At 44.9% G+C, this 71622-nt stretch overlaps 3 protein-coding genes across 3 annotated transcripts; 2 read left to right on the top strand and 1 right to left on the bottom strand.

Moving 5' to 3' along the window:
- Positions 1 to 28172: 28172 nt before the first annotated feature.
- On the top strand, positions 28173 to 29069 carry CCDC166 (coiled-coil domain containing 166; the record flags this gene model as incomplete). Its single annotated transcript, XM_082015051.1, has 1 exon — positions 28173 to 29069. One exon carries the CDS (start codon positions 28173 to 28175, stop codon positions 29067 to 29069), a length of 897 nt encoding a protein of 298 aa, XP_081871177.1.
- Positions 29070 to 31642: 2573 nt separating this feature from the next.
- On the top strand, positions 31643 to 51682 carry MAPK15 (mitogen-activated protein kinase 15; the record flags this gene model as incomplete). The annotated part of the gene is made up of 13 exons (XM_082014742.1): positions 31643 to 31711; positions 34548 to 34646; positions 35103 to 35132; positions 37768 to 37858; positions 38392 to 38522; positions 38683 to 38846; positions 39779 to 39918; positions 41297 to 41354; positions 42251 to 42388; positions 42640 to 42745; positions 46249 to 46549; positions 48110 to 48264; positions 51311 to 51682. The coding sequence occupies 13 exons, from the start codon at positions 31643 to 31645 to the stop codon at positions 51515 to 51517; spliced, it is 1689 nt and encodes a 562-aa protein (XP_081870868.1). The 3' UTR covers positions 51518 to 51682.
- Positions 51683 to 55458: 3776 nt separating this feature from the next.
- On the bottom strand, positions 55459 to 65666 carry FAM83H (family with sequence similarity 83 member H). The gene is made up of 4 exons (XM_081996741.1): positions 65211 to 65666; positions 64011 to 64175; positions 63533 to 63657; positions 55459 to 58604 (listed from the first exon to the last, which is right to left on the bottom strand). Exons 1-4 carry the CDS (start codon positions 65655 to 65657, stop codon positions 55958 to 55960), a joined length of 3384 nt encoding a protein of 1127 aa, XP_081852867.1. The 5' UTR covers positions 65658 to 65666; the 3' UTR covers positions 55459 to 55957.
- Between the last annotated feature and the right edge of the window lie 5956 nt (positions 65667 to 71622).

Here is a 71622-nt window from a genome sequence, read left to right as displayed (position 1 = left end):
GGAGCTGTGATAAACAACGAAGAAGAAGCGAGGAAAACAGGAACACCTGCAAGCAGCAATCCTGACTGTGTGAGGGGCGCGTGGACAGCGCGTGATATTTTGTATATAGCCAATTGCAATAGTGTGTGTAACAAGTTGTAACCAATCATGAGAGTGTGCACAGTGACTAAGCAAAAATTATGATATATATTGGAGTCAGACAACACAATAAATGGCTTCAGAATATAACTCTCATAGAGTTGTGAAGTCCATCCTTCTCCTGCATAGTGCCAGAAAGCTACATCTCCCCACATGCTGCACTGACCATGAAAAAAAGCCAACCAGAAGCCCAGTGCCAGAATCATAGAATCTTTGGGTTGGACGGGACTTTTAAACATCCTCTAGTGCAACCCCCTGCCATGAGCAGGGACATCTTCAACATGATCAGGTTGCTCAGAGTCCTGTCCAACCTGACCTGGAATGTTTCCAGGAATGGGGCATCTGCCACCTCTCTGGGCAACCTGGGCCAGGGTTTCACCACCCTCATTGTTTCACCTCCCCTCTTTACCACCCTCAGTGTGAAAAATTTCTTCCTTAGATCTAGTCGAAATCTCCCCTCTTAGTTTAAAACTGTTACCCCTTGTCCTGTCACTAGAGGCCCTGCTAAAAACTGTACCCATCTTTCTTATAGGCTGTCCTTAAGTTCTGGGAGGCTGCAATAAGGTCTCCTTGGAGCCTTCTCTTCTTCAGGCTGAACAACCCCAACTCTCTTAGCCTGTCCTCATAGGCTCGTATCTGATTATTTTGGTGGCCCTCCTCTGGACCCACTCCAACAGATCCATGTCTTTCCTGTGCTGAGGGCTCCAGAGTTGAATGCAGCACTGCAAGTGGGGTCTCACCAGAGCAGAGCAGAGGGGCAGAATCCCCTCCCTTGCCCTGCTGGCCACACTGCTTTGGATGCAGCCCAGGATAGGGTTGGCTTTCTGGGCTGTGAGTGCACATTGCTGGCTCATGTCCAGTTTTTCATCCCCTGGTACCCCCAAGTCCTTCTCGGCAGGTCTGCTCTTGATCCCTTCATCCCCCAGCCTGTATTAATACTGGGGGTTGCCTTGTTGAATCAACTTGGCCTTGTTGAACAAGTCTTATGAGGAGCAGCTGAGGGAACTGGGGTTGGTTGGCCTGGAGAAAAGGCGGTTCAGGGGAGACCTTCTCACTCTCCACAACACCCGAAGGGAGGTTGTAGCAAGGTGGGTGTCAGTCTCTTTTCCTCAAGTAGCAAGTGACAGGATGAGAGGACACAACCTCAAGTTGCACCAAGGGAGGTTTAGATTGGATATTAGGAAAAATTGCTTCACCGATAGGGTTGTCAAGCCCTGGAACAGGCTGCCCAGGGAACTGGTTGAGTCACCATCCCAGGAGGTATTTAACAGATATGTACATGTGGTGCTTAGGGACATGGTTTAATGGTAGACTTGGCAGTGCTAGGTTAATGGTTGAACTCTATGCTCTTAAGGGTCTTTTCCAACCTAAATGATTCTATTATCTCCCAGCATGTGGGAGTGCATACTGCTTTGTGAGTTGTAACTCTAGAAGAACTTGTTTCTCCCACCCAGACCCAGAAGCCACTTTGGAGTGCAGAATGCCAGTCTGTGATCACAGAATCACAGAATCACTAGGTTGGAAAGGCCCTTTAAGATCATCAAGTCCAACCATTAATCCAGCACCACCATGTCCCCTAAACCATGTCCTGAAGTGCCACATCCACACGTTTTTTGAACACTTCCAGAGATGGCGACTCCACCACCTCCCCGGGCGGCCTATGCCAATGCCTGACCACCCTCTCAGTGAAGAAATTTTTCCTAACATCCAATCTAAACCTCCCCTGGCGCAACTTGAGGCCATTTCCTCTTGTCCTATCACTAGTTACTTGGGAGAAGAGACCAACACCCTCGTCGCCACAACCCCCTTTCAGGTAGTTGTAGAGAGCGATAAGGTCTCCTCTCAGCCTCCTCTTCTCCAGACTAAACAACCCCAGTTCCCTCAGCCGCTCACCAGCTCCGTTGCCCTTCTCTGGACACGCTCCAGCACCTCAACATCCTTCTTGTAGTGAGGGGCCCAAAACTGAACACAGGATTCAAGGTGTGGCCTCACCAGTGCCAAGTACAGGGGCACAATCACTTCCCTACTCCTGCTGGCCACACTATTCCTGATACAGGCCAGGACGCTGTTGGCCTTCTTGGCCACCTGGGCACACTGCCTGCTCATGTTCAGCCGGCTGTCAACCAGCACCCCCAGGTCCCTTTCTGCCGGGCTGCTCTCCAGCCACTCCTCCCCAAGCCTGTAGCATTGCATGGGGTTGTTGTGGCCAAAGTGCAGGACCCTGCACTTGGCCTTATTAAACCTCATACAGTTGACCTCTGCCCATCGATCCAGCCTGTCCAGATCCCTCTGCAGACCCCTCCTACCCTCCAGCAGATCAACACTCCCACCCAACTTGGTGTCATCTGCAAACTTACTGAGGGAGCACTCGATTCCCTCATCCAGATCATCTATAAAGATATTGAACAAGACCGGCCCCAGAACCGAGCCCTGGGGAACACCGCTTGTGACCGGCCACCAGCCGGATTTAACGCCGTTCACCACAACTCTCTGGGCTCGGCCATCCAGCCAGTTCCTCACCCAGCAAAGAGTAAACCCGTCTAAGCCACGAGCCGCCAGTTTCTCCAGGAGAATGCTGTGGGAGACGCTGTCAAAGGCTTTACTAAAGTCCAGGTAGACAACGTCCACAGCCTTTCCCTCATCCACTAGGCGGGTCACCTGGTCATAGAAGGAGATCGGGTTGGTCAAGCAGGACCTGCCTTTCATGAACCCATGCTGGCTGGGCCTGATCGCTTGGTTGTCCTGCAGATGCCCTGTGAGCACTCTCAAGATCAACCGCTCCATAATCTTCCCTGGTACAGAGGTCAGGCTGACAGGCCTGTAGTTCCCAGGATACCCAATACCAGCCTGGGGCTCCTCAGCAATGCTGTTACTGGTCTGTGGTTCAGCTCTAGCAGTGCCAGAGCCTCCCAACAGTCACACACATACCCACTGCTCTCCATCACTGTGCCATGCTTCCAGAATCACACCAATCCCTCCACGTCCAATTACAGTCCTCTGCTTTGACACAGCCCTGACCTGGTGCCAAGTCCATGTATAGCTCACCCATGACTGGTCTTGACTCCTCAGTAAGCTTCCTTTGTCAGCCTCCTCTGGCACAGCCCCAGCACTCTGGCAGCTTCACACCATGGGCCCACCCCAACTCTGGCCTCTCACCACTGTGGTGGCCCACTCTGCTGGCCATGGTACTACCATGGCCCCAGGCCCGTTCTCTCTTGGCCCTTAAGTGATGGGCCCACAGAAGTAGAGGGACCCATAGAGGGCTATAGAATGAGGGAGGGCTGTCAGTCACAAGGACAGCTTCAGCAGGGGTCCTGATGAGGCTGTAATGGCCCTAGTTGGGTGAATGAGGCAACATGCACAATGAGGGCCTCAGGAGAAGTCCTGAGGGGCACAAGAGGAGTCCTAAGGTCCAGCAGTGCTCTGGGGCACAATTAAGGCCTTGTGAGTGACTTTGAGAAGGCTTGAAGGGTCTTGAGGTAACTAGAGGGGGAAAAAAGGTTACTCTGGAGCACAATGAAAGCCTCAGGAGAGGTCCTGAGGAGACCAGATGGGTCCAAAGATGGCTAGAGGGCCAACAGAGTGCTGTGGCAGTGCAATGAAGGCCAACAGAGGGATCTTGAGTGGACTAGAGCAATCCTAAGAGGGCTACAGGGCCAACAGAGGGGTTCTGCTTTTGGCTAGAAGGCCAGTGGAGGGCTCTGGAGTACAGTGAAGATTTTGAGGGACTTTGGAGTACAGTGAAAGCCAATGGGGTTGTTCTGAGGCTCAAATAGAGGGGCTCTAATGATACAAGGGAGCTAGCAGAGGGTTTCCAAGGGGTTGAGGGCACAAAGAGGAGCACACCAAAAGGCCTGTTGAGGTGCTGAGAGGTTCCAAGGAACAACTGGGCCAACTGGGTAGGTGCTTAGGGTACTGATGTGGGAAATTGAGGGCTCTTGGACACATGAAATCTGAGGCAACCACAGGACTATACAGGAGTCCACAGGAGACTAGTGACTATGAGGGCTCTGGACCTGAGGAGATCAGAAGGCAAAAAGAAAGCACTGGGGTGCAGTGAAACCAAAAGGGATGTTCTAGGGCACTGAAAAAGGCAAACAGGGGGTATTGTAGGGTCTAGAGAACAAATGGAAGGCTCTGAGGCATGCCAAAAGACAAACAGAGTGGTCTTCAGGGGACCAGTAGCCAAATGGAGAATTTGCTGCTATGCAGTAACAGTGAATGCATGCATTTTAAGGAAACTACATGTCAGTTGGAAGGGTGCTGAGGGAACTAGAGGGCAGGCTGAGGGGTCCTGTCACACAAAGAAGGGCTCTAAGTACAACAAAGGCAAATGGAAGGGTTCCCAGGGAACCAAAGGAGAGCTCTGGGTGCAACAAAGGAACACAGAGGGTTCTGGAATGCACTAAAGCACAAAGAACACTGATAGGAGTGGGTGGAAATTGAAGGAGTCCTGAGAATATTGGAAGGCTCTGGGGTGCACTGAAGGGAACCAGGAGAAGACAGAGGAATCTGAGGTGCAAAGGCAAACAGAGGGATTACTGAGAAGACTGGAGGGAAGACAGAAGAGTCCCGAGAGGATCAGAGGGTACACTTTGGGCTCTGGGGTACAATGAAGCCAAAAGGAGGTTTCTGCACCAAAAGGCGAATGGGGGGGTCCTTAGGATCCTGAGGGCCAAGGCAGAGGGTTCTGAGGGGATTAGAGGGCAAATGGGGTGGGTCCTGAGGGGAACAGATACCTCAGGGCTTTGAGAAACACCAAAACATGAAAGGAGGGGTCTTTATAAGACCAGGCAGTGAACAGGGCTCCAGGGCACAACCAAAAAAGCTGAGGTTCTGTATTTGTACCTGGGGGTGCAACAAAAGGCAAAGAAGTATAAGGGAACTTGAGGGACACTCAACTGGACTAGAGGGCAACTGTGGGGTACTGAAGCAAAGTGGCCAGCAGTTTGAGTAGATTCTATGAAGCATGGGTTGGTTCTGAATGGACCAGAGGACATACAGAGGGTTTTGAGGTACAACAAAGGATAACAGAGAGGTCCTGAGGGGTCTGTAAGGAAGATGGAGGGGAACCGTAGGGATGGTGGGCACGCAAAGGGTTCTGGAGGAAATTGGAGGGCAACTAATGGTTCTGCAGGGCGATGAAGACAAAAGGAGTGTTCCAGAGCACATCAGAAGGCAGAGAGGTCCTACAGAGACTAGATGACCCATAAAGGGCTCCAGACCACAGCAAAGGCAAACAGGTCTCTGGTGTGCAAGAAAGGCAAGTTGTGGGAACCCCAGGGGATGTGAATGCACACAGGGCTTTAGGGTGCAATGAAGGTAAACATAGGAGTCTAGGGTGCTCCAAAAGACAGAGGTGTCCTGAAGGAACTAACGGGCAATCAGAGGGCCCCTAAGGGGGTCACAGAGCATAAAGAGGTCATGAGAGGGCCAGAGGAACAATGAGGACTCTGGGATGCACGAAAGCCAAACAGATGGGGGTTGAGTGGACCACAGGGAAGAGGGGATTTAATGGGACAAGAGAACAAACACAAGAGTCTCATTGCTACCCAAGGGCCCACAGAGATCAAAAGGCAAGCAGAGCAACATTGCAGGAATGAGAGTGAAACAGGCAGTTCTGTGGGAAAAAGAGGGCAAGTAAAAAGGTTGAGAATTGCTTAAAGAGCAAATGGAATGCCCCAGGGCACACCCAATGGCAAATGGATGGGTCCTGAGGGGATGTAGGGGCAAACTGAAGGCTTCTTACTTCCAAGAAGTCATTTTTCACTTTCCTTCCACAGACAGCTGTAATGTAGGCTTGGCACACAACTTAAGGATCCCTACCGAGGTAGTCGTGACCTACAACTTCACATGCATAAAGCAGTTCTCAGAAGTCATGCAGACTCGCAACATGAATGTTGTCACCTGGGAACAACCACATCTAGTTCCACCAGAGATGCAAAACATCCCTATCGCAAACTGGGAAAAACTGTGGAAATCCCTATGTCCTTCTAAATTAGTGGACTCTCCTGGAAGTGACACATGTCCAGTAACAAATGGACAGGCCAAGCCCCTGCCATGGGGCAGAGGGGGTGTGGGCACCCAGAACTACAGCTCCCGATGTGCCACTGAATGCAACATTGCTGGTCTAAATCCCACAAGCAGAAAACTACACCTCCTGGCATGCCTTGCAGGTAACATGGCCAGCCAGAAGTCCATTGCCCAAAGGCTACACCACTTAGCAAATCCTGTAAACAACATGCCCATCCAAAAGCACAGTGTCAAGAGATGACATCTGCCATCGTGTGAACCAGGATGGCTGCCTGGAAGTTCAGTGCTGGAAGACTACACCTCCCAGAATGCTACAAGGTACAGTGTTCTGAGAGCATTAAGACTGTGGGAAGCCAACCTTGCCACTTCCCAGAAGCCTCACAGAGGTCAGAACACTGCCCCAGTGCTGCCCCATGACTGCCTTGGTTGGGGTCCAACACTGTCCCAGCTGACACAATCACCACCTGCGTGCCCAACACTGCCCACTCCTCTGGCACAGTCCTGACCTGCCCCAGCCCCTCTGCATACACTTTGGGACCCTCATTAGTGCCTCCTTTCCCTAGGGCTCTCCCAGCCCCACAACACATCCCCTGCCTGACCCAGGCTGCACTGCTACAGCTCCTCAGCATACTGCATCCTAACCATGACTGACTCTGCGCAGTCCCAGCCACACAGACACCCCTGCACACCTAGGTGCAGCCACCACACTGCCCTGATGTGCTACCTTCCCCCACCACAGCCCCAAGCCACCCACCACCCCTGTCCTCTGGCCCTAGTGTGGTTCTCCTCAGCCACCATCCTGCTGTACCCTCAACATCCCCCACTATGTGTCACCTTGCCTGGGATGCACTTGCACACATGGGATGTTGCAGCCCCACGCATGGATCCCCATCCCTGCTTATACTTGCCTTCTTGGTGGTTCCAGCCATAGTCTCAATCCCAGCTGTGGTGCTTGGCAGGGGCTCCGTTGTCCTAACCTGGCCACTCTGGGGCCATGCTGGAGCAGCACAGACCCTCTAATACGGGTGCAGTGAGCAGCACAGCTTTCCTCCCACCCACTCTGGGCGGCAATCTGTACCACCTGCCCCATGGCCCACAGCTGTAGCCCATGGGTAACACAGGGCCAGTGCAATCAGCCCCATCAGACACAGCTGGGGCTGCCAGGGTAGCAGAGGTGTGCCTCAGTTCCTGTCAGCAGCTTGCTGAAGGCTAATGAGAAAGCCCTAGGAGTGCACGAAAAGGGGAGAGATGTAGTGTTAAAGGTGACAAGAGAACAAAAGGCAACAAAGACGTCTGCTGTTTAACGAAGAGAAAGACAAAACCTCACACCAGGAAATGACAGGGAAATGGATGACTCTGAGGGCACAGAAGAGGGGATGGGTATGGAAAAATAACATGACCCTGGAGCACATCAAAACCTCCTGGGCCAGGGGAGAAAGCTAAACAGAAAACTTTGTGTCACACTGCAAGACAGACAGGCCCTAGCAGTATGCAGAAAGGCAGATGGAAGCCTCAGGGGGCAACCCAAAGTGAACTGAAGTGTCAGAAAGCAAATGGAGGACTCAGTGGCACAACAAAATAGAAATGACGGGTCTTGGTGCACACCAAACAGCCATAAGACATGCTGTGGCGATCAATGTGACTGATAGGAAGTTGCCTGCAGGTACCCCCTGTACCTATGAAAAATCCATCTCCCAGCCTCACCCAACATAGGCGTCAGCCCCAGACACACTGGGGATATCTCAGGTTGGTGCAGGCAAACTCAGGAGCAGCCTAGGAACCTCACAAAGCTGTGGAGGGGCCCTGACTGGCCCCAGGGTGACAGGAAGTCCTACCAACAGCCCCAAGCATTCATGGCAATGCAAAGGACATCCCCCACAACTCTGTGAACAGCACTGGAGTTCTCTGGGACTCCCCTAGGGATTTCAAAGGGGTCCAAGAGATGTTGGGACCAGCCCTCAGACCCAATAGATAACCTCCTTCTCTTGGGCACTGCCTGGTGGCACTTTCTATTAAATGTAAAGGGACTGCAGGAACCATAGCAAAGAATAAAGCAAGTAGTCATTATTTAATGCACATAAACAACACCTGGGAGCAAGTCTGCCAGTGAGCTTAGTGCCAGTACATGTCCCCTTTTCCTGCAACACCTCATCAGTCTGGTGGGGAAGGGTCAACTTCTCCAGCTGCCCTTTATATATCAAGTCACTGAGCCTTCCCCCACTTTTTCCTTCAGGAATAGGATTCAGATCTTAAGTTTTTCTTGTGGTACTGCAACTTGGTCAGCCAGCACTTGTCAGTGGAGTCATAGTGAAATCCTTCGGCCTAAAAAAATGTGAAGCAAAGCATCCCGAGTTGTACAAGCAGATGTAAAACATACTTGGTCCAAATCACACATACCCAGCAACTGACAGCTCTCCGTTTGCACTGAAGAAGTTACCTGTTCATGTGTTTGGCTAGCAGATTCCATTAGGAGGAAAATGGTACATTAACCCACCTTTCAGTGTAGCTTAATGCACCTAAATTATAGAATCATAGAATTTTTGGTTGGAAGGGACCCTTTAAGGTCATCTAGTCCAACCCCCTTGCAATGAGTAAGGACATCTTCAACTAGAGCAGGTTGCTCAGAGCCCCTGTCCAACCTGACCTGGAGTGTTTCCAGGGATGGGGCATCTGCCACCTCTCTGGGCAACCTGGGCCAGGGTTTCACCACCCTCATTGTTTCACCTCCCCTCTTTTAGTTTAAAACCATTACCCCTTGTCCTATCGCAATAGGCCTTGATAAAAACTCTGTCTGCATCTTTCTTACAAGCCCCCTTAAGTACTGGAAGGCTGCAATAAGGTCTCCCCAGAGCCGCCTTTTCTCCAGGCTGAACAACCCCAACTCTCTCAATCTTTCTTCATAGGAGAATTGTTCCAGCTCTCTGATCATTTTGGTGGCCCTCCTCTGGCCCCACTCCAACAGGTCCATGTCTCTCCTGTGCCGAGGGCTCCAGAGCTGGATGCAGCACTGTGGGGGGGTTCTCGCCAGAGCAGAGCAGAGGGGCAGAATCCCCTCCCTCGCCCTGCTGGCCACGCTGCTTTGGATGCAGTCCAGCACATGGTTGGCTGCCTGGGCTGCGAGTGCACATTGCCAGCTCATGTCCAGCTTTTCATCCACCAGGACCCCCGAGTTCTATATACAGAACAAATTAGATGATTGGCTGCAAATCTACAACCTAACAAGTGTCTTTCTGCATTTCTCATGTCTTTATGTTTAACTACATGCAGACTAGAATGAAAACATTTAAAAGAACATTGACAGACTGAGGTGGCATGTAAGAGATAAAATTATTCATGAGCTGGAGAAAATGCTTTAAAATGAGGAACAAGCAACTCAATCTTCTTTCAGAAAAAGACTAGGATATACAAACATAAAAATCTTCTGTATTAGGTTTGTGTGACAAAGTTTTGGTAGCTGGGGGGCTGCAGGGGTAGCTTCTGTGAGAAGCTGCTAGAAGCTCCCCCTATGTCCTATAGAGCCAATGCCAGCTGGCTCCAAGATGAACCTGCCGCTGGCCAAGGCTGAGCCAATCAGTGATGGTGGTAGCACCTCTCATAACATATTTAAGAAGAGGAAAAAAAAACAGCAACAGCAATTGCAGCTGGAGAGAGGAGTGAGAATATGTGAGAGAAACAACTCTGCAGACACCAAGGTCAATGAAGAAGGAGGGACAGGAGGGGCTCCAGGCATCGGAGCAGAGATTCTCCTGCAGCCCATGGTGAAGACCATGGTGAGGCAGGCTGTGCCCCTACACCCCATGGAGCTCCACGGGGGAGCAGATCTCCACCTGCACCCAGGGAGGGCCCCACGCCAGAGCAGGGGGATGCCCAAAGGAGGCCGTGACCCCGTGGGAGGCCTGCACTGGAGCAGGCTCCTAGCAGGACCTGTGGCCCCATGGAGAGAGGAGCCCAGGCTGGAGCAGGTTTGCTGGCAGGACTTGTGACCCCATGGGGAACCCACGCTGGAGCAGTCTGTTCCTGAAGGACTGCACCCTGTGGCAGGGACCCAGGTTGGAGCAGTCTGTAAAGAACTGCAGCCGTGGGAAGGAGTCACATCGGAGAAGTTCGTGGAGGACTGTCTCCTGTGGGAGGGACCCCACCATGCTGGGGCAGGGGAATAGTCTGAGGAGGAAGGAATGGCAGAGACAAAGCGTTACGAACTGACCACAACCCCCTTCCCTGTCACTCTATCACTTGTGATTAGGGAGTGAAAGTGAGGGAGAACCTCCTGAGTCACAAGGTTCAGAGTGGACCAAAATCCACCCCTAGTCCCAGACTTGGTCAACGGTTTATGACTAAGGTTAGGTATAGGGAAAGGTAAGGGATGCTCTCCCATGGAGTCATGAGGTTCAGAGTAGACCCCCTTGCTTTCTAAACTCCTTCTCAGAGAGAGGTCTAGGTGCAGCTGAATCCACTCCTAGTGCCAGACTTGGTCAGCAGTTTATGACTAAAGGAATCAAGTGTCAGTGATTCTGGTGTGGTGGTGTAGTCTATGATTTTGTGCTTTGTGTAACTTCAGGATGGCAACAATCTAATACAAAATAGCAGCAATTAAAATTAACACTATTATGGTAAAGCACGTATTAAATCACATAATTTCCTAATAAAGTTTAGCAATATAATAACTTAAAACTTGCTAAAAACCTCTAATTACACATACACACACAGAGACAATATAGAGACATATCAAGAGATAAAAAGGAGAGAGAGAGAGAGATATACAAAGGTACCTGTTAAAAATTCCCCTTGAGTCCAGCGAAATACATCAAATGCTTTTGCATTTCCCAACGGGTGAGGGTTGAGCCTCAAGGAGTAGGGGTTTCAGACCAGGTCCCATGCCAGTCGTCGGCCACAATCCTTGGAACTTATCACAAATTTAAGAGTTCACAAGCTCTGAGAGGTGTCCCACTCAGAGGGAGATGCTGGTTGCAGACCACTGTGGTCCAGGAGAGCTCAAAGGGCCTCACTTGGGACCACTATTTATAGGGTCAGGAGATTATTGACTTTAGACATCAGTGAATTTCCATCCTGGCCACAACCCAGACAGGTAATTTCTCAAGTCTTTGGTAGCATTGGCACCAGTCATTCCAGGGTTGTCTGAAGATAATTAGTTAGTCCTGTTCTCGTTCCTCACCCTGGTCAGACAACCACGTTCCTCTTACAATCAGTGCCATTCTCTACCTCAGCTACGCAAGAATGATTGGTACAGTCGAAGGGCTCTCAACTGCCAAATTCTTTGTTCAAAGGCCAATTTCTCAGGTTGTAGAGCGGCCCAGGCGCAAGGCGAGGTGGGGGGGAATGCACCACCACACACTTCCGCCATTGCTGATTGGCTCAGCTTTGGCCAGCAGCGGGTCCTTGGAGCTGTCTGGAACTGCCTCCATTCGACATGGGGCCAGCATCTGGTGTCTTCCCGCAGAAGCCAACCCTGCAGCTCCCCCACTACAAAAACCTTGCCATGTAAATCCAATACAAGGGTGCTCTAATTTGTCAGGAAACCACCTACAAATCTGTAAAATCTGAAGCTGTAAAATTGAAATGAGAAAAGAAAAATTTCACTTTCACACATTTTTATGTGAAACGATCAACCACTGCAAAAAACAACCAAAGGAAATAGTGTATTCTCCATTATTATTGTATTCAAGTTTAGATGCCTTTCTAGAAAATTGTACTTTAGTCACAAATGGCTAGGTTAGATGAAAAATAAACCAGTGAAATTCCATGCCCTATGCCACAGAGATGCCAAGTTTATACTTTTATACACCTAGAGAAAAAAAATTTCTCACGTACGAGGATCAGCTCATTTTCTGTACAAAATGCAGTGCCTCCTGAACTATTCATTTCCTTTCTAAAACAAGAAACCCCCTCCATAAATAAGGACTGCATTTGCAAAAATCCTTTCTAGCACCTGCTTTTCAAATGACACAAATATTCCCATATACACACACCCCTTCCTAACTTTGTGGGACCTGGGACTGCTTGCCAACCCGCTGGAAAGAAAACCCAACTATATATGGACCAGAAATGCTTGAGTGGATACTGGCACCTAATTCCCAAGGAGGACCATGTCTTAAGTCATACCTTTTCCTTCAGCACATCCTAATAGCTAGTGGAGGCTGTTTCCATATTAATATAGCGGCCACTATAAATCATATTCTTATAAGCCAAATCTGCTTAACTGGCACCAATAGGTAACAAAGCATGTCACAGTCAGGCCTCACAACCAAGCTGGGAACTGCAATGTCTCTGAGAATCTCGCTGCAGAGCTTCTCTTGTGACTTCACATGTTTCATCACCATGGACACGCACAGCTTAGAAACACCACCATTCTTCAGAGATCACAGCTTGGCTACCAGCAAATGCTGTCCAGTAAACGAGGAACAGCAAGCCAGAAGCAGCTATCTGGAAAATCTGCGAAGACCACAGGAGCAGGAAAGGTCAGTGTTTTTAAAAAAACCCACATTTTGTATAATACCAACTTTAGCAAGGCCTGTTTTTTCCATGCAGATTTAGTAATTTCTCTAACATTCATACAGCTCTACAGTTGCCTTCCCCCCAAAACTACACTATTAGTATTAACTCAGTTCTATTACTTGTCCGTTTTGACACCCTTCTAGCTGTTCAAGTCTGTTTCCCAAAACATAACTGCACTGATTTCTATACAGATTCTTTTGTCTCCCTATACCCACTCTACTTCTGATGCAACTGCCACATTACCAGTGTGGTACCTGTTCTTCTATTACTACGACAGGCAATTTTAGTATATTTATTCTATTTTGTTCACCTTTCTACTTGAATTTTATTTATTTTCTTTAAAAGGGCCACCAGTTGTATTAGGATACAGTAACTTTTGGTTACAAATGTTCATTAAAACCATTAGACTTATCAGATTTCTCTGCAGTTCTAAATCCTTGATTGCGCTGTTCCTCTCTTGAATAAGTAGTTTAGAAATTCAGCACACAAAGTACTGTTCACTCCTTTATTCTCCAATTATGTCTGCAAGAATCATTAATACTGATGCATTTTCCTTCCTTTAGTGTCTGTTGTGGACTTAACTGTGCCTCTCATATCACAGGTGTCTCAGCAGTTTTAAAACAGAATGTTGCATGTTAAAAAAACCTGAACCCCCTCCTGAAATGAATGCTTAAAAAAAAAAATTAGCAAATTCTTAATATAGCATTGTAGGCATAGTGCTTATACTATCTGGATATATATTCAAATAATTATATTGCCCCTTTAGTTATTTCAGCAATTTCCTGCCTCATTCAAATCACTAAAATTATATCTAATTACTAGGCATCCCTTTCCTAAGATGCATTATCTTTTCATACAAGATATACAGAAGATGGATTTTTTAAAGTGCTATATTATTCCATCACCTTCACTTAGTACCTCACAAATGTTACAAAACATGTCTTCTAACTTACTTCTCAAATTCAGGAAGTGTTTAGCTATACTTACCAGTGTGAACCTGTGCCACACAATAAGACCAACAAAAAAAATATTCTGAACCTAAAGGAAAAAGCATGGATCTCAGACATGTACAGCTTCTATCTTGTTGCTGTGTTTCATCATTCATTATTCAGTAACATTTGACCCTTGTGGAAAACAATCCTGTGCTCTAAAGGTGCATCTTACTGTGCCCAATTTTACTAGCAGCTTGGTAAGTCTTAACGTTATTTGCACTACATGTGTTTCTTCACCCTAGCTTCTTATCTGGGATGTTGTTCTTGTGCCAGGGAAACCTGGATGTACATCTAAGAATAAGCACAGAGGTTCTATCCTCATCTATATGGGGAGGGGGGAAGACAGAGTAACTGCCTGTGTGCACTAACACTATAGCACCCACGCAGCACTGGTGAGGCCACACCTGTATTGTGGCAAGTTCTGGGCTCCCCAGTACAAGAGAGTACCATGTAGGTACTGGAGAGAGTCCAATGAAGGGCCATAAAGGTGATTAAGGGACTGGAGCATCTCTCCTCTAAGGAAAGGCTGACAGACTTGGGGTTGTTCAGCTTAGAGAAGAGAAGGTAAGGGGGGATCTTATTAATGTATTTCGATACCTGAAGGGAGGGTGCAAAGAGGACAGAGCCAGGCTCTTGTCATAGAATCATAGAATCATTTAGGTTAGAAAAGACCCTTAAGATCATAAAGTCCAACCATTAACCTAGCACTGCCAAGTCTACCACTAATCCATGTCCCCAAGCACATCTACATATCTGTTAAATACCTCCTGGGATGGTGACTCAACCAGTTCCCTGGGCAGCCTGTTCCAGGGCTTGACAACCCTATCAGTGAAGCAATTTTTCCTAATATCCAATCTAAACCTCCCCTGGTGCAACTTGAGGCTGTTTCGTCTCGTCCTATCACTTGCTACTTGAGAAAAGAGACCGACACCCACCTCGCTACAACCTCCTTTCAGGTAGTTGCGGAGAGCAGTAAGGTCTCCGCTCGGTCTCCTTTTCTCCAGTCCCCTCAGCCACTCCTCATAAGACTTGTTCTCCAGACCCCTCACCAGCTTTGTTGCCCTTCTCTGGACACGCTCCAGCAACTCAATGTCCTTCTTGTAGTGAGGGGCCCAAAACTGAACACAATATTCAAGGTGTAGCCTCACCAATGCCAAGTACAGGGGCACAATCACTTCCCTACTTCTGCTGGCCACACTATTTCTGATACAGGCCAGGATGGTGTTGGCCGCCTTAGCCACCTGGACACACTGCTGGCCCATGTTCAGCCAGGTCCTTTTCCATGGGGCAGCTCTCCAGCCACTCTTCCTCAAGCCTGTAGCATTGCATGGGGTTGTTGTGATCGAAGTGCAGGACCCGGCACTCAGTCATGCTGAATCTCAGCCCATTAATCCAGCTATCCAGATCCCTCTGTAGAGCCTTTCTACCCTCAAGCAGATCAACACTCTCACCGAACTTGGTGTTGTCTGCAAACTTAACTGAGGGTGCACTCAATTCCCTCATCCAGATGATTGATAAAGATATTAACTAGTCCAAATATTGAGCCCTGAGGAACACCACTTGTGATCAGACACCAACTGGATTTAACTCCGCTCACCACAACACTTTGGTCCTGGCCATCGAAGCATTTTTTTACCCAGCTGTTGCGTTAAGAGGCAGAGCAATTTGGCAGAAACTAAACCCCCTTGCTTTCCAGTCGATCCTCAGATATCAGAGGGACTGGGGACGGCTGAGCTTAGGTTCTGAGTGATGCCCAAAGTCAGCGTTAGTAGTCTGGTCGCGCCCAACACCTTTGTTGGACTATCACGGGTCCGGATGCACTACTAACATCACACTACCTGCTCAGCCGGACACCTCCTGAACTAACACGGCCGCACTCAGAGGTACGGTCGCGTTCAGGGACAACCGTTAGTAGTCCGGTCGCGCCCAACACCTTTGTTGGACTATCACGGGTCCGGATGCACTACTAACATCACACTACCTGCTCAGCCGGACACCTCCTGAACTAACACGGCCGCACTCAGAGGTACGGTCGCGTTCAGGGACCACACACGGCTGAGTCAATCAATAGTGCGATTTATTGAAGCAACAGATATACAGGTTCTTTGGATTGCCGGTGATAAATTCACTACCTATAAAGCACGTGCAAATGCTAAAACTACGAGGGACACTACTTGGCTATAAACGCGTTAAAAGATGTAAAGTGACTCTATATAGAGATTTCTAAGTTTCCCGGGAAGGCACTTGGTATGAGCAAGGGTTCGAATCTTACCCAACGGCATCCCGATGGGGGGGAAGAGAGGCTCAGCCCGTCGACTGATCCCAGAAGTTAGAGTGCTACATGACGATGGTATCTTCCCTAACATCCAGCTCTTAAAACATTATTTTATAGTGTTTTACTTCGCAGGTGGAGCTTGAGTGACTCTAGTCATACATACCTTTATCAGGATTGGTGCAGAATTCTCTCGCTTCGCGTTTAAAGGTACAGACTAGGAAAAATTCAGTGCGCACACTCATTGAGGAGGGGTTGCACCTTGGGGGGTGGTAGCTTTTGAGAGGGGTGTGCGTTTTAGTATTATAATGATATTATAATTAGCAAAGTTCACTCTAAATACAGCACTTCATCAAAGTTGACAGGTCTTTGGCCCAGGACATTGTAAGCGCAGCTTATCAATGTACATCCTGTGCATCCCTAAACTCCCCTGTTCACAGAGCGTGGCCGTGAGGTCTCCACTCCGCTCCACCCTCCATGTAATCTCTCCCAGAGTCAGCACACCAGGCGCCCCTGACGTTGCCAACATCCAAGGCTGTTCAGGGAGTCTCCATGGCACAGACCCGTTGTACATGAGTGCTATGTTCCACCTGGTTTCAAGGCTGTTCTTAGAGGGTAAATTTCCAAAGTACCCCTCAGCGATTACTCCACACCAGCGAAGAGCATACCCGTCCAAGCCATGGGCAGCCAGTTTCTCCAGGAGAATGCTGTGGGAAACGGTGTCAAAGTCTTTATTAAACTCTAGGTAGACAACATCCACAGCCTTTCCCTCATCTACTAAGTGGATCACCTTGGCATAGAAGGAGATCAGGTTAGTCAAGCAGGACCTGCCTTTCATAAACCTGTCCTTACTGGGCCTGACAACCTGGTTGTTCTGTATGTGTTGTGTGATGGCACTCAAGACGATCTGCTCTGTAACCTTCCCCAGCACTAAGGTCAGGCTGACAGGCCTGTAGTTACCTGCATCCTCCTTTTGGCCCTTCTTGTAGATGGGTGTCACATTTCCTAACTTCCAGTCAACTGGGACCTCCCTGGTTAGCCAGGACTGCTGATAAATGATGGAAAGCGGCTTGGTGAGCCCTTCTGCCAGCTCCCTCAGTACCCTTGGGTGGATCCCATCCAGCTCCATAGACTTGTGTGTGTCTAAGTGGTTGCTAACCATTTCCCCTTGGATTTCAGGGGCTTCATTCTGCTCCCCATCCCTGTCTTCCAGCTCAGGGGGCTGGCTACCCAGAGAACAACTGGTCTTACTATTAAAGTCTATGGGGCCTGATGGGATCCACCCGAGAGTACCGAGAGAGCTGGCGGAGGAGCTTGCCAAGCCACTCTCCCATCATTTATCAGCGGTCCTGGTTAACAGGGGAGGTCCCAGAAGACTGGAGGCTCGCCAGTCTACAAGAAAGGCCGGAAGGAGGACCCTGGGAACTACAGGCCTGTCAGCCTGACCTCTGTACCGGGGAAGATTATGGAGCGGTTGGTCTTGAGAGTGCTCACAGGGCATCTGCAGGACAACCAAGCGATCAGGCCCAGCCAGCATGGGTTCATGAAAGACAGGTCCTGCTTGACCAACCTGATCTCCTTCTATGACCAGGTGACCCACCTAGTGGATGAAGGAAAGGCTGTGGATGTTGTCTACCTGGACTTTAGTAAAGCCTTTGACAGCGTCTCCCACAGCATTCTCCTGGAGAAACTGGCGGCTCGTGGCTTAGACGGGTTTACTCTTTGCTGGGTGAGGAACTGGCTGGATGGCCGAGCCCAGAGAGTTGTGGTGAACGGCGTTAAATCCGGCTGGCGGCCGGTCACAAGCGGTGTTCCCCAGGGCTCGGTTCTGGGGCCGGTCTTGTTCAATATCTTTATAGATGATCTAGATGAGGGAATCGAGTGCTCCCTCAGTAAGTTTGCAGATGACACCAAGTTGGGTGGGTGTGTTGATCTGCTGGAGGGCAGGAGGGCTCTGCAGAGGGATCTGGACAGGCTGGATTGATGGGCAGAGGTCAACTGTATGAGGTTTAATAAGGCCAAGTGCCAGGTCCTGCACTTCGGCCACAACAACCCCATGCAACGCTACAGGCTTGGGGAGGAGTGGCTGGAGAGCTGCCTGGTAGAAAGGGACCTGGGGGTGCTGGTTGACAGCTGGCTGAACATGAGCAGGCAGTGTGCCCAGGTGGCCAAGAAGGCCAACAGCGTCCTGGCCTGTATCAGAAATAGTGTGGCCAGCAGGAGTAGGGAAGTGATTGTGCCCCTGTACTCAGCACTGGTGAGGCTGCACCTTGAATCCTGTGTTCAGTGTTGGGCCCCTCACTACAAGAAAGATGCTGAGGTGCTGGAGCGTGTCCAGAGAAGGGCAACAAAGCTGGTGAGGGGTCTGGAGCACAAATCTTACGAGGAGTGGCTGAGGGAACTGGGGTTGTTTAATTTGGAGAAGAGGAAGCTGAGGGGAGACCTTATCGCTCTCTACAACTACCTGAAAGGGGGTTGTGGCGACAAGGGCGCTGGTCTCTTCTCCCAAGTAACCAGTGATAGGACAAGAGGAAATGGCCTCAAGTTGCGCCAGGGGAGGTTTAGATTGGATATTAGGAAAAATTTCTTCACTGAGAGGGTGGTCAGGCATTGGAACAGGCCGCCCAGGGAGGTGGTGGAGTCGCCATCTCTGGAAGTGTTCAAAAAACGTGTGGACATGGCGCTTCAAGACATGGTTTAGGGGACATGGTGGTGCTGGATTAATGGTTGGACTTGATGATCTTGAAGGTCCTTTCCAACCTTAGTGATTCTGCGATTCTGTAAAGGCAGCATTAAGTATCTCAGCCTTTTCCTCATCCTTTGTCACTATGTTTGCCCCAGCAACCAATAAAGGACAGAGAGTCTCCTTAGCCCTCCTTTTGTTGCTAAGTACTTTTTATTGTCTTTTATGGCAGTAATCAGATTACGTTCTATCTGGGCTTTGGCCCTTCTAATTTTCTCCCTGCATAACATCACAACATCCTTGTACTCCTCCTGAGTTGCCTGCCCCATCTTCCAAAGGCCATAAACTCTCCTTTTTTCCTAAGTTCCAGCCAAAGCTCTGTGTTCAGCCAGGCCAGTCTCTTCCCTGCTGGCTCATCCTTCAGCACATGGGGACGGCCTGTTCCTGCACCTTTAAGATTTCCTTCTTGAAGAATGTCCAACCTTCCTGGACTCCTTTGCCCTTCAGGACTGCCTCCCAAGGGACTCTGTCAACCAGTCTTCTAAACAGGCCAAAGTCTGTCCTCCAGAAGTCCAAGGTGTCAGTTCTGCTAACCCCCCTCCTTATTTCTCTGAGAATTGATAACTCTATCATTTCATGACTGCAATGCCCAAGATGCTGTCCAACCATCACATCATCCACAAGCCCGTCTCTGTTTGCAAAAAACAGGTCCAGCAAGGCACCTTCCCTAGTTGGCTCACTCACCAACTGTGCCAGGTAGTTATCTTCCACACACCTCCTAGACTGTTTCCTTTCTCTGCTGTATTGTATTTCCAGCAGACATCTGGTAAGTTGAAGAACAAGGGCTAGCAATTGTAAGACTCCTCCCATCTGCTTATAGAATATTTTGTCTGCCTGTTCACCCTGGTTGGGTGGACCATAACAGACTCCCACCACAATAGCTGCCTTGTTGGCCTTCCCCCTGATTCTTACCCACAAACACTCAACCCTATCGTCACCATCATTAAGCTCTAGACAGACAAAACACTCCCTAACATACAGGGCTACCCCACTGCTTCTCCTTCCTTGCCTGTCCCTTCTGAAGAGTTTATAGCCACCCATTGCAGCACTCCAGTTGTGCAAGTCATCCCACCATGTTTCCATGATGGCAACTATATCATAGTTTTCATGCTACACAATTGCTTCCAGCTCCTCCTGTTTGTTGCCCATGCTGCATGCACTGGTGTAGATGTGCTTCAGTTGGGCTATTGATCCTTCCACCTCTTTGGGGGGGGAGAAGCCCTAATTCCTATGTGACCATTCTCAGGTGCTTCCATGGTTTCTAACACATCAATAACCCTTGCATCTTTGCTGCCATCTGGATCTCCATCCCTTACCTCCTCTGAGGTGGCAGACCGAAGGACTTCACTAGCACACCATCCCTCAAACATTGGTGTGCTGCCCCCAGGCTTATCTCTAGTAAGCCTGGTTTTATCCCTTTCCCCTTTCAAATCTAGTTTAAAGCTCTTTCAATGAGCCCTGCTAATGCCTGTGCAAAGATCCTTTCCCCTCTTGGAGGCAGGTGTACCCCAACTGTTGCCAGCAGGCCTGGTGTCGTGTAAACTGACCCGTGATCAAAAACCCAAGATTCTGCTGGTGACACTGGGCTTGGAGACATGTATTGATCTGCTGGCTCTTCCTGTTTCTTCCCTCATCATTCCCTGCAACTGGAAGGATAGAAGAGAATTCAGTGGTGCCCAGTGACAGGACCAGAGACAATGACACAGACTGAAACACAGGAGGTAACACTTGAACATCGGGAAACATTTTGCTGTGAGGGTGACTGAACGCTGGAACAAGTTGCCCAGAAAGGTTGTGAAGTTTCCGTCCTTGGAGATATTTAAAAGCTGTCTGGACATCATCCTGGGCAGCCTGCTCTAGTTGGCCCTGCTTGAGCAGAGGGATCGAACCAGATGGCAAACATTCTGCAATTCTGTGAATTTAACACTAGTATGAGTCTTACTAGCCCTCATACTATAAAGTTACAGCTAGCCTTCCAAACAGTTCTTCCATACCACTATTAAAAAGCTCCACCAAGCACTTCTGAATTGTAAAGGAAGCAGCAGGCCACAAGAATGAGGTCAACACTGCAAACATTAGCAGGAAGCCAGTTCCTGGGGGTTTATAACTTTATGGTGAGCCAGCAAAAGGATAATATGATCTCTACCCTGCAAAAGCGCAGGCTTGGCTGAATCATAGAATCTTTGGGTTGGAAGGGACCTTTTAAGGTCACCTAGTCCAACCCCCCTGCAATGAGCAGGGAGATCTTCAAATACATCAGGTTGCTCAGAGCCTCATCCAACCTGACCTGCAATGTTTACAACCTCTCTGGGCAACCTGGGCCAGGGTTTCACCACCCTCATTGTACAAAATTTCTTCCTTACATCCAGTCTAAATTTACCCTCTTTCAGTTTAAAACCATTACCCCTTGTCCTACCGCTACAGGCTCTGCTAAAAACTCTGTCCCTATCTTTCTTATAAGCCCTCTGTAAGTACTGGAAGGCTGCAATAAGGTCTTCCCAGAGCCTCCTCTTGGCTGAACAACCACAACTCTCCCAGCCTGTCCTCATAGGCTCTATCCCTCTGATCATTTTTGTGGCCCTCCTCTGGACCTTCTCCAACAGGTCCATGTCTTTCCTGTGCTGAGGGCTCCAGAGCTGGATGCAGCTGAGGTCTCACCAGAGCAGTGTAAAGGGGCAGAATCACCTCCCTCGACCTGCTGGCCACGCTGCTTTGGGTGCAGCCCAGGATACAGTTGGCCTTCTGGTCTGCAAGTGCACATTGCCAGCTCATGTCCAGCTTTTCATCCACCAGTACCCCCAAGTCCTTCTCGGCAGGGCTGCTCTCCACCCCTTCATCCCCCAGCCTGTACTGATACCAGGGGTTGCCCCGACACAGGTGCAGGACACTACACTTGTCCTTGAACCTCATGAGGTTCACACAGGCCCATTCCTTGAGCTTGTCCCAGTCCCTCAGGATGGCATCCTGTCCCTCAGGCGTGTCAACCATACCACTCAGCTTGGTGTCGTCTGCAAACTTGCTGAGGACTCACTTGATCCCGCTATGTCATTGATGAAGATATTAAAGAGTACTCATCCCAATACGGACCCCTGAGGGACACCGCTTGTCACCAAACTCCATCTGGGCATTGAGCTGTTGACCACCACCCTCTCGACGTGATCATCCAACCAACTCCTCATCCACCAAAGAATTCTCCCATCAGATCCATCTCTCTCCAATTTAGAGGGAAGGATGTTGTGGGGGACTGTGTCAAAGGCCTTACAGAAGTCCACATAGATAGACGACAGCAGTAGCTCTTCACTTATCCACTGATGTGGTCACACCATCCTAGAAGGCCACTAGGTTGTTCAGGCAGGACTTGCCCTTGGTGAAGCCATGCTGGCTGTCTGAAATCACCTTCCTGCCCTCCATGTGCCTTAGCATAGCTTCTAGGAGGATCTGTTCCGTGACCTTCCCAGGCACAGAGATGAGGCTGACTGGTCGGTAGTTCCCAGGGTCCTCTTTGCTACCTTGAAACTTCTGTGTATGTCTTCATTCCTTTGGTAGGGCTACAAAACCCAGAGGAACTGGAGAGAAAGCTATCAGCCATAGTACCTATGCATGCTCTAATAGTTATTGACGATGTACCTCTTAGGGGCAAGAGTGTCAGCCTGTACTTCATGTAGGGATGCCAGGATTCTGGAAAATTCGGATGTCTGATTCTTGGGTAGTGTTCAAGGGTGCTTTTTTTTTAGCCTCCATCAAACCACTGGCTAATGACGGACAGAATGGATTGGGCCACAGTTGGGGCCCGCACTGTTACCTCGGAAGACAGAAAGAGCATGCCAAGTGAAGCAGCCTCATCAGTCCTCATTCACTACAGGAAAGGAAAGAGCTATGATCCCATCTTCTACCACTACTGTATTGGTTTGACCCATTTTGTAATGTGTGGATAGACCCAAGGGAATCCTCTATGACCAGCTTTCTATATAGGTCTCTACCCTTGGAACATCAAGGGCCTCAACTTGGATTAAGTGATTGAGGATGTAGCTCTCCATGTCTCAAGATGCGGGCAGTGTCTGGTGCCTCTCACTCTTGCTGTGGCTGCGGCACGAGGAGATGGTCTCCTTGCCAGCAGGAGGTGTGCACTCATGGAGGATATGTGTTGCCAAAAGAGCTGCAGGAGGAGGTCAGCAGATTGCAGCACCAGAGATAACAAGAAAGAGATTGATTGGATCTTCTGAGACCCTGCAGCTTCAGGGAGCCTCATCTGCCTACCTGACCTGCTATCTAGGGAGGTTTGCTGCTGGGGATAGCCTTGGCTGCAGCAGTCACAAGATGATGGAGTTCAGGATCCTGAGAAAAGAGAACAATGCAAATAGTAGGATCACAATCCTAGGAGAATAGAATTTGAGCTATTCAGGGATCTGCTTGGAAGAATCCCATGGGAGATGGTCCTGGAGAGGAGTCCAGGAGAGCTGGTTGGTTTTCAAGGAGCACCTCCTCCAGTCTCAAGAATGGTCTGTCCCAGTAAGCAGGAAGTCAAACAAGGGTGGCAGAAGACCTACACCAAAGACCAAGATGCTCCTTACAAAACTCAAATGTAAAAATGAGGCATACAAGAGGTGGAAGCAGGGTCACACAGCCCAGGAGGAATACAAAGACACTATCTTAGTGTGCAGGAATGGTGTTAAGAAAGCCAAAGCTCACATGGAATTGAATATGGCAAGGGATGTGAATGGCAACAAGAAGGGCTTCTACAGGTGTATCAGCAGCAAAAAGACAAGTAGGGAAACGTGGCATCTTAGCTGAAAGGGGCAGGGGCCCTAGTGACAAAGGATGCCAAAAAGGCTGAGCTACTCAGTGCATTCTTTGCATTGGTCTTTATTGGTAAGACTGACCTTCTAAAATCCTGGGGCCCTGAGGCCAGGAAGAAAGTCTGGAGCAAGGAAGACTTGCCCTGAGTGAAGGAGGATCAGGTTAGGGAACGTTTAAACAAAATGGACATACACAATTCTATTGGAACTGACAGGATCAACAGGATGAAAGAGAAAACTTTTCTACTGTGAGGGTGGTCAAACACTCAGAAGGAACAGGTTGCCCACAGGGCTTGTGGAGTCTCGATACTTGGAGATGTTCAAAACCTGACTGGACACAGACTTAAGCAATGTGCGCTGGTTAACCCTGCTTTGAGCAAAAGGCTAGACTAGACAATCTCTTGAGGTCCCTTCCAGCCTCAACTACTTGGTGGTTTTGTGAATCTGTCCTATCAGTGGTGAATAACACAGACTGAGTGTGATGTATCAGCCCAGAATTCTTATGCACATAGTGTGAAGTAGTGTCTATTTGTTGACAATGCAGACAAGCTGAAGTAGGATGCATGCTAGAAAGGCATTTCCAGTCAAGGCCAAAAGAATGTGGCATAGTGATTTCCACTGCAAACCTCTCCTGCTACCCCAGTATGGACATGATCTGCCCACCCAAAAAGTCCCTGAAACCTTGAGAGTTTAAAAATAAAACTAGGTCATTGTATTTGACCTGCTATGCAGTGCTTTTTCACATACCTACCACAGGCAATAAATACATAGTCTATTGCAGAAACACAAATAAATTATCTATGATGATATTGTGCTTTGCAATCATTTGACCGGTATAAATAGGGAATGACACAGGCAGAAAGAGAAGCCTCTCATTCTGCCTTAACTAAACTGTCTTTATTGAAGGACTGTTACCTTCTCAGCAAGAGAGGACCCAGACAGAACAACTCCTAACAGCACAGAAAACCAAGGCATCAGCTTGGATATCAATGTACTCTGATAGAGCCGTAACATCTTTCTCATAATAGAGCGAAGCATTTTGCCTTAATTTGTCTAAAACACCAAAGCAATTTTCAGGTTACTCACCTATAACAAAACCAAAATAGAACACAGATAAAACAGCCCAGATGAATAATGTTCAAATGAATAATCTAGCACGATCTCAACAGATGCTGAATTGATGTTCAGCCCATAATGTGCTGTACCTATCTCCCACCCACCATCTCTAAAGGAAGAATGCAGTCCTAGGCAACTGAGAAGATCACATCTGCATGGCACATTCAACATTCCATCAAAATCCATGGCACACATTCCATGACTGGATCTGGGAGCACGTTTCTTTAGCCATTATCCCCTTTATGGTCATTCTTTCACTCTCTTTGTATTCATAAATATTTAGTTTTCTGTGTCATATCTCAAATGACATTATAGTTAAGATGATGTCCAAGAAAATACCAGTTTATGTTACTTCAGGCAGTGGAAGGATAAGAACATGGTCACCCTCCAAAGTAAGTAAATGTCTTGCTTGATCATTGAAGCCCTAGGTTAAAACTGGTTGCAGCATTTCCCTTTCTGCTCTCATTTTGTAAGGCAACACTGACTTAACTTTCTAAAGCCAGGAAAAGGATGCAGTTGCCTCTTCAAATACAAATACAGGAATCTAACTTTGATGAAGGAACAGGGCTTAGTCTGTACTACTGTCCATAACATTTTCTACAGGTAGTTTCCAGTCCAGAATGATAACTTAGCAATTACATTTTAGAATTTGCTTTATGAATTTTTAAGTTTCAGACATGCCTCTATTAGCACTTCAGTTCTTACTTGCTGCTGAATTTTTATGGACAAGATCTTCTGCCTACAGAAAGACAGTACACAATGTACAGCTGTAATAATTTGCCAGTGGAATTTGACTTTGTACTCCCAACTACAGAAATAATACATTACATGACAAAAAAGAAATATTAAAAAGATGTGTATTTTTAGATTAGCAGAACTACTACTTCTCAGTTAAATAGGAATGTAAAAATGCAAATACACATATGTGCACCTGTGCTTCAACTCAACACATAGGCCAGACATGAAAAATTTTTGGTCAAACATTTTAGCTGACAGAATAATCAGTTGAAAATGCAAGAGGGCATGAAAATGCAGAGAGGAAACAATCTGGGAGGTTCTGGGAGTGTGTGGAGGATAACTTCCTGACGCAGCTCGTGAGTGAGCCCACCAGGGGAGGTGCCTTGCTGGACCTGCTGTTTACAAACAGAGAAGGACTGGTGAGAGATGTGGTGGTCGGAGGCTGTCTTGGGCTTAGCGACCACGACATGATAGAATTCTCAGTTGTGAGTGAAGTAAGGAGAGGGGTCAGCAAAACTGCTATCATGGACTTCTGGAGGGCAGACTTTGGCCTGTTCAGGTCACTGGTTGAGAGAGTCCCTTGGGAGACAGTCCTGAAGGACAAAGTGGTCCAGGAAGGCTGGACAGTCTTCAAGAAGGAAATCTTAAAGGTGCAGGAGCCGGCGGTCCCCATGTGCCATAAAAAGAGCTGGTGGGGAAGGCGACCGGCCTGGCTGAACAGGGAGATTTTGCTGGGACTCAGGGAAAAGAGGAGAGTTTATCACCTCTGGAAGAAGGGGCAGGCAACTCACGAAGAGTACAAGGATCTCGTTAGGTCAAGCAGGGACAAAATTAGAAAGGCAAAATCCCAGCTAGAGCTCAGTCTGGCTACAGTCGTGAAGGATAATAAAAAATGTTTTTACAAATATATTAACAACAAAGAGAGGCAAGGAGAATCTCCATCCCCTACTGGATATGGCGGGGAACATTGTCTCCAAGGATGAGGACAAGGCTGAGGTACTTAATGCCTTCTTTGCCTCAGTCTTTAATAGCCAGTCCAGGTATCCACAGGGTATTCAGCCCCCTGAGCTGGAAGATGGGGATGGAGAGCACAATGTACTCCTCATAATCCAGGAGGAAGCAGTCAAGGACATGCTAAACCACCTGGGCACCCACAAGTCTATGGGGCCTGATGGGATCCACCCGAGAGTACTGAGAGAGCTGGCGGAGGAGCTTGCCAAGCCACTCTCCATCATTTATCAGCAGTCCTGGTTAACAGGGGAGGTCCCAGAAGACTGGAGGCTTGCCAATGTGACGCCCATCTACAAGAAAGGCCGGAAGGAGGACCCTGGGAACTACAGGCCTGTCAGCCTGACCTCTGTACCGGGGAAGATTATGGAGCGGTTGGTCTTGAGAGTGCTCACAGGGCATCTGCAGGACAACCAAGCGATCAGGCCCAGCCAGCATGGGTTCATGAAAGGCAGGTCCTGCTTGACCAACCTGATCTCCTTCTATGACCAGGTGACCCACCTAGTGGATGAGGGAAAAGACTGTGGATGTTGTCTACCTGGACTTTAGTAAAGCCTTTGACAGCGTCTCCCACAGCATTCTCCTGGAGAAACTGGCGGCTCGTGGCTTAGACAGGTTTACTCTTCGCTGGGTGAGGAACTGGCTGGATGGCCGAGCCCAGAGAGTTGTGGTGAACGGCGTTAAATCCGGCTGGCGGCAGGTCACAAGCGGTGTTCCCCAGGGCTCGGTTCTGGGGCCGGTCTTATTCAATATCTTTATAGATGATCTGGATGAGGGAATCGAGTGCTCCCTCAGTAAGTTTGCAGATGACACCAAGTTGAGTGGGAGTGTTGATCTGCTGGAGGGTAGGAGGGGTCTGCAGAGGGATCTGGACAGGCTGGATCGATGGGCAGAGGTCAACTGTATGAGGTTTAATAAGGCCAAGTGCCAGGTCCTGCACTTTGGCCACAACAACCCCATGCAACGCTACAGGCTTGGGGAGGAGTGGCTGGAGAGCTGCCTGGTGGAAAGAGACCTGGGGGTGCTGGTTGACAGCTGGCTGAACATGAGCCGGCAGTGTGCCCAGGTGGCCAAGAAGGCCAACAGCGTCCTGGCCTGTATCAGAAATAGTGTGGCCAGCAGGACTAGGGCAGTGATTGTGCCCCCGTACTCGGCACTGGTGAGGCCGCAGCTTGAATACTGTGTTCACTGTTGGGCCGCTTACTACAAGAAAGATGTTGAGGTGCTGGAGCATGTCCAGAGAAGGGCAACAAAGCTGGTGAGGGGTCTGGAGCACAAGTCTTATGAGGAGTGGCTGAGGGAACTGGGGTTGTTTAGTCTGGAGAAGAGGAGGCTGAGGGGAGACCTTATCGCTCTCTACAACTACCTGAAAGGGGGTTCTGGCGATGAGGGCGCTGGCCTCTTCTCCCAAGTAACTAGCGATAGGACAAGAGGAAATGGCCTCAAGTTGCGCCAGGGGAGGTTTAGATTGGATATTAGGAAAAATTTCTTCACCAAGAGAGTGGTCAGGCATTGGAACAGGCTGCCCAGGGAGGTGGTGGAGTCGCCATCTCTGGAAGTGTTTAAAAAACATGTGGATGTGGTACTTCAAGACATGGTTTAGGGGACATGGTGGTGCTGGATTAATGGTTGGACTTGATGATCTTGAAGGTCCTTTCCAACCTTAGTGATTCTGTGATTCTGTAATAAAAAGGAATGGTCACACACATGGCATAAATGCTCACTTAGAATTTGTACTTTTTCATTCTGTTACAGTTTCCCAGCGTTTGATACCCCCAGTGTGGAATATGGCATCCAAGACAAAGCAGACGAAACAAGACACCATGCGTGCTGGGAAAAATAAGCAAGGAGTAAGAACGAAGAATGGAGATATATCCAAAGGAATAAGTGACATGGAAATACTTGTCAAAGAGAGGAACTTGTACTTGCAGAAGGAATACAAGATTCTCACTGAACATATGAACACATACATGGGAACAGTGGAGCATTTCCTGCAGGAAAATAAATTCCTAGAAAAGGAAGCCAAACAGAATCAGGAAGAGAGCAAAGCTTACCTCTCTTACATAACAAAACACAGCCAGAAGTGCCAGAATCTGATAATAACATTAAATGACCAGAATAACGCTGATCTGTCCCAAGTCAGGATGCAGAAAGAGAAGCTAATCTCACAGTATACAGAAAAAGAGAAAGAGGTAAGGAGCTCTCTGATGAATATGGAGACAAAGTACTCTCTCATGAACAAGGAAGTTGAAGACCTGCAGCCTTTCAAAAATGCATCTGTTCAGCTGGAACAGATGAAAAAGATTAAAGAGCTGGAGAAGGAATTGTTGGTCACAAAGATACAGCATTCAGATGAAATGCACAAAATCAAGAGCAGATTTCTGCAGGCCAAGGCTGACTGTGAAATGGACTTTCATCAGAAGATCTGGGTTCTCACCAAGAGAGCAGAAGAAGCAGCAATACAATCTCTAATTCAGCATATCAAACAAATAAAAGCAGAGAATTGGCATCTGCGCCAGGAATTGCTCAAACTCATCCAATACTCAAAAATCCTTAAAGAAACCAAAGTGCAACTGAGAGAGCAGCAGCAGCAGCTTCTTCGGGAGAATGAATACACTCAGGACATGGTACACATGCGCCACTGGTTACACCAGCATGTGGCACACAATGCAAATGGCAAAACCTACAGCTCTCACAGCTCGTTCAGATGTGTCCATTAACTTAAAAAACTTCTCCACTCATCAGTCAGGCCAATTTATCAGTAGACATAGCTGGACTGTCAGCTGTTGCCACTATTAGTTACGTAATACAATATACAGAAGTAAACATTCTGTGCGTGGATGAAAGGATTATTTACGTAGCTCATGCTCAGCATGCAACACAGAAAACAGATCTTAAAAGTAACCTCAGCTTTAACTTTCATGACATCTGTATTAAGACATTTGAAACTGCAGTCCCTTCATGTCCCAAAATAAACAGTGACATTTTCCCTTTGAGATCAGACTTTGATGTTTCATTAATTAGTAATTTTCCATGGGCAAATTATATTCTTAAAACATAGTGAGGCAATCTCTATGTTACTTTTCACTGCAAACTACATGTACTAGTATGAACCAATGTAGGCCAGCTCTTACTTTCAGCAACATTCATTTTCCCAAATCTTCTACATGGCAAAGACTTTCTTTTACCTTCTGCTAGTCTCCAAGGGAGAGAAAATCATAGAATCATAGAATAGTTTGGATTGGAAGGGACCTTTAAAGGTTATCTAGTCCAACCCCCCTGCAATAAGCAAGGACAGAAAATAAATATGCAAGCAAACGAATCCTTTAAACAATATAAGCAGTTGAGATGTTTGACCCTTGGGTCATAACTATCAATAAAGTATATTCACTGAATATATTCATATAAATTTTTACTTCTCATTCTTTTCTTGCTTTACTGTTTCACTTGGGAAGCAAGAGGTAAAGAGTTCTGTTTCTAATAGACTACAGCTACATTCACTTTCCAAGTTGAACACTTCTGGATTTCGATTACCTCATCAACAATGACACCAGAGGTCACCCTTACTCTAAGTTTTAACATTCACACAGGGAGATTTGATACAGAAGCAGACCTTAGTTGAGATTGGAGGAGATCTCAAGGGAGGGTCAACCAGAGCAGGGCCACTTTCAGTGGCTTTTGAGTATCCCCAAGGACAGAGACTCCACAGCCTCTCTGTGCAGCCTGTTCCAGTGTTTGACCACACTCACAGTAAAAAAAAGTTTTTTCTTAAATAGAATTTCAATTCCATCACCAACTTCAATTTCAGAATAGTCTGTCTCTGTCTTCCCTCCTGCTCCGCCTGATATTTAAACACATTAGTAAGATCCCCTGAGCCTTCTCCAGGCTAAACAATCCCAGCTCTCAGCCTCTTTCTGTATCACAGATGCTTATCATCTGATCATTGATGCTTATCAAGCCTTAATCATCTTTATGGCCCTTTGCTGGACACAATCCTGTATGTCTGTGTCTGTCTTACACTGGGGACCCCAAAACCGTACCTAGAGTATCTACTCTAGCTGTGGTCTCTCATTAGTGAGTAAAAGGGAAAGACTGTGTCCCTCAAACAGCTGGCAAGGGTCTTTCTAATGCAGTCCAGGACGATGTTCATCACCTTTGCAAGAGCACATTAGCTGGCTCATGGTCCACCAGGACCTCCAGGTCCTTTCCTGCCAAGCTGTCTTCTAGCCTAATAGCTGCCAACCTGTACTGCTGCATGTCATTATTCCTGCCCAGGTGCAGGACTTGCCATCTTCCAGTGATGAAGTGCACAAGGTTCCTGTTGACCCATTTCTCCAGCTTGACAGGGTCCCTCTAAATAGCAGCAGCACAACCATCTGCTCCATCAACCACCCATTCCTGTTATCATCTGCGAACTTGCTGAGGCTGGACTCCATCCCACCATCCGCACCTGTATTGACCCCTTGGGTACACCACTAGTGTGTGTACTTGGGTACAGTACTGGTACTGTGGTGACTGACCTCCAGCTGGACTTCATGTCACTGATGACAAACCTTTGGTGCCAGCAGTTCAGCGAAGTTTTCAGTCTGTCTAACCATGCACTTAACTAGTCTGTACTTAAGTTTGTCAACAAGGATGTTATGGGAATCAGTGTAGGCCAAAGCATGCTACTAGCAAGGAAAGATCTGCATTGCAGGCATTAGCAGTTAACGGTTGCTAGGTTTAAAAAAAAGTAGGATTTTTTTCTTACAGTGCATGCGAATGATACCAGGTGCCGAGAGCAATGTCCGACATGCCCCGCTGACGCTAGCGCACTGTAAAGGTTATCAGATGAAGGCGCAGGACGCGCTACACTGGAGAACTTTTACCCTTTGCCTGCGCCACCCCCCGCCGCACTCCGGGTGGCGAGCAGCACTGCGGTCACAGCCCGCAGCCCCCGAGAGGAGTCGCGCGGCGGCGGCGCGCGGGGCTCCCCCAGCAGCCACCCACTATGCCAGCAAGCAAGACCGAGACCACAGCAGCATCTCCGACCGCGCAGCAGAGCACCCGTCGGAGGAAAAGGGGGGGGAAAAAGAAGGCGGAAGCGGCCGCACCGCGCCTGCGGCCCCGCAACGGCAACTACCACTACCGCCACCGTCGCTTACAGCTAGCGTCACACTGTGCGCCTGCGCGGCCTCAGGAGGCTTGGCGCATGCGTTATGCGGCGGGGCTGTTTCCATAGCAGCAGAAATCAACAGGGAGAGCGCCGCGAGCGGTCCAGCGTGCCGTGTGGTGGAGTGCTTGTCCGCTCGCCATGAGCGAGCCGGAGGTGGAGGCGCTCGTCTCTCAGAAGTACGAGATCAAAAGACGCCTGGGCAAGGGGGTGAGTGCCCTGGGGGGGATCTTGGGAGCTCGAGGAGCCGGGCGGCGTTGGTCCCGCGCTGCCCGGCACCTCGTCCCGGCGGCGCCTTTGTCTGTGGTATCCCGGTCCCTGCCGCAGGCCGCAGACCTGAGCCGCGTCTCGTGCTGGAGGTCTAAGAGTTTATATAGTTGAAGAAAAACTGAACTTTGAAATATTTGTTATGCCTAATAGAGAAAAAAAATCATAAATCGTAGCCTGATAGCTTTCTGGGACTTTTTATAGTTTTTTCACAACTAAATTTAAGAGGAAAGTAAGTTATGTGAAAACTGGAAATGCCTTTACATTCCCCCATCTGGGTTTTTTTCCCTGTAATTTCCTGGAGAACTGCCACACAAAGTACCGACCTGTGTGTATACCTACTTTATAGAAAAATGAATCTGTCTCAAAGTGTATTCTGTTTGTGCCTGCCAAATTCTTTCGTGTTTTCTGTAGCCCTATTACTTCAAGTGTTATGCTGCAGCAAGTAATTTTTTCCTCATAAAATCACATATTTTTATATGTCAGCCAACGTTAATTTCTAAGATCTTTCTCCTCGGGCAGTCTCTAAACCCTTCCTGATTATCTGCTTTTCTGTTCTGGCAGCTCTTTGTCATTGTTTAGTTGTGTTGATAAGTAGTAGTTCAGTATTTCATGTTCAATTACAAGGGAGGCACTTGAGAGAGGCTTATTTTCTTCATTATCCTCCAAGACACTGTTTTGTTTTTCTCCTTTTGAATTCACACTGATCTTTTTTATGGCTATATTTCATTCTAAGTTTGCTTCTGACCTGAGGTTTGCTGCCATCTTGTTACTAGTTATCAGCATTCTCCTTTTGACTGAATGTAATATATCACATCTTTTAACATGCTAGGTTCTTCAAAGAGAATGACATTATTTTTTCATCTGAAATATTAAATTGTTTGAGAATTGTATTTGGAGACTGTTTCACAAACATAACTGCATACATTCAGGTCTTTAAAGGACTTTAGTGGCTTCAGATCCATCATCACTGACATTATCAAAACTGCTAGTTGAGCTCTTAACTCAAGCGGTTCCAGTCTCCTAAATAACCTGTATTTTCTGCCTCTTGTCTGCAGAAAGTTCTGCCTGTATTGTGTATACACAGCTGATTGTACTGACCCCTTAAAAGGCTGTTGGGAGTCCCAGAAAGTCCAGCAGAGAAGTGCAGTGGCAAGGGATATAAGCTGTTCCTGTACAGTGAGGGAATTCAAACAGTACATTTTCTTTCTTTTCTTTTTTTGGGGTTTTTTTTTTTTTGTAATTAAAAGCTGTGTTGTCTAGTAAGGGAATGGGAATGTCTACCTAAGTTTTACCTGTTCTGGATGACTGTGTGATACTTGCAAAGGGTGATTACTCAGTCTCCCTTGTAGTATAGATCCAGTTTTCTTATTTTTAGGTCATAGATTTGAATCTTAAATTTCCATGTTCTAGGGAGATGCTTTACATCTGTACAGTGGGATCATTTCTCACTCAGAAATGCCTAGTTTATGTTTAAATACTAGTACAAAGTAAAACAGCTGCAATATGTGATAGTGAGTGATTTTTCATGCTTAAATATTCAGATAGCAACATTAAGGCAGACTTCCCAAGAATATGTGTGGTCCTGGAGTATGGGTTCAGGTCCTTTGCCATGCATCAGGAAGTACAAACAGGTGGAATATAAGTATCTCAGACCAGTGCTGTAGTACTACACTGCTGGCAATTGGGAAGTCACTTTTCTTTTTTTCCCCAAGTAACAAGTGATAGGACAAGAGAAAATGGCCTCAAATGGCACCAGGGGAGGTTTAGATTGGATATTAGGAAAAAATTCTTCACCGAAAGGGTTGTCAAGCACTGGAACAGGCTGCCCAGGGGAGTGGTTGAGTCACCATCCCTGGAGGTATTTAAAAGACGTGTAGGCCTGGCGCTCAGGGACGTGCTTTAGTGATGGACTTGGCAGTGTTACGTTAACGGTTGGACTTGATGATCTTAAAGGTCTTTTCCAACCTCAATGATTCTATGATTCTGTGATACTGTCACTACAGGCTTTGGTGAAGTCTGTCCCCATCTTTCTTACAAGACCCCTTTAAGTATTGAAAGGCCACAGTAAGGTCTCCCCAGAGCCTTCTCTTCTCCAGGCTGAACAACCCCAACTCTCTCAGCCTGTCCTCACAGAAGAGCTGTTCCAGCCCTCTGAGCATTTTTGTGGCCCTCTTCTGGACCCTCTCCAACAGCTCCATGTCCTTCCTGTGCTAAGCGCTCCAGAGCTGGACGCAGCACTGCAGTGGGGGTCTCACCAGAGCAGAGCAGAGTAGAGTGGCAGCATCCTCTCCCTGGACCTGCTGGCCACGCTGCTTTGGATGCAGCCCAGGATACGGTTGGCTTTCTGGGCTGCGAGCACACATTGCCGGTTCATGTCCAGTTTTCAATCCACTAGTACCGCCAAGTCCTTCTTGGCAGGGCTGCTCTCCATCCCTTCATCCCCCAGCCTCTATTGATACTGGGGATTGCCCCGACCCAGGTGCAAGACCTTGCACTTGACGTTGCTGAACTTCATGAGCATGTACATCTGCTATTGGCTGCTTTGGAGGCCTGGATGCTTGACCTTGTGGACTTTTGGTCAGACTCAGTATAGATGTTCTTAGTCCTTTACTCAACAAACTATTGCTCATTGGCCTAATCTCTCTTTCTTCTAGGTAGCTGCTTATTACCTCTTCTTTCAGTCCCTCTGCTGAGTATGTTCTACTTCCACACTGAAGATCTCAACAGTTCTTAAGATGTTGTAGTGCACTGTTCACCTGTCCTTTTTTCTCCCTAGGCTTATGGCATTGTATGGAAAGCAATCGATCGCAGGACAGGAGAAATAGTTGCTGTTAAAAAGATTTTTGATGCTTTCAGGAACAGAACAGATGCTCAGGTGAGAAATCATTGTTCTAACATGTCCTGAAAGATGCAGTGGGAGTTCATAGATATTTTCAGGATTTATGAAATCCTGAAAATGTCTCTGAAAGATGTTAGTTATTTGACAATTATGCATGTAATAATACAGTCTACAACTATATTAGGATAAAAAGCAATACATGTCAAGCTTTGTATATCATGGCATCTACAAAATACTGTTTGATGTCTCTGAGGAAAAGTTGTCTTCATAGGCATGCACAAATTTGATTCTCCCTTATACTGTTACACTATAGTGTCTAAGCACAGCGAGCACACTTGTGACTCTCTCTAGAGAGCAACAGTGTTTTTCCTAGCCTGTCTACTCTATATGGGTTTCCTCTGCTTTAGAGATTAGAATGGATTTACCCTCTTATTGGAAGTCCATGGTCTGTTCTGTTGAGGTGATAATAAACTTTTGTTTGTTTCTTTCTAGAGAACATTTCGAGAGATTATGTTCCTGCAGGTAATGTCCATTTTTCTTCCTCCTGTCTGATTTTTTATTACCTCTGATGTTGTTCACATATTTTCTTCCCATTCTTTTTAAAATGCATGATCAGTGTTGACAACTCTATTAGTGGACTTACCATGACTGGGCAAAAACACCTGAATGAAATGAAGAGTTTGTCTTATTTTTCCTTTGAGACATGCTCTGTTCTTTCACAGTTTTTAGCAGTATGTCTACTCTAGGATCTTCATATTGACTGGCACTTTGTCACTTCTTATTTCTTTGTGGACAAAAAGTGTTTTTCTTAAGTTTTAAATGCCATGATTCAGAGGTAGGGCTGGGGTGTGGAAGAGATTTACATACCAAAATTTTTTTCCTCTGTCATGTGGGAAGCAACTTGACCTCTTGAAATAATCAAAGCAAAACTAAAAGGGAAGTTCTGTATGGAATTACTTAAGGCTGCTCTTGTTTTGATAAAATTGACCACACACTGTGCCTAATTACCTTCCCAGTGGCAGTGGCGTTAAAATTATCTGTCCATTCCTCCACAGACTTACCATGTAGAAACATCAATGTTTTTGAATAGTGATAATGTTGTTATAACTATGACTTTCTAAGGACACAAGCAAGGCAGGGCTTATAGGAAGAGGTATTTCCTAAGACTGCCAAGTTTAAGTAGGAGACAGATGAGGTTTTCTACTTTTTCACCATTCTTTAAGCCTCAAATAGAACCCGCAAACTTAAGGAATTCTCATATGTTTTTAGCTCTTAGAAGTTAGTTTCCTGTAAGTTATATCATCTCTGAAAGTACAGCACTTCTGGAGTAGATGGGTGAAGGAGGAGGAGTTGGGAGAAAAAAGGGTATTTCTCCTGAAGGAAAGAACGAGTCATTTTGGGGGAGGGAGGTTAATGTGCCATCAAGCCCTTAATTTCTTGACTTTTGGTCCTCAATAGACTTAAGAATTTTATTTTCCACCTCCTATTTTTGAAGGTATTTTATAGCTCTTCATTGAGGTTCAGGACTGAGAGATCAGAAAGGGAAAGACGTAAGAAATATGCTTTCACTGGTAACTGGATGTTTGTCTTAATTTGCTTTGTCTGTCTAAATTCCTTCCTGTGCATAATGATTGCTTAGTTTAATCTGTATGTTTATCATAAGGGTATTTGATGGATTGGATGCAGTTTATTGTAATTGAGAAGTGTTGATGTAGAATCTGGGCATTTTGATGATTCTCTTCTGGGTGATACGTAGTATGCTGGTCATTATGCTACTTGCAGGTTTTATGTTTATTGTTCAGTATAGTTGTAGATGTATTTGGTGCATTGTGGGCCACATTTTAGAATGTAATTTTTGGTAAGTACTTTAGTGATAGCATTTTCTTTAAGCAAAGATAAGTAAAACTGGCTCTGACAAGATTTTTTTTCAGGGTAGGATGTTTTTTTAGTATAGATTGAAACTTGTTCACTACTTTCCGTTATCAGTTCCAGGGCAAGACAGTGTGAGGCAATGTGGTTTTCCTTCAGTGTGAAGTAAGTTCTTAAATAGTACTCAAGTAACGCTGTCAAGACTGATCTGCATCTCTAGAAAATTATCACTTTTGAGTAAAAACTTTCTTTAGATTATTTGGATGGGTGTTCCGAATATTGTCCTCAGAATAAATGCAAGGGTATTTGATGGCCTCGTTGTATATTACTGCTTTGTAAGTGTATTTTCCTGGGTTGCTGCAGGTGAGTGTGTTGGTTTGCGGATTTTTCTAGATGTTGTACATTATAACCAATTTTCGTCTTGGCCTCAGAGTCTAGGAAGATGATGCTGTTTTAAGACTGCTGGAGATAGTTTAATATTACGATTTTTGATACTGTTTATAACTGAATTTGTGATGGAAATAGATGAAAACACTATATTACTGATTCAAATAATAAAAAATGAATGTATGTATTTTAGATACAAGCATAAGTTTTATGGTGCAGCTATTTATAATTTTATACTCAGGGTAGTTCCTGAAAATGTTGGCATATTGTGAAGGGTTCAGAGTGTCTCTAGCTGCGCAGAAGTGTTAGCTATAGGACATAAAAGTTGTTAAGACTGAGGATCAAGCAAATGACCTTGACAGTATTGTCAGTCTGCAAATGTGATAATAGAATTCACCTCCAGTTTAAGATACCTGTATTTAGTTATGTCTTTGTATGCTGACCGTCTGATCTTCCATTACAGTCAGTTCATCAATGCAGCCTGTAGAGTGCTTCAGCCTACCCTCAAATAGGCACTTTCTGGTTAGCTGGGGTTTTTAATTATGAATGTTGATGGCAACTTTGTTCTATTTTCACTGCCACAGTAATTCTTTGCCTTCAGTAGGAAATACGAGGTGCATAAAGTTGACTGGACTTTACTCATAAATGGTATAGAGGGATTTTTAGAGCTAATTTTTGGATAACAGGGGTTTTTTTCTTTTTTTTAATTACCTGGCTGGTTTCATGCTGTGGAGCAAGCTTAAATCCTTTTTAAAATTTATTTCAGTAGAAACATAATGAAGGAAATAGCATGTTAATGTTTGTTCTAGACAATAATACAAAATTAAATAGGTTATTGTCCTTTTCTATGATTCACAAACAAGATACTTGATTTTGACAGTTGGGTCTCTTCCCTCTGCAGAAATTTGGAGAACATCCAAATATCATCAAGCTGCTTGATATTATCCAAGCTCAGAATGACAAGGACATCTACCTCATCTTTGAGTCCATGGGTGAGACTTATCATTGCATCAGCCATTTAAATACAGCCTATCTTATGAGTTATCTTTGTTCCCTACTTTGATAGCAGTGTGTTGATGATTTACATGAATATTCATGTAAGTAGACATAGAAGTAGGAGCAGTACGGGGGGGTTTATATGTTAGTTGTGATTAGGTGGGAATAGCATTTTTCGAAAGTTTAAAGGGAGTAAAAATTGTATGAGAACTGGCTGGTTGAGATGAAGGAAACACAGCAGTGAGCAACAAATTACAAGGCTTGTAAAGACAGAAGAGTTGCATATGGAAGAGACTATGTGCAATTTTGTTATAACAAAAGTATGCAATAATAGAACAGTTACTGTAGCATGAGCTGCAAGTCAAACTGATACTACCGAGAGATTGCAGTACTATTAGTAATTACAGTGTTAACTTCTGTTGAGGATGCACTTGAAAGATTACAGTTTGGACAATGGTCTATTCTGGCTTTGCTTTCAGGAATTTATATCCACAACTTGGTAATCCTTTACTGATCTAATATATTACAGAGACAGATTTACATGCTGTGATTAAGAAGGGGAATTTGCTGAAAGATATCCACAAGTGTTACATTCTCTACCAAATCCTGAAGGCAACTAAATTCATCCACTCAGGAAATGTTATTCACAGAGATCAGAAGGTATATTTCAGTCAATAGTCTTTATCCTTCACTCAAGTTTTCTGTTTAAACACTAAATGAAAAAGTATGAAAAGAATGAGATTAGTAAAAGAACGTTGATAACAATCTTCTGCCATTCAGAAGAGTAAAAAGCTTATTAATTTTCCTTTGTTCAATTCAGCCTTCAAATATCTTGCTGGATGCAGACTGCTTTGTTAAACTTTGTGATTTTGGGCTGGCCCGCTCTTTACATCAGATGAATGAAGACCAAGGCAACCCTGCTCTAACAGAATATGTGGCAACACGCTGGTACCGAGCCCCCGAGATCTTACTTTCCTCTCGGAGGTAACCGCTTAATATGAGGAAAGGGATGGGACTCTATCATTTCTTCACCACTGGGGAAAATGTATTGTCTAAAAGTATTAAATATTTTCATTTTAGATGTCACCAGATGCCATGTCATATCAGCAGTTCATTTGCTCAATATGCATTTAAACCTCAGTTCTGCAACATAAAAATCTCATAACATGTACATTTCCTTCCTGGGTGCTTAGATTGTCCATTTACATACATTATCAGCTCAGCTGTTTGTCATCCTTTCTCCCACTGGACTTATTCTTTCTCCCCTTAAATCTGCAACTTTACAAAATTTGTTTGAGTACCTTAGTCCTCTTTTCCAAATTTAAGAAGAGTTTTTTGATAGACCTTCAGAAAATATTCTGTAGTCAAATGTTAAATCAGCTGCCTGTTAGTCAGGCTTAGTAATTTTTTTTACTTAAATATACAAAATCTTATTGATCTGAAAAGGAAAATAAATATAGGTGGGGTTAGTATCCCAAATTTGAAATGTAGATGTTTTGCAAACTGTCATTTACCCATTGTTTGGCATTTACTTTGCCTAAGTAATTGTATCTACTTTCTAGATACATTATGCCCTGAAAACTCAGTTGTTTCCAAACAGCAACTTGTATCTTCACTGTTGGTCATAGGAAAAGTATATATTACCGTGTCCTGGCATTTACCTTTAATATATTTGTTTTTGTGGTTTCCTAGAATAGACTTCTGGTAGGATAAATCTCCTTTCTGTTTTTATGCTTGCCAGTTTCATGATTGCTGAATCTCATTCACTTTATAGTTAAAACCTGTGAGCATTCATATTCAAGGAGTCATCAAGCTTGTTTTTCTAGCAAAATAAGCTAATGTAGATGATGTGAATACCAGGTACAGAAAAATATTTGCTTGATATAGTCCTAACTCTGTTCTATTCTTATTTGTAGTTACACTAAAGGTGTAGACATGTGGAGCATTGGCTGTATTCTGGGAGAGCTGCTACTTGGGAAACCTCTTTTTCCTGGAACATCAACAGTGAATCAAATAGAGCAGATCTTGAGGGTCATTCCTGCCCCATCCCCAGAAGGTAGGACTCTTCTACAGGGAAAGGTATTTAGGGAAGAGATTAAAAGAGTAAAAGAAAGCAGCCCAGCTGGATCAGGGAATAAGGTATCTCTTGTGAGTAATTCTAACATCTTTCCATGGAAATTAAAGACTTAATTGTGAAATGTTAGTGTTAGAGGAAAGTAAGCCCATACTTGATTAAATGAGAAACAAGAACCAGGCCTTCAAAACATTTTTGAGATTTGTAAGAGGATAACAGTTTAAAACAGAGTACCATACTTCAGTGGGACTTGCGTAGTAAAAGTAAGTTGGACTTTTTGGTCTGGAAATCTAAACACAGAAGTGAAAGCTGGAGTAAATATATGTTAAATCCGAAAGGGATTATGATGATGATGATTGTCTTCTATGACTTCTATGACTTCCAGCCCATACACTTTATAAACTTTTACAACATGTTGATATGTTCTAACTGGGCTAGCAAATTGTTTTTAGAAAAATAACTACCTTCAGTTTAAGGACATTACCATTTTGGAGAATTCCATTCAAGCTTAAAGTTATTTATAGTTTTTATTAGAGATTTTGTTGCCGTGAATGAAATATGAATGGAAATATGTGTGTGAAAACACCAAAACAGGAGTTAGAAGAATAGCCAGCACTAATAACAAAAAATGCTATTCTAATCTGAGCAATACAATTGAGGAATGTGTTGATAATGTCATAATCAGAAAGTCTGCACTCTAAGACAAGACCACAGGACAAATGACTCCTTAGCAGAAGGTCCTATATTGTCCTTAGAACAGGACAATGGCTGCGAGGTTGCAGCATATCACAGGCACAATTTCTTTTTATTTTAGCCAAACAAGTGAAAACAGACACTTGTTCAAAACATTATTGCAAACAAGGAAAACCAACCTATGAGCAGCAACTTTGCCCAGCATTTATGGGGACCAAAGAAGCGAGATTCTGAAGCAAAGAAAAACATTCCATAGCAACTGTTGACTCTTGGAGAGTATGACATATGTGTTCAGAAAACAGTTCATCATCACCAATCAAAAAGAACCCCAGCAGGTGTGATGAGGAAATCAATAGCTGGTATCCCTTGTTCTCTGTGTCCCACACAAATGATCCTCGACAGATCATTTGATCTCAGATATCCTGGTGCTTCTGCATCTGTGGGTATAAAAGTGCAAGTTTATGAAATCTAAGATAGAATGAATAGGAATTGAGAAAATCAGCTTAAAAAATTTGCAAGTAAATAGTCCATCCTCCTTCCATAAGATCTCCTATTGAGGTTTTTTAGGATGATTTCCTACGTTAATATCAAATATTTGCTTTCCTTCATAAACTGTGTAACTGGTAATCCTAATCTTGGCATTAACAGTATCTTTTCATTATTGCAGATATTTTGGCTATGCAATCAGATTACAGGGCCTCAGTTATTAACCGCATTAGTTCACGGTAAGCCTTGTATGTTTGATGTGTCTCAGAAGTCAACAATCTACTGTATGATGTTGACAAAAAGTTCCCCTGAAGTTCACCTTCGAGTATTCACCAGCGGCAATGATTTCTGCTCTCTGCAGATTCACCTTCCTCCAGGGAAAGGATGTAAAATTAAAAAAAAAAAAACAAAAAACAAAAAAACACAAAAACACAAAAACGAGAAGACCAATGGGAATCAGAGCTCTTTCATTTCTGTAACCCTTCTCTGAGTAGTGAAAGACAGCAGTTGGAACTCTCCATTCATTCCTGGCTGAAATGCACTTTCATTTGACAGCCCTGCTGTTTGGGTGTTATCTTCCCCCCCTCTGCTCCACCCCCCACCTCCTCCACCCACCCCCCAAAAAATGTGAGAGTCAAAAGTGAAGCGGCTAGGTTCTGATAGATGGCTGCAGCTAGGTAAAAGAGCAAGTGAAATTTTAGTCTTCAAAACTGAAAAGATTTTTTCTGAGACACTCAGTCCAAATGCTATGTTCAGTGATGGATCATTGTCTAAACAAAACAAATGTTGTCATGGAGTAACAAAATTATTTAAAATGTGAGTAAGAATCATGTTTTAAAAGTGATTTTTCAAATGTATTAGATATTCTCATGTTCATTATGTTAATTATTACCTTTAGGATTTTAAAGTGCAAAACCATATTTTTAAACTTCATCTTCTCAGACCTAATCAAAGGGGTAAAAGAGTTCACCGTACTCGCAGGCCTATACTTTAGAGTGTTCCAGGATTATGACACATTACTTGTGAGTGAACTCTGGAGTTAGGTGTCACCTTGATATGATTCTCAGAACTGTAATTCATGCTTTCACTGTGAATTAGATACTGGGAACTTATATCATTGTTTTCTGACTTCTAGGCAGCGAGTAACATTTGAGGAGATTTTACCATCCTCTACTCCATTGCCTGCCTTGGATCTTCTGAAGAAGCTCTTGGTATTTAACCCTGATAAACGACTCACAGCAGAGGAAGCTCTGCGGCATCCTTATGTGAAAAGGTGAGAGTAATACTAACGTGCAGTTTCCCCTGATGTCTTCTGAGATGTTATAGACCTACTCTTGGCACAAGTTTTCTTTATATGCATAATACAAAAAAAAAAAAAGAGACAAAGCAAATTCTTAATTTTTTCTAACCCTATTTACACTAAAGGTCGTATGAGATGATTTAACAGTCCTTTTTAATATTTTATTAATCTGCGGTGCTGTTTTTAGTCTTAGTGAATTACATTATGTGTTATCATCTTCTTAGGTTTCACTGTCCTGCCAGGGAGCTCTCTCTGGATTATGATGTGGTTCTTCCTTTAGGTGATGATATCCAGCTGTCTGTGGCAGAATATCGAAATCAATTGTATGAGGTACTTTCTCTTATCCTATTTTCCAAAATCCTAATCCTCCAGGTAACCTGCCATTCTTGCATACACTTAATGAAGTCTGTAATTTTCTTCTATTTGTGTTCTCCTAGGCTTTCCATATTTGCTTACAGTTACATCTTGGTGTTTCTTATCAGTCAGTTCCATACTGTCATAATTTTAAATCTAGATTTCCACTGGGAAAAGTCTGTAAAGCACAATGTCTGAAAAAGAGGGTGTTAAAGGAAATTCTGTTATGCTGGATCAAATAGTCCAAGAGGAGAGGTGACGCTGCTGCCACTCCATGTCCCCACATCTGGCCAGTAGCAAGGCTGAAGATGTATTCTTAGTAGGCACATGCAGACAGAAAACATGTACACACTACATATATACTTATATACATATATACATGGCTGGCCACATGGGTCGCAAGCAGGCACTCAGAGCATTCACACAAACATAGACAGCACGAACAGCCTCATCTTGTTCCCTTTTCTGTCTGAGCAAAATGGAAGTTCACTCATGAGAATGTATTTACATACGTACAAGGTGGATCCCTGCAGCAGCTGGTCTCAGACACTCAGTAGCTGGCCCCTGGATCCCAGTCTCCTCAGCTGCTGGCACTTGGATATACAAGCCCCCAAGGCTGCAGCCCTACTCCAGTTCCTGGTACAGACCATGCAAACAGCTGGCCAGGACTTTCCAGGTGCCTTAGCTGACCTCCAGCCCACCGCCCCCATGTTCTCACCCCTTGATATACACAGGTGCTCACACCCAGAGCTGGCCCTTAGAGACCTGCTCACCCCCTTGCTCCAAGGCCACTTGATCTATTCACCGAATAGTCTGACTTGCTCTTTGCTACTGATCACATGCTCACTCACACACCTGCACTCTCTTCAGTTGCTGGCACAATGGACACACAGGCCCTATGACCTGTGATCTGACTCCAGTTGCTGGCATTCACACCAGCATACACGCACACGTTGGCAGAATAGATAGCCTCTCTTCCAGAAAAGAGAAAGCAATTTAATAAGAAGGTAGAGTGAACTGCATTATCAAGTGCAGGGTATGGCCAGACAAGCTTATTGACCAGCCAGCTATTTACACACGACTGGCCATTTTTATACCACTTACCCTTTATTTCCCACACTTGTTCCTCCCCAAATCACCTAAACCCCCTCTCTTTTCCTGCTTTTGGTTCCTACCCTAAACATCTCATAATAAGTCCTGTGTGATTCCAGATGGCTTTCCTCTGCATCCCATAACATGTCCAATCCCTATGCAGCAACCTCCCCCTGTCACCTCTCCATCTCTTGCCACCCTTAGTCCAAAAGGTGATCCAGAGAAATCCTGATGACTCGTTGTGATGAGTTTCATGCCTGGACAATGGGGCTGATGGCTTTGCTGGGACAGCCCAAGCTTGAGAAGTGGGCCCATATGAACCTCATGAGGTTCAATAAGACCACATGCAAGGTCCTGCACGTGGGTCAGGGCAATCCCCAGTATCAATAGAGGCTGGGGGATGAAGGGATGGAGAGCAGCCCTGCCAAGAAGGACTTGGCGGTACTAGTGGATTGAAAACTGGACATGAACCGGCAATGTGTGCTCGCAGCCCAGAAAGCCAACCATATCCTGGGCTGCATCCAAAGCAGCGTGGCCAGCAGGTCCAGGGAGAGGATGCTGCCACTCTGCTCTGCTCTGGTGAGACCCCCACTGCAGTGCTGCGTCCAGCTCTGGAGCGCTTAGCACAGGAAGGACATGGAGCTGTTGGAGAGGGTCCAGAAGAGGGCCACAAAAATGCTCAGAGGGCTGGAACAGCTCTTCTGTGAGGACAGGCTGAGTTGTTCAGCCTGGAGAAGAGAAGGCTCTGGGGAGACCTTATTGCAGCCTCCCAGTACTTAAAGGGGGCTTGTAAGAAAGATGGGGACAGACTTTTTAGCAGGGCCTCTAGTGACAGAGCAAGGGGCAATGGTTTTAAACTGAAAGACTTTTAGTTTTAAACTGAAAGGTTTAGACTGGACACAAGGAAGAAATCTTTTACCATGAGGGTGGTGATACACTGGACCAGGTTGCCTAGAGAAGTTTTGGATGCCCCATCATTGGAAGTGTTCAAGGTCAGGTTGGATGAGGCTCTGAGCAACCTGATCTTGTGAAAGATGTCCCTGCCCAAGGCTGGGGGGTTGGACTAGATGATCTCCGAAGGTCCCTTTCCCAAACTATTCTATGATTCTATGAACATTTGAGTGTCTAAAGAAATGAAAGAAGAAGCAAAGTAAACAGAAACCATAACACATTAAGAGACACTGAACTGATCTGGATGGTGGTGTTGAGGCAGTAGGGCGAGGATAGACGGAGTGAATGCTCTAACAATGAAATATGTGGAGCAGCAAAAGTGAAAGTAAATCAAGGCTTCAGGAGGAGAAATTGGTTTTGGCTTAGTTTTTGTTGGGTTTTTTTCCCTTTTTACAGTGGAAGAAATTATGTAAATGCCATGTTATGAGGCAAAGGAACTGGAGGATGGTGACAAGAGCAGGAGTTGGAATGTAAATGTAGTAAAACAGGCATTGGAAAGAATGACAATGAGAAGAAAAGATTGAAAAGGAAATTTAGAGATCAGAAAATCCAAGACTGAGAAAGACTGATAAGTGTGTCCACCTTCCCAGAGAGGAAAAGTGTTATTGCTCTACTAACAGCAATTAAAATTGAAGAAAGAAAAAATAAAATTGAATTTTAAAAGTTGAACCTACTTACTCTTTTTTTAATTCTTTTTATTTTTACTCTTTTCTTATTTCTCTTAAGGTCTTTAATAGAACGAACTAATAAACTCTACTGTGATAGAGTGTTAGGAGTCATGAGCAGATGAATTAGTAAAGTGAATACTGAGCACAGGTAGAAAATATATTCTAAATGTCAATATGTTGGTTACAGATAATCTGGGTACAAGGCTAAGAAACAAGTGAATAATTTTAAATAATCTTAATGATAGGGTGTCAAATTTGGGACTATTGTGATTACAGGAAGTGGGGAACAGATTTTCTGCACCAAGACCCAAAACCTTGGCAAGGATTCTGTTGCTAGATAGTAGTGTGTAGAGGTAGGTGAGAAATAATTGTGCACCAACCAGAATGAATGTTGCTTTGACCATTAAAAATCAGCTTTGCAAAGTTCTAGAAAGGGATGGTAAGAAACAACATAGTGTGAACCTTTTGGGCGTATAGATTCTGACTTTTTTAAGTCTAATGCATATTTTATTTAGAGGTGTTCTCCCTCAGATATATTGAAATTGCCTGTTCATCCAATCCTTAATGCTTCAGCCTATTTTTTCTTTCCACTGAGAATATTATTTTTATCTTTTTTCTAACTCTAGATTAATTTTTAAATTATACTTGTTACTTATCCTGTGAAATAAATTGCAGTTATTTGTAAGTCTTTCTCTTTGTTTTTATGTTTATGTTCCTCTGCTCTGCTGTGTAGCTGTGGTAAGTCTAACCAACTTCTCCTTTCTGTAGATGATCCTTGAAAAGAAATTAAATAGCCATCCAAAGGAGCAAGTGCGAAGAGAAAACATTCAACTAAATCAGTCTGAATCCAGGCCACTTCTTCCAAATTCCAGTTCTGTGACTTTACCTACCAGAAAAGGCCAGAGAGAGACAACACCACCTCTTCCAAAAGCTTTGCGTGTGCATGCTGGAACTACAACTAGAGTCCATCCAGAAGTATCCAGCCAGAGTGAAGATTTAGCAAGAACTTTATGTCAGAGATCAAAGATCAATGTCATATACAATCCCATAACACATACCGCTGTTCAAAGTAGGTACTACCCTCCTACAGTGGGATGGCTATGAGGCATTATTATGGGGAAAAAAGAAGAAAAGAGATTGATTGGGGAAAGAGAAATAAGGGGAATTTACATGGCAAAATTAGAGGGTGAAAGTGTGGGAGGAAAATGACATCAGAACAAAACACTGTTGAATGAGTTTTGAATGTATGACATTCTCTTTGGCTCTTTCCTGACTCAGTCTTGATGCTGTGTTGCTTTCTGTTTTCTGTTTGCTTCTCTACTGTTGTTATCTTTTCTCATGCCCTTTTGAACTGGTTTGTTTGCTACTATACTCTATTTTTTTTTCTGAATACTTGTGTTCTGTTTGTGAGCTGAAACAAGGTGGCAGGGGATGACTCCTGCTTGGAGAGATATGGATTTGATGGGTAGACCATTTGGTGGAATAGGAATTAGTTGGATGGTCGCACCCAGAGGGTAGTGGTCAATGGCTTAAAGTCCAGATGGAGATTGGTGACAAGCGGTGTCCCTCAGGGGTCCGTATTGGGACCAGTACTCTTTAATATCTTCATCAGTGACATAGACAGTGGGATCGAGTGCACCCTCAGCAAGTTTGCAGATGACGCCAAGCTGAGCGGTGTGGTTGACATGCCTGAGGGACAGGATGCCATCAAGAGGGACCCGGACAAGCTTGAAGAATGTGCCCGTGTGAACCTCGTGAGGTTCAACAAGGACAAGTGCAGCGTCCTGCACCTGTGTCGGGGCAACCCCTGGTATCAGTACAGGCTGAGGGATGAAGGGATGGAGAGCAGGCCTGCCGAGAAAGACTTGGGGATACTGGTAGATGAAAAGCTGGACAGGATCCGGTAATATGTGCTCATAGCCCAGAAGGCCAACTGTATCCTGGGCTGCACCCAAAGCAGCGTGGCCAGCAGGTCGAGGGAGGGGATTCTGCCCCTCTACTTGGCCCTGGTGAGACCCTGCCTGCAGTGATGTGTCCAGCTCTGGAGCCCTCAGCACAGGAAAGACATGGAGCTGTTGGATAAGGTCCAGAGGAGGGCCACCAAAATGATTAGAGATGTGGAACACTTCTCCTATGAGGGCAGGCTGAGAGAGTTGGGGTTGTTCAGCCTAGAGAAGAGAAGGCTTCGGGGAGACCTTACTGCAGCCTTCCAGTACTTAAAGGGGGCTTGTAAGAAAGATGGGGACAGACTTTTTAGCAGGGCCTGTTGCGATAGGACAACGGGTAACGGTTTTAAACTAAAAAAGGGTAGATTTCGACTAGATCTAAGGAAGAAATTTTTGATAATGAGTGTGGTGAAACCCTGGCCCAGGTTGCCCAGAGAGGTGGTAGATGCCCAATCCCTGGAGACATTCCAGGTCAGGCTGGACAGGGCTCTGAGCAACCTGCTCTAGTTGAAGATGTCCCTGCTCATGGCAGGGATTTGGACTAGATGACCTTAAAAAGTCCCTTCCAACCCAAAGATTCCATGATTCTATGCCTCAGTTTTTACGTTCTGTCCCTGCCTCAGTCTGTTGTATTCTGTGCCCTCATGATTTTCCTACTTTCTCTCATGTTTTTTCTTCTGCAGGTAATGCAAATTCTGGTGCTGTGATCAGGAACTGTTCTGCACCACCTTCTCAACAGGCCAGAATCTCCAATAGCAAACTGGGGAGACAAATCACATGGGCAAATGCAAGTGCAAATGCTCGGCTACCTCCTACAAGTGTACAGAACCTTTGTAATGTGAGTAGCAGTCCTACAAAAACAAACACCCTTAACATTTCATGGACCAAAATGATACAGACACAGAATATATTATTTTGCAACTTTGTAAAGATATTTAAATGAGAGGCAAGGCATATTGCTCTGTGACTAAATAATTTTTTATCAGTTAAAATTACTTAAGACAAAGATGCACACTTCGATTTTGTTGCTTGTATGTAGTGTCAGTCAAATGGTAGTAATAGCCTAGTTTGACAAGGCCGTTTGGCTTGTACAAGGTATGTTCCCTTCACTAGAGAGCTCAAGAGTGTGCTAACTGAAGAATTTTTGCTAGTAGAGGAAATAACTAGACATAACTTGCCCCTAATATGGGGTAGATTCATGTAGGAACTTGTATATTGCAGTCTTCAGTGTTGCAATGCCCACATTTCAGGTGTTTTGTCTACTAATGAAGTTTACAACCCTAAGCTAAATTCTGTGCATGAGGTAGAGTGTGGAGAGGAAGACCATCTATAGTAATCACCAGGAAATTCTAAGGGCACAGATATGGCTTAAACTTTACATCTCCACCATATGTAAAGCTGATCTTCAGCTAGTCTGGGTTTATAAACACTAACTTTCTCCTGGAGTTTTAAGTCTAACCCCAGTCTTTTAAAAACCCTATCACCTGCGACTTGAGCAGCAAGAGTATTTTGATGCCTATAGGTTTATGCAGGAGTTTTGTGAATGACTGTTGAATTTAAGTATGGGAATTAGGTACTTCTGAGAACATGAAGTAACACAGCCCTCTTGTAAATCTAGGTCTCTGCCTCATTAGCAGTATTTTTTTCACAAAGATTAATTGTAATGGCTCATATATGTCAGCTAACTGTAATGAAAAAGAAAATTAAAAATATCTCTGCAGATTCTCTGCCTCTACTTCCTTTTCCCATCTTGAGTTTTTAATGCAGCATCTTTTGAGATGTGTTGAGATATATCACTTTTTTTCTACTGCCCTTTTTCTAGAGGACAGGCTAGTTTTGGACTCCATTCTTCTTTCATCAGTTCAGACAAGCAAGGGTTTGACCACCATTTCAGATTATCATGGTGTTCAGATTATCAGCAGCACCAAAAACTTCTTTTGACTTTGAGAATGACAGATCAGTTGCTTTTACATTATCTTCAATGATGGCTTGTCCTGGTCAAAGTGTGTATGTAGCAAATTTCTTTTTAACCAAATTGAGACTGTTGGATATTCCAAATTTAGCTGGAGAATTTGCACTACCTCTAGAATGAACCTAGTGGATTGCTGTTGCTGAATAATGAAGGTTTCAGTCCTATCCTCTCTGCTCCTCCCTCTTCCATGTTCCTGACCACGCTTCCTTGTAAAAGTTCTTCTTCTCATTCGATTCTTAAATGACCTCCTTGCCTCTGCTTTTTCCTGAGCTAGTTGTTTGCTGACTAGCTCAACGAGAGTCTAGCCAACACAAGGTGATCAGGGGAAGCTTATGGCAGAGGAAGAATATGGAAGGAGGCACCACAGATTACTTTTTCTGTGCCACTAAAGATGGACTTGTTTGTCATGGGCCTTTATCACATCCCACAAAAGAATACTTGAGTGCTTATGCACTGGAGTCGCAGCCATTCAAAATATATGACGAGCACAGTTGTGTGAAGGGGCTTCTGATAGACACTGCTATCAAAGATGAGTTGGGTGGGATCACCTGCTTTGTGTCAGCATGCAATATCATATTTACCTTAAAGCAAATTATTTCTTCAAACTGCTCTGAATGTTCGGAACCATTTCAAGCTAGAAACAAGCTGCAAACACTGTTAAGAGTCAAGCTTGTTCCTCCTGGATCTCTTCTTACTGTTGTGATTGACATGAAAATACATGAGTAACTGTTAAGAAGAGACATGATTGCCACTAACTTCCAAGTATGTCCACATGCACACTTGCAACCCATCTTTAAGCTCCTCTGCTTTGGAATCCCATTCAAAATGTTTTGAGTGTGAGGGGAACCATTTATTCCACAAGTGTGGAGCAAGTGTGGAACTATTTATTCCACAATATGAGATTGTGGATACTGCTGCATATGCAGATGTACATATGAACAATGCATTTTGAAGAATCTTCAGGTAATTATGACCAACTTTCTGTTACTGGAAGGGCATACTAGGGAGAAGATCACCCTACACATGCCCTGTGCTTTATATTTGTTCCCTGAGAGGCTAATACTGACTAGTGTCAGACAGGATATTGTAGCAGAAGGTCATCAGCATTGTGGCTGATCCTATGTTAAGTGAATGTTGATTTTTCCATCTTTCTCACTCAGCCTCAGCAGGAGCTGAAAAGTTCTAACATTCCAGTTTTCTCTGCATTCAGTCTGGATTAATTTTCAATATCCTATCAGGCTCGTGAAATTCTTGTTCTCAGCAATTTGACCAGGAAAGACTCCTGTGATGGCTGGGGTGACAGCAGCCAGTGCCACAATAGTGAGTGGAAACTCCTGCCTTTCAGTTAACTATAGAGGCTGACAAAGCGTAAGCTGCAGTGAAACAGCTCTCCTCTTGAACTGCAGATTCAAATGTATTGTAATGTATTATGTATTGTAATGTATTAATGTATTACAAACTTTTCCCCACAAGGGCTGATAAACACAGCATCCATATGCAGCTTCCATCTCAGAAAGTCACCAAGCTGTTTGACTGGCAGAAGCCAGGAAGATATACTGGGAAATAATGATGATCTGGTTTTGTACATATATTTAAAGCATTCACTACTGTTGAAAACAAGATACTAGCCAAACAGGCCTTTGGACTTCTGCTCCAATGCAGGATTAGTTTGTCATATCTTGCTCCAGTTCCTCTAGCTCATTCTTGATGCACCCATTTTTAAGCCCTTCTCCTTCACATCATTGTCACCATCCTATTCTTGATCTTACAAAACAGTCTGTTTTGTTTATTAATCCCATAACATTCATGATCTGTCCTACTCCGCAGCTTAAGCAAAGTCTGTGTTCCTTATTTGTTTTTTAGAAAGCTGATTACAGGTTACTAACTAGCTTGGCTTTTCTTTCTCTCTCAGAATCCAAAAAATACTCAGTTTCACAGCAAAGATGTTCGTCCCCTTCTGAAGTCCAGTAAAAAGATGTTCCAGATTACTGCAAATATGGGAGCTTCTGGTGATCCAAAAGCATCAATGGGCAGTTACTCCCAGGCCTATGGAACCATATGTAAATCTGCACTGCAGAGTCTTCCAATATCAAAGTCCTCCCAACAGCATGAGCCGTGAATGTGGAAGTGTTCTAACCAGGTGAAGTACAGCTCATCTCATCAGTCCCCTAACTCAGCCAGTAACAGCAAGTGAGAGCAAAATATAACAGGCATTTGACAGTTACTCCAACTGAAGGGAAATGTTCTATTCATTGCATGGAACAATGTAGTACTCTCCTCTGGACAAACCAACAGGAAAGAGAATCTAATCCCTATGCCTGCCAGTCTTACCAGACAAAGGCACAGCACTATTTGCTCCCATATCATCAGAACAGTTAATACTGTCAGTTCATATTCCTCATGTGAATTATTGCAAAAAATTACAGAAACCCACAATATTCTGACACTTGTATATATTTAGATATATTCAGATATATTCAGGGCCCGTATGCACGTCATGAAGTTCAACAAGGCCAAGTGCAGGGTCCTGCATCTGGGTCAGGGCAACCCCTGGGTGTCAATACAGGCTGGGGGATGAAGGGGTGAATGAGCAGCCATGACGAGAAAGACTCAGGGATACTGGGGGATGAAAAGCTGGACATGAGTCAGCAATGTGCGCTCGCAGCCCAGAGGGCCAACTGTACCCTGGGCTGCATCCAAAGCGGTGTGGCCAGCATGTCAAGGGAGGGGATTCTGCCCCTCTGTCCCGCTCTGGTGAGACCCCCCTGCAGTGCTGCGTCCAGCTCTGGAGCGCTTAGCACAGGAAGGACATGGAGCTGTTGGAGAGGGTCCAGAAGAGGGCCACAAAAATGCTCAGAGGGCTGGAACAGCTCTTCTGTGAGGACAGGCTGAGTTGTTCAGCCTGGAGAAGAGAAGGCTCTGGGGAGACCTTATTGCAGCCTCCCAGTACTTAAAGGGGGCTTGTAAGAAAGATGGGGACAGACTTTTTAGCAGGGCCTCTAGTGACAGAGCAAGGGGCAATGGTTTTAAACTGAAAGAGGGTAGGTTTAGACTGGACACAAGGAAGAAATCTTTTACCATGAGGGTGGTGATACACTGGACCAGGTTGCCTAGAGAAGTTTTGGATGCCCCATCATTGGAAGTGTTCAAGGTCAGGTTGGATGAGGCTCTGAGCAACCTGATCTTGTGAAAGATGTCCCTGCCCAAGGCTGGGGGGTTGGACTAGATGATCTCCGAAGGTCCCTTCCAAGCCATTCTGTTTCTGTAGCAGTTTCAGGTGCACTGCCTAAATGTGTTGGGGTTTTTTTTGAGCAGAACAGATAACTAACTGTTCACTGACGCTTCACAGATAAAGCCCTTCATTTTGTTTTCCACTAATTTCTATGACTCTTCTGGGATAAATGAACATAATCAATGGTGGCTTATTTTCATTAAAATCAAGTAGAAGAGCATTTTAAATATAGGTGTGGTCTGCTACAATAGTTAGTATCTTACCTACTGTGTAATATTGTAAATATTGTAATAATAAATCCTTGCACTACATAAAATTTTTGTCTTTCAATCAATGTTTGCTGTGTGTGAAAGGGAAAAATACAGGGGTATTGTATTGTTCAATGAATAATATGGTAATTTTTTTTTTCTTTCATAAAGCAGTGTTTCAAGAGATAATATTGCTGAAACATCATTAAATTGCTATCAGGCAACAGTGGGACTAACTTTAAAACTATATTCCTGGTTTAATGCTGATTTTTTTAATACATTCTCCTCAGTAACTTAAAGTTCATATAAGAAGTCTGCCCCTGAAATTTTACTTCTCTTATGATAAATGATTGTTATTACAGAATGTTGGGACTACAATTACAGAGGGGATTCAGGCACTAAATTCCAACATGTGAGTACCACTGCCATTGATAGAATATCCATTTTATCTTTTAGTACCTAAACATCAAAGGCTAGTTAAGTTAAAAAAAAAAAAAAAAAAAGTACATTCACTTCTGATATCAGGTGTCGTCACTTAAGTCTGGTAATATTACGGAGCTGGGAATGCAGCTCACAGGGAAATCCTGGTTTATGCTGGTATAGTCATAAAATAGGCATTTCCTGTCTACATCTCAGCTACAGGTAGATACAGGAAATGGCAATGACAGGGTGAACATGTTGTGTAGGCAGTACTCTGCGCAGCATGTTGGCTCTTGTGACTCTAAGATGCCGGTTCTCATGCACAGAAAAGTGAGCCTACTGCTTAATTCAGGGTTGTGACTTCCACTGAAAGCATAGCACCTTGCAATCTTATGATACAACACAACATCCAAGATCCTCTGTGAACCTAGTCTCAGACTGCGAGGTGATGGGCTGTAACACTATTTATTCTTAAAATGGCTTTTGTTATTACCAAGTGAATTAGTTATTCTGCAATATTTGTATACACCTACAACATCTGGTAATCAACATGTCACTAAAAGAGTTGAGTCATTCTAGTTCTGGTCAGGAACATACTTTTACACGGAATGCACCATACTGAGCAAGATACAATTCTAAAAATCTAACCAAATACAGCAAAATTCTAAAATGTTAATGTAATCCGTGACTATAGAAATAACTAAATTTCTAATTTGTCTATTACAGAATGATTCTGGAGCAGGTAGGTTTGGGAAAGTCTGGGAAGGTATGGAATGATGTAAGAATTACACATTACACAAAACAGGGCTAGCATATATGTAAGGAGGGGGGGATAGAGAAAGTGAGAGAGAGAGCACGTGCCTGTCTTCCTCTCTAGAGTAAAATAATCTCAATCTGTATCATCTGGCAGAGAACAGCTGTGTTGATCATTACAGTTCATTTTGGGACACACCAATAACTGGATCTGATTCATTACTAAGAGCAGACAAAATAAGTATACATATAGCATTCATTTAAGAATTTGTAGATATGTAACAGATTATGGGTTGTATCTGAAATGGTACACATTTATACAATATGAAATAAGCGTAAGAAATCCATTTCATCTTTTTTTCCAATTTTGTCTGCTGCTTTTTTTTTTCTTTTCCTCTCTTATTTCTAAGTTTACCTCCTCATGTTAAAATGATAATTCCTCTTGATTCTTGCAGCTTTTTAAGGCCATATGTATTAATATGGAAATCAGCTTAATTTTTTTTTTAGATCAGACAATCTATCTTTCTGCACATTCACTTCCCAAGGTTTTCAACAAACAGGAAAATAATCATTAACTGTTAGAGATATGTAAATTATATAAAGCCTGCTACCATGTGAGCTGATGCTCTTAAAAAAAAAAAAAAAGCTTAAGTTCTAAAGACCCTACTGAAGTTACCTTCAGGAACCAATGCAGCCTCTTGCCTCCATCTGTCAGCCACGTACTTGAACTGGTTTGCTGAGCTTGCAGCTAGTGTCACAAATGGGTAATCATGAAACCCAAGCTAATGGGAATGTGATATTCCATTTGGAGGAATTCCCAGCTCCCTAATAATCATTTGAGTTACATTGTCAAGGAAGTTACTACTTGGCCAAGACACCATTTTACAGAATCACAGAATCATTAAGGTTGGAAAAGACCTTTAAGATCATCAAGTCCAACCATCAACTCAACACCCCCATGCCCACTAAACCATATCCTGAAGTGCCACGTTTACACGTTTTTCGAACGCTTCCAGTGATGGTGACTCCACCACCTCCCTGGGCAGCCTGTTCCAATGCTTGACCACTCTCTCAGTAAAGAAATTTTTCCTAGTATCTAGTCTAAACCTCCCCTGGTGCAACTTGAGGCCATTTTTCTCTCATTTTAGATGGTTAATTACACTGCTGACTCAGCTGAAAAGGAGTCCTAAACCCAGGGCTTTCTCCATTAATAGCATGTCAATTTCCTTTTCTATGGCCTTTCCGCTGCTTCTTTCAGCTCACCCCCTAAAGCAAGACTTCCATTATACATAAGGAAACAAACCAATAACAAAACAGAACCAATAGGCTTAGAAAATGGTAAATATGCAAGCTCAGCATGTACCGCTAGACAAGACCATAGCAATAGATAAGGGCAAAATTTTTCTCCTGTAGAAGTTCAAAAAGGTGCATCCCGTATTTGATTCATTATTAGATACAAAGAAAAGATAACTCTAACTGAGAAACAATTGGTTTTTAAACACTATTCTAGGTGCGTGTGTCTGTGTGTATTTTTCTTTCCTGGATTGAACTCAAGTATTGAATTTTCTATTTTTTATTTTTTCCTTCTGAAAGTGGAATTATTTTGTCTGCTGAGAATATTCCCTGAGCATAACATAAAGAGACTCTTACATTATTTCTTTGTTTTAAGCATCTTGGCAACGTAATAATTTTATTTGAACCATACTGTGATAAGGTTGCCTGATACCACATGACTTTATTGGGCAAATTGTGCCATAGGAGCCTAATGCTGAACACATTTCCACTAGCTAGTCACATTCCATATGAAGAATATTGCCTATGGTGCTTATAGCCATCACAAACAAGTTATTTTCTCATTCCCCTTTGACAGTCAGTGATTATATGGAATTAAATAGTATTTCTATAATCATTTTTTGGTCTTGAAGGTCCCCAGGATTTTGGGCATGAATTTTCCCATCTTCTTGTCTTTGGCATCTGTGTCGTATTCCTCTTCGCTTTGACTTGTATGTTCATCCTTTTTGCAGAAGACCTCAAATCTACTGTAGACTCGCTTCTCCTTCCGCATATTCTCCATTTTTTTCAGAAGGGTATCTCTATCCTCTGATGGTTGCCGCTGAAGATTTCGTTTCTGGCTCCCAAAACTCTCTGACCTGTGGATGTTACAGCTTTTCTCCTTCTCACCTTTTCTTTCCAAGCTTGTAGTTGACTTAGAAAGATCAGGATTACTAGTGGATGGTAGTTGCTTGGCCAGTTCAGCTCTGTTCTTCTGACTGTTTGCAGAGATTTGTTCCAAAATTACCTTGGTATCATCACGGAGGTTGCTGCTGTACAGGATGTTAGCTGTGGATGAAGGAAATCTCCCCTGTGTTGGCTGGCTGCTTTTGGGAGGAAGTGGTGTTGCAAATTTATGGGCTTTTTCTTCCTCCATCATATCCTGACAATCCCCTGTGGAAGATCGTTTGAGAACCACAGCCTGCTTGTCAGATTTTCCACTCTCAGAAGTGGGTTCCTCCTCCAATTTCTTGTCACCTTTTGGGTTCAGAAGCTGCTTCAGCCGTAGTGACCCTTTTCTTAAAAATTCCATTGGATTTTGTTCTTGTTTTGAACAGTCTTCCTCAGATTTATTGAGAGAGCTATCAGATCCTTGACTTCTAGATAAATTTTCAAGAACTGATGTGGTACTTGTCCTAATCTGTGGTTTCTTCAGTTCTGTATTGACTAATTTTTGAGTGTCTTCTTTGAATGTCACTCTTTCCTTCTTCTCTGGAAGACTCAATTTCTGAGTGTCTCCTACAAATACAAGACTCTCCTTCTCGGGAAGAGCAGGTTTATTCTCTATGGGATAAAACCGAGATGATAATTTGTCCACCTTAGTGCTAATATGTGCTAAGGGATCTTTACTCAATGTGTCAACAAGCTGGGGGGTTGATGAGGCTATTCCAAATGGTCTGTCAGCCTCTCCATGCACTTTGTAAGTACTGCAGGAGTCTTTGGAGTCAAGTACCCTACTCTCCAGAATCTTATACTGCACAGATTTCATACATTTCTTCTCTGTGTTCTGTGATTCTTCCTGCAGATAACTGGAAACAGCTTTGGTATGAGTGATTGTAGCTCGCTCTGTGTCTTTGCCCACAGCTTTGTACTTCTCTAAAAGTTCTGCCACTTTAGATGAGGCGGCTGTCTTTATAGTTTCATTGTCTTTTGTCAACTCACTGGACATTTGTTCTTTTTGGATCATCTGAACCTTTTCTATTGTGGTGTTAGGCTGATCTAACTTTGCAGCACTGAAAATCAGAGAGGACCTGAGTCTTGAGCTCCTTTGGATCAAAGGATTTATCCTGGACCTAAAAGCATCTTGTTTCATCATAGGGGTTTCTTCACCTACTCTATCAGGATCTGCAAATTCTTTGGCACTTTCAATTCCCAGTGACTTGCTATTAAAAGAAATAGGGGTTCTGAATGCTGGGATGAGGTCAGTGGGGTGCTTTGTGAGGGTATCCCCAAGAACATCATTATATGCCTCTGATTCCATAGGCATTGGAAGACCTTCTTCTGGTTCGGACTGGTATGCACTAAGGTATGAAGAAATCCTCCAGTTACGTAAACCTGTTCTATTTTCCTGTGTGTTCTTGTCTTCATCTTGGTCCTCATCTTTGTCTTGTAAGAACAGGTGTTGTTCCAGGCTTTGTTTCTGTGTAGGAGAAGTCTGGCAAATAAATTTCTGTCCTATATTCTGCCGCCTTAACATCATTCCCATTGGGCCGTTGCCTGCAGGGTTCAGCTGATCAGAGCCATGTCTCACTTCCCTGGAAGAATTTGAAGGTACGTAATCCAGCCTTAAGGGGAAACCCTCCTGTGGAAAATTGGATTCAAGTTCAGGGTATCTGGGCCCCTCTCCATAGTCTTCCAGTTCATTGAATCCTGGCCTACCACCTCGAATTCTCTCAAAGAGTCCCTGAGGTCTGCCAGAAAGATGGGGATGTTCAAACTGGTACTGGTAGAACTGATCCTTCTGAAAATGACTAGACTGGATTTTAAATTCATCCATATTGTTCATGAACATCTGCCTGGCATACTGTTTAGAAGAAGCAAAATTTTCAAATGTTCCCTCTGCAAAACTGTGTCTCTTAAAAGCATCCAACTCCAACTGCTTAGAACGGAGAAAACCCCTGACAGGATCCATCTGAGAATTCTCCATTTCTACCTTTTTATACATTCGCATGGCCGATCCCTCCACAGTATGGCGCAACATGTCATCCCGCCTGAAATTTGACAGGAAGTACCTGTCTGGATCAACTCTGTCCATAAAGGAGGGGAAAAGACTGTCATCCCTCTGGAACATCAGGGGTGCTTTTTTTTGAAAGAAAGGCATGTTATTGCCAAAGGGAGTCATGGCAAATGTGTTCTCTGCCTTTGCCAAAACATTGGCTGGAGGAACAAGAGGTTCTGACTGTGCAAACAAAATTCGGAATTCTTCATCGAAGCTGGCCACCAGCTCCCCCTGGAAGATATGTGCTATGCTTCTGTGAATCTTCTCAAAAGACCACATAAAACTACAAAGAGAAATAGAAGTAATGATACTGTATTAGCATCAAGTAACTCAATTGTACCACTTCACATTAAACCATTTGCTTGCCTGAAGAAAATTCTCCTGATATTATTTAGTGCTCAGGCAGCCATTCATTAGACACTATTGTACCGAAGCCTCCTCGTTATTAATTGATTTGACATCACATCTTTGCAGAGGATTTTACAAGGCAATAAATTACTTCTGTTCTAAAAAAGCCTGTCAGCAGTAACAACAGCAAGAGAGCAAGCTGATGATAATCCTTATCTGAAGTAGATGTACCTGCAATTACTTTGGGTTGTAATTGTTTTTTATAACTAAAATGTTGTGCCCACCTTTAAAAAGAGCAAAAGCATCAACTAGGGAACTATGTCAAGTCAGCCTTACCTCAGTCTGAGGGAAAATTGTGGAGCAAATCTTCCTGTAATCCATTTCCAGGCACAGGACTAACAGAAAGACAACTGGGATCAGATAGCAGGGATTTACCAAGGACAAACCATGTTTGACCCAATCAGATTGCCTTCTACAAAGAGAAGGCTGGCTGCGTGGACAAGGGGACAGCAGAAGATAAGGTTTTTCTTGACTTTAGCAAGGGCTTCTGCATGGCTGTTACACAAGTATCTTTGTAGCCAAACTGGAGCACTGCCGACTGAGTGTGCCATGCAGTAAACAGGAAATTGGTTGGACTGTCAGGCTTAACGGGTGGTGGTCAGTGATTTGAAGTCTGACTGGTGGACAGTTTTAAGTGTCGTTCCTCGGGGTTCAGGGCTTGGGGAAATAGTCTAACACTGTCATTAATGACCTGGACAACAGGACAGTGTGCACCCTCAGCAAGCTTGCAGATGACACCAGAATGGGGGGATGGTACAGTTGATGTGCCAGTCAGGGGGACCTCAACAGGTTGGGGAAATGTGCTGACAGGAACCTCATGAAATACAGCAAAGGCAAATGCAGAATCTTGCACCTGGAATAAAACAACCCCATCCACCAATACAGGCTGAGGATGACTAGAAAGCAGCTTGGCTGAAAATGACTTGGGGGTTTCTGGCAGGCAACAAGATGAAAAAAGCAGCACCTTTTCAGCGATGGTGGCTCAACACAACACAGAGATGCAGTGGTAAAAGTGCAGCCAACAGGTCAATGGAAGCAATTATCCCTGCCTAGTCGCACTGTGACACTGTATCTGGAGTACTGAGTCCAGTTTTCACAGAATCAGAGAATGGTTGAGGTTGAAAGGGACTTCTGGCAGTTATCTGGTCCAACCCCCACCCTGTTCAAGCAGGACCACGTGGAGCCTGGACCGTGTTCTGACACTTTTGAGTATCTTTAAGGAGGCAGACTCCACAAGGTCCCTGGGCAACCTATTCCAGTGCTCAGTCATCTGCACAGTAAAAAAGTGTTTCCTTATGTTCAAACGTAACCTCCTGTGTTTCAGTTTGTGCCCATTGCCTCTGGTCCTGCCACTGGGCACTACTGAAGAGAGCCTGGCTCCATCCATGCTCTTCGCGCCCTCCCCTCAGGTATCGATATACATTAGAAAGATCCCCCCACGCCGTCTCTTCTCTAGGCTAACAGTCCCAGCTCTCGCAACCTTTCCTCACGCATGAGGTGCGCCAGTCCCTTCATCTTTGTAGCCCTTTGCTCGACTCTCTCCAGTGCATCCATGTGGCCTTACTGCTGCTGAGTAAAGGGGAAGGATCACCGCCTTCAACCTGCTGGCAATGCTTTGCCTAATGCAGCCCAGGATACCATTTGCCTTCTTTGCGGCAAGGGCATATTCCTGGCTCATGTTCAACCTGGTGTCCACCAGGACCCCCAGATCCTTTTCTGCCAAGCTGCTTTCCAGCTGGGTGGCCCTTAGCTTATACTGATTCATGGTTTCCCAGTTTTAGGCTTCCCAGTACAAGAAAGCTGTTGACAAAATGGAGGAAGTTTAGCAGAGGGCTACCAAGACGGATAGCAGGATAGAGTATATTAGGTACAAGGCAAGGCTGGAAGAGCTGGGCTTGTTCAGCCTGAAGAAAACTAGGCTAAGGATGGCAGGAGTGTGGGGTGAGGGCAATAAGCTGATTGCTGTCCTCAACTATGTAAAGGGTCCTTATAAGGAAAATGGAGGCAGCCTCTTTCCAGAGGTACGCCACAGGATACAAGGCAACAGATAGAACCGTAGCAAGAGAAATATCAATGAGTTATAAAGAAAAAAGTTCTTCACAATGAGGGTAGTCAAACATTGGAGCAGCTGTCCAGGGAGGCTGGGGAGTCTGTATCCCTGGAGATATTCAAAATCCAACTGAACGTGGCCCTAAGCAACCTTATGTAACTTTGAAGATGGTTTACTTTGAGCAGGGATGTTGGACAGAAAACTGTACTTTCAGACTGAGCTACAAAAGGTTTCTAATACCAGCATAAGAAAGGTTTACATTTACCTTCCTGTATGATGTTATTTGAGGAAGTTTTTGATGCTGCACTGGGGGAGGGGATATTGACGGACTGGAGTAGATTTTGTTATGAGCAAGGATGTAAGATACGCTTCGGTCTAACGATAGAAAATGGGATACAGTAACATACACCCCTTGACTGAGATACTCAAGCATAGCATGGGTATAGTATAGTTATTAACAATAAAGGCATGGGTAATTCCATACAAGTAACTTGCTCTTGAAATGTAATGGCCTACTCCTTGGTCTCTTTAACTAATCTGCTTTGAAGGGAGTTCACAGAATCACAGAATCACTAAGGTTGGAAAGGACCTTCAAGATCTTAAAGTCCAACTGTTAACCCAATGCCACCATGTCCCCTAAACCATGTCCTGAGGCACCACATCCACACGTTTTTTGAATACTTCCAGAGATGGTGACTCCACCACCTCCCTGGGCAGCCTGTTCCAATGCTTGACCACTCTCTCAGTAAAGAAATTTTTCCTAATATCCAATCTAAATCTCCCCTGGCGCAACTTGAGGCCATTCCCTCTCGTCCTATCACTAGTTAGTTGGGAGAAGAGACCAACACCCGATTCGCCACAACCCCCTTTCAGGTAGTTGTAGAGAGTGATAAGGTTTCCCCTCAGCCTCCTCTTCTCCAGACTGAACAACCCCAGTTCCCTCAGCCGCTTCTCTTAAGACTTGTGCTCCAGACCCCTCATCAGCTTTGTTGCCCTTCTCTGGACATGCTCAAGCACCTCAGCATCCTTCTTGTAGTAAGGGGCCCAACACTGAACACAGGATTCGAGGTGTGACCTCACCAGTGCCGAGTACAGGGGCACAATCACTGCCCTAGCCCTGCTGGCCACACTATTTCTGATATGGCCAGGACGCTGTTGGCCTTCTTGGCCACCTGGGCACACTGCCAGCTCATATTCAGCCAGCTGTCAACCAGCACCCCCAGGTCTCTTTCCACCAGGCAGCTCTCCAGCCACTCCTCCCCAAGCCTGTAGCATTGCATGGGGTTGTTGTGGCCAAAGTGCAGGACCTGGCACTTGGCCTTATTAAGCCTCACACAGTTGACCTCTGCCCGTCGATCCAGCTTGTCCAGATCCCTCTGCAGAGCCCTCCTGCCCTCCAGCAGATCAACACTCCCACCCAACTTGGTGTCATCTACAAACTTACTGAGGGAGCACTCAATTCCCTCATCCAGATCATCTATAAAGATATTGAACAAGACCGGCCCCAGAACCGAGCCCTGGGGAACACCGCTTGCGACCGGCCACCAGTCGGATTTAACGCCATTCACCACAACTCTCTGGGCTCGTCCGGTTCTTTACCCAGCGAAGAGTACACCTGTCTAAGCCACGAGCTGCCAGTTTCTCCAGGAGAATGCTGTGGGAGATGCTGTCAAAGGCTTTACTAAAGTCCAGGTAGACAACATCCACAGCCTTTCCCTCATCCACTAGGCAGGTCACCTGGTCATAGAAGGAGATCAGGTTGGTCAAGCAGGACCTGCCGTTCATGAACCCATGCTGGCTGGGCCTAATCCCTTGGTTCTCCTGCAGATGCCCCGTGAGCACTCTCAAGATGAACCGCTCCATGATCTTCCCCGGTACGGAGCTCAGGCTGACAGGCCTGTAGTTGTTGGATTAGGGTTGGTCAGTGGTGCCCAGTGACAGGACCAGAGGCAATGGGCACAAACTGAAACATGGGGGGTTACGTTTGAACATAAGGAAACACTTTTTTACTGTGCAGATGACTGAGCACTGGAATAGGTTGCCCAGGGACCTTGTGGAGTCTGCCTCCTTAAAGATACTCAAAAGTGTCAGAACACGGTCCTGGGCAACTGGCTCCACGTGGTCCTGCTTGAACAGGGTGGGGGTTGGACCAGATAACTGCCAGAGGTCCCTTTCAACCTCAACCATTCTGTGATTCTGTGCAGGAAGGAGGAAGATGCTCAGTGTTATGGCATTTGTCTTTCCATGTCAAGCTCTGCTTTCCTGGTAATGACCAGATATCTGCTTGCCAATGGGCAGTAGTGAATGGGTTTCTTATTTTGCTTTGCTTGCGTGTGCAGGTTTGCTTTAGCTATTAAACCGTCTTTATCTCAACCTACGAGTTTGCTCACGTTTGCCCTTCCAAGTCTCTCCCACATCCTGCTGGGAATAGTGAGTGAACATCTGTGTGGGGCTTAGCTGCCTACCGGGGTTAACCCACGACACCTTATAATTACTGTATCTTTTTTACAGATCAATTAGTCTTGATGTGAAGGAAGCTTGGCTTCAGGTGTCTGGGCTTGAGGGCTTGTTTAATTGGTGTATCTACCTCAGCTGCAAAACGGTGTATTCTTCCTGAAAATTGCTGCTCAGTATCATTCAGTGAGAAAACTTCTGTCACTGATATACATTTGGAAGTACCGAAGCACTCCTCTGCCAATTAACCAGCCTCTTTCCACCGAAAAGGGTTCATGTAACATTGCAGGGCTTCTCACCTGTAGTTGCCACTAAGCACCACCATGCAGTCCACCAAGAGGAATTTCTCTTTCACATGGCCTTTGAAGGACATCCCTGTGCGACAGTAGTAGGTTGGGCCAGAAACTGTCCTCACCCTTAGGAACTGCAAACCAGACAAGACACCAACTCAGAAGCTGTTACTTCTCCCCCCCGCCCCAACCCTCCTTCTTCCCCTTGCCCTTTTAACTTCCATCCTGACACCATTTTTATACTTCAGCTCTAGTGATTCTGTGTGCATACACAATGGATAGATAAATCCATTTATTAGTGTGTCCTCAGCCTTCAACCCTGTATTGTTGTGCCAGCCCTCCTAGCTTTCTTCATACTCATCTTTCACTAGGCTCTGGCCCATTTTCCCCTTTCTCAGTTTTTTAGTGTCATAACAGCCCTCTGTGTCCCCAGACATATGGCCCCAGGATGCAAATTAGGGGCAGGGCAGGTCTTTGGTTTGCTCACCTCCACGTAGTTAAGATTGACTCTGCATTTAGCAGCTGTATCGAGGAAAAGTTGAGAGTTCATTTCATCCAGCAAGATGTACACAGGCACTCTGCGAGCAGCAGCATCCAACACCTCAAACAGCAGATCCACATCAGTGAAAATGTCCATCACTATGGCTACCACCTAGGAAAAGAAGGCAAGAAAGACATCAGTGATCTGTGCCTGCTTATGCCCTGACTGATCACATTCCAAAACCGTACTGCTGCACTGTCTCCATTTCAACTTCCTTTTTAAACAGGCACCTTTCCATTTTAAGGTTCCTTTAAACACTGTGGACCCCAGAACTAGAAAGAGACTTGCAATCTAAGGTACTTATTCTGTATAGGAGGGTGAGATGTCAGGGAAAAACCTCACTGCCACTGAGCGTTCCCTTACTCATTAATCCAATGACAGCGGGTATTTTTTGTGTCATGTAACCACACTGGAAGGTTGTACTGAACTGCTTGGCCACTACCTGCTCACCCCCTCCCAACACATCCATGCCATTTTTAGATAACTTCCTGGCCAATGTTCAGTCAGCCACTATATACATAGCTGTATAGCTGTATCTATATGCTGATAACATGGGAAGTAGCTTCAAAGTTCTATCTCCCTGCCCTTCCCAACTCTTATTTTATCAGTGAGTATAAATATCTGATGGACGGGTATAAGGAACATGGAGCCAAACTCTTCTCAGTGGTACCCAGTGAAAGGACAAGACACAAGACACAAATGGAAATACAGGAAATTCCAGTTAAACATAAGAAAAGCCTCTTTTACTGTAAGGGTGATTGAACACTGGAACAGGTTGCCCAGAAAGGTTGTGGAGTCTCCTTTCTTGGTGATACTCAAGGACATGATCTAAGTAACCCTCTCTAATCAACCCTGCTTTGAGTCCAGAGGGCTGGACTAGACCATCTTCAGAGGCCCCTTTCAACCTCAACTATTCTATGTGAACTTTTGGTATATTTTAGCATGGCCTTACACACTTTTCCATGAGACCAGAGAGCAGAGGCTAGCTTTGATTCAGTAAATGGTTAATTTTAGAATCATCCTTCCCCTCTGTCAGGTCCTGTGAGCAAAGTTAAGGGAACTAGCAGAGGACCTGATGCATTCTTATTCATCTTTTACACACACATAATCTTATCTCTGTTCTAGCTGGGCTCTTCACTGTCTCACCTGTTGAGCTGCTCGAATCATTCTGCGAGCCTCCTCTTTAATGCTGGGATTGTCCGGGGGTGGTGGTTGCACAAGGGTTGTCACCTCTGTTCCCCTGAACCCAAAGACCATTGGCCAGCCCAGGTCAAGCTCAGGAACAGCGAGGTCTGAGTTCATGGGCCAGTAAGTCCCAGAGGATCCATCCATGTCATTGGCACCTGTGGTGTCTGTGCTACCTTCCTGATTAGCATACTGTGGTTTCTGGAGATTCTGTATGATGTGATCCACTTCTGAGTTGCAAAGAAAATCAGGGGCTGCTTCATCTGCCAGGAAGCGTTGGTAACTGTCTTTGCCCTCTTCAGTAAGCACATCCAGAGCTAAGCGGTAATATTCCTTATAATGGGGGGGAAGATAGTTAGGATCAAGGGGATTGTCCCCCTGTGAGGAGCTTTGAGATCGACGAGCCATGAGGGGAGGGAGAGCTGTAAGAAAAGAATAACCAACAATGAGAGCAGTTTCACTCCAGTAACACATCCATCCTCATAAATGGTGAGAGTTGTGGGTTCATGATGGCAAAATCAAAAGGGAAGAGATTTAAAGCACACAGAGTAATGTTGGAGAAAGTTCATTCCGAATGGATAGGGAGCCTTGAATTAGGCAAAGGCGGTAATCACTTAAGCGTTACTTTATCACAGTTTTGGGGCAAAATAAGGAACAAATGAAAACGCGCAGCAAGAATGATGCATCCAACAGAATGCCCAACTTTCTTTTTTAGGTTGCCCACTGCTAAGCTTAAATTTGTTTTTCTTTTAAAACCTCCTCCCTGTCCCCCTCCCCGCCCCAAGAACAATACTGCTGATTATTATCTGGATTCCATTAAAACTCATTTCCAAATGCTACAAAAATTATTTACTGTATGTAATATGGTACTAAACCAAAAAGCATATGCATGTATACAAATGCACCCTCTGAATCCTTATAAATTGAGGGTTAGAATCACCTCAGCATATAAATAGAAGCAGGGTATGGGTGGAATGCAGGCAAGTATAAGGGTATCCTGATGTTGTAACATGGTCAGAAGTCAGACAAGTCTTCATGAAATCCATGAAGAAATAAAAAACAAGGGACGTGATTGCTTCTTCAATCTCTTGATGTTGGGAAAAATCTGAGCTGAAGGGACTCATATTCAATATTTGACAATTATCTGTAGGGGGCCTATTATTTGAGACTAAAGACAAATTTGATTTTAACCAATTTTTGGAAGAAAAGCTTGTTGTGCCACAAATACAACTCAATAAATACTGTCCTACTGATCTGCAAAGAACTCCAAAGCATTTTGGCTTCCCTTCAATTAATGTCAATGCTCGCATATACTTTTCCTAGGGCCCCAGCACTGACATGCCAAGAGAGGCTTCCTCATAATCAAAAAAAAGAGCATGGCTGTCCTTGACCACTCATGCAAAGTTACGTTAATAGGAAGTGTGAATATAGAGGGTGAAAGTGGCTGCTATTGTCATTGCCATCTGACACTTCTGCTCCCAAAATGGAAGGGATTGCCATGGATGTGGGAGGAAGAATAAAAGACTTCAGGCCCATACTGCCACTCTAGTTAATAGCTATTAAGTATAAAGCTAGAATAGTTTCAAGATAGAGCCTGAGTGGACTTTCTTATCTGACTACCTGCATAGCACAGATCAGGGTTATGTTAGTCGTGCCTTCAACTCCCACAAGTTACTCCTGTTTCAAACTATAACTCCTAGTAGAGCTGCATGATACAACAGGAAAAAATACGGTCTTAATATAAAGATAGCAACGGAATCTAGCAGGTCCCTGTATGAAGTATTCCAATAGATAATTGTCTTTACAGTCTAAACATGTAGCCTTATTTGTAGTCTGAATTGTATAGATTTATCTTCCCACTCTAATTCTCATTCTATCTTCTTTCTCTTAAAATAAAGAGCAGTCTACTGTATACCTCCATTTTGGTGTGCTCAAGTCACCTATGTACCTGCTCTTAACTATTTTAGTAGTGTCTTTAGCCTTTCATTTTAAGGAAATGCTCACAGAGTCCCATTCATTCTTGGATATGAGACCAACATATTCAACATATTCAGACATAAGTCATAAAGTGGATGAATGGTCATGCAGACAGCAAACTGCTCATAATGCTAGCTTGCTTAGAACAGTATTGATAAGAGCCAACTACAAAAACAAAAAATGAAGAAGAAGCTGAAGAACCTTATGATACTGACTGGACAATCAAAATGGCAGAGGGAATATAATGTTGATAAATATAAAGTGGTGAAACAACCTTAATTTTATATTTTATTAATATAATTATTTCAATACTGTTATAAATCAAAAAGGAGAAGATGGACCTTTAAAGGAAAAGTGTCAGCTAATGCTAAGCATTATTAGGTAAGGAATAGAGAAAATAACACCACTACACAGATTCAGAGGGAGCTCCCAACTTGAATGTGCTATGAATATGAAAGTCTCATTCCTCACATCTTGAAAAAGGCTGTTATAAATCTGAACTATGACTGTTTAGTCTACAGAAGGCATCTACAGATATGACCAGGGACAGCTGTAAATTTTCTCCTCCACTACAAGAACTAAAAGGGCATAAAATTGAACTAGCAGGTAGTGGGTTCAAATTGCACACCAGGAAAGACTTTTTCTCAATTGTACTTACTCTGCAGAACTCCTTCCCACAGGATGTTTTAGGATGGTTAGAGAAAGTATGTACAAACAGGACAGGCACGCAACACCGTCAGAACACTTTTCCACCATCCCACAATTTATGGCTGAAAAGGTAGGTCAGGAAACATAGGGGGAAGGCTAAGTGGGGTAGTTTTTACAATAAAAGGAGTAATTTTAGTTCCCTAAGGATCTGTGGTAGTCAATATGCTCATGAATAAGCAGGAAAAGTAGTACCAGTGAAGAAATAAATAAATCTGATGCAAAAGCAAAGTGATCCTCACGGTTTTCTCTAAGCCACTGGCCACAGGGAGAAAACAAGTATGGAGCTGGAGGGACGCCTGGTATGACTGAATATAGCGATCACAGGTGAAGTGGGACAGATGGTCCCAGGAAGGTCACTGGTCTGTGAGGGATGTTTGGAAAGGTACCTGTGCTTGTCACGTAACACGGAGAGACGCGGGCACTTGACTGTGCTGCCAGAACAAAAACAGTCTCTCAGGAGGGCGTTGCCGCCTCCCACCAGTGTTGGAGGGTGTCATTTCGCTGTGTGTGCACGAAGGTGTGCCAGCCTCAGCTGTGAGACGCACCAGGCAACTGCTCCCCTGGGCTTGCTGCGGGCTGGGCGGAGGCCGCGGCATGGCCGCAAGGCAAGCAGGAAGCAGGTTTGTCAGCACCCAGCCCGGGACATTTTTTGGACCATCAGCCTTCCCGCTGCTCAGCCCAGACTATCTTCCACCTGAGGCTGTGCTGAGGCGTCTCCAGCCTCCGAAGCCTCAGCAAAGCCACCAGTACTGACCACCGGGAACCAGGCCTGGGCGCGCTCAGCCACCCTGAGCGCCGCGGGAGCACAGGCCGGGGCGGGGCAGCCTCGTCTGCAAGCCTCACCTTTACCTGTGGAAACAGATCCTGAGGGCCACAACAAACACCTGAACTGGATTGTGGCGAACACCGGAGCATGAACAGACCTCTGTCTGACTAATAAGGCTGGAAAATCTGCACCGTCACCCTCTTTGGCTCACAAGAAGAGAACTAAGGAGAGAGATGCTGTGTCTTCTTTCAGCCAGCTCCTTCTTAGAAGTTAATGCTGAGAAAGCACCATCAAATCCAGCTTCGGAAGAACCTGCAGCCTGCTGAGCGTGCAACTCCTGTGTTTGCCCAAGCAATGTTCTAGTCATTGAGCCTCCTCATTCCTTCAGGTCATTTTAATTACTTCCAAAATAGATGCACAAATCTAAGAACTGTGAAATAAAACCAGAAATCATGTTTCTGCCACCATAAGCCTAAGTAACTCATGACCTGCAAGGATATAAGGACAAGTCTCTAACAAGTGGGCACAATAAATTTAACAGTAGATACAATAAGCATGTTTGACCATTACACTGCTCCCAAGGAAAGGCAGGAAAACTGTAAAAAAAATACCTTTTTCCCCCAAGAAGACCCTAGATGCCCCTGAACCTAAGTGTGACGAAATCCTAGAGTTTGCTCACTTTTAAAGTATAGCTGTCATGTACTTTCGATTCCCCTGAACAGGTCCTCATTTTTATTTTAGAAATTAAGATCAGAAAGAATCTGAAGATTTCATAGTTTTGTCTGGATTGTGTGACAGCTTGTTTGCAGCAGCTATTACAGCTCTGAGTAGGCAGCCTGCTGTGCATACATAGAACCCTGCACTGTGTTCACAGCAGTTCAATGCTCCCAGGCAGTGCTAGGGTAAAAGCACCAGTGCTACACAGAAAGTCTGTGCATATGCAATGAGGTGAATACACTCAGGACACTTGTCACAGCTGCCTGGATAGTATAAGTGAGCAAGAGCAGCAATTTCAGCCACCTACATACACTGTACTTGCTGTGTATGCACTGGAGCATCTCCATAGAACCCTTGATAGAAGTAGATCAATCCTGGTTTGAAACAGCTTACATGATAACTAAGCAGGACTTTAATTTAAAAAAATCTTAAATATTCTGCAACTCTTAAGAGAAAACCAACTTACTGAATAGGATTCCAGAGAGTGAAAGCACTTAGTTCTTGGGAATTATGCATTCAAAAAGATACGGTCCTGTTTGCACTTGTGATGCATCTGTTGGTAAGTCAGAAGTGTCTGCACCTTATGTTTATGCATGCTGGGAAGCTGATGGTCTACTGATACAGATTTAGAGTCTGGGGAAAACAATTTCAAGAGTGACTGGCTGTGTCTATATCTGTAAGGAATGATTACCACAGCCTCTGGATCCAAATGAGAGTTGAAAGGTTGAAGTTTCTGCATATAAGGAGAAAAAGCTTGAGCAAATCAAGATCTCTGTATCTGTTACTTCAAATACAAGGGCAGCTGATTTCCTAGTCCAAAAGGACATTATATGGGCAGGGGGTTATTTATGGAAGCAGAGAGGTGTGCTACAATGTTCAGTTTTATTCCATATGGCAGTTTTCCTTAAAGCTACTCATGTAGAGTACTTTCTAGTTAGCAGCTATTAGCATTTAAACAGCTAGAAAAAACTTTAAATAATGGGTAAGGTGATGTGGTGTGTTTTGTGTGTTTTATTCATGCTACAGAATTTAATATCTTCATTGATGACATGGAGAGTGGGACTGAGTGCACCAGCAGCAAGTTTGCAGAGGACACCAAGTTGAGTGGTGCAGCTGACACACCTGAGGGATGGGATGCCATCCAGAGGGACCTGGACAAGCTCGAGGAATGGGCCAATGTGAATCTCATGAGGTTCAACAAGGACAAGTACAGGGTCCTGCACCTGGGTCGGGGCAACTCCCGGTATCAATAGAGGATTGGGGATGAAGGGATGGAGAGCAGCCCCGCTGAGAAGGACTTGGGGGTACTGGGGGATGAAAATCTGGACATGAGCTGGCAATGTGCGCTCACAGACCAGAAGGCTAACCTTATCCTGGGCTGCATCCAAAGTAGTGTGGCCAGCAGGTCAAGGAAGGGGATTCTGCATCTGCTGAGGGGTGAGATCTGGGGATCTCTGGTGAGATCCCCCCTGCAGTACTGCATTCAGCTCTGGAGCCCTTAGCACAGGAGAGACATGGACCTGTTGGAGCGGGTACAGAGGACAGCCAAGAAAATGGTCCAAGGGATGGAACACCTCTGCTACAAATACGGTCTGAGAGAGTTGGGGTTGTTCAGCCTGGAGAAGAGAAGGCTCAGGGAGGCCTTTCAATACTTAACTAACACTTTAACTAATCTGATATCCTTCTATGATAAGGTCAGCCACCTAGTGGATGAAGGGAAGGCAGTGAATGTAGTTTTTCTGGATTTTAGTAAGGCTTTTCATACTGTCCCTCACAGCATTCTTCTGGACAAGTTGTCCAACTATGGGATGAGCAGGTACATGGTGCACTGGGTGAAGAATTGGTTGGACGGCAGGACTCAAAGGGTTATAGCAAATGGGGCTACATCTGGCTGGTGACTAGTCACCAGCGGTGTTCCTCAGGCTCAATTCTAGGGCCAGTTCTGTTCAGTATTTTTATCAATGACCTGGATGCAGGAGTTGAATGCACCATTAGCAAGTTTGCCAATAATACTAAACGGGGAGGTGCTGTTGACTCTCTCAAGGGACATGAGGCCTTGCAGAGTGATCTAGATAGATGGAACATTGGGCAATCATTAATGGCATGAAATTTAACAAGCACAAATGCTGGATTCCACACCTGGGACAGAGTAACGCTGGCCACAAGTATAAACGGGGAGAGGAGTGGCTGGAGAGCAGCCCTGCA

This window comes from Phaethon aethereus (assembly GCF_964289735.1).
Source record: "Phaethon aethereus genome assembly, chromosome: 2".
NCBI lineage: Eukaryota > Metazoa > Chordata > Aves > Phaethontiformes > Phaethontidae > Phaethon > Phaethon aethereus.
The sequence above is the reverse complement of the archived record's forward strand: the minus strand, read 5'-3'. Positions and strand labels throughout refer to the sequence as shown.

What these genes read in the sequence shown, in the direction of transcription:
- FAM83H (XM_081996741.1), bottom strand. Translation starts at nt 65,657, where the DNA reads ATGGCTCGTCGATCTCAAAGCTCCTCACAGGGGGACAATCCCCTTGAT. An exon ending in TGATTCGAGCAGCTCAACAG is followed by an intron (nt 64,176 to 65,210) that starts GTGAGACAGTGA and finishes TTCTTTTCCTAG; the next exon opens with GTGGTAGCCATAGTGATGGA. An exon ending in GTGCTTAGTGGCAACTACAG is followed by an intron (nt 58,605 to 63,532) that starts GTGAGAAGCCCT and finishes TTCTCTTTGTAG; the next exon opens with TTTTATGTGGTCTTTTGAGA.